Source organism: Aegilops tauschii, chromosome 6 (genome assembly GCF_002575655.3).
Source record: "Aegilops tauschii subsp. strangulata cultivar AL8/78 chromosome 6, Aet v6.0, whole genome shotgun sequence".
Classification (NCBI taxonomy): domain Eukaryota; kingdom Viridiplantae; phylum Streptophyta; class Magnoliopsida; order Poales; family Poaceae; genus Aegilops; species Aegilops tauschii.
In genome coordinates this window covers 448,047,115-448,119,203 of record NC_053040.3, presented here as the reverse complement: position 1 = coordinate 448,119,203, position 72,089 = coordinate 448,047,115, and the positions used below count along the sequence as shown (strand labels likewise).

The window sequence follows — 72,089 nt, the reverse complement described above, 5'->3', positions numbered from 1 at the left end:
GCAGAGGGTAATGATCTTTTCTAGTTGTTTTATTTAATTTTCTAAAATCAATTACCATTCTATAGCCTGTAACAATTTTTTGTGGAATAAGTTCATTCTTATCATTAGGAACAACAGTAATACCTCCCTTCTTAGGGACACAATGAACAAGACTTACCCATCTACTATCAGCTATAGGATAGATTATACCTACCTCCAGAAGCTTTAAGATTTCCGTCCTTACCACTTCTTTCATCTTCGAATTTAACCGATGTTGGTGATCAACCACGGGTTTAGCATCAGGTTCCATATTAATTTTGTGCTGACATAGAGTGGAACTAATTCCCTTTAAATCATCAAGAGTATATCAAATAGCAGCTCGGTGCTTTCTTAGAACTTTCAATAATCTTTCTTCTTCATGTTATGAAAGGTTAGCACTAATAATAACATGATATATTTTCTTTTCATCAAGATAAGCATATTTCAAAGTGTCTAGCAATTGTTCTAATTCAAACACAGGATCACCTTTAGGTGGACGAGGACCTCCTAGAGTTTCAATAGGAAAATTGTGTTTAAGTAGAGGATGTTGTTCAAAGAAAATCTTATCTATTTCATTTCTTTCATGCATATGAAAATCATTTTCATGGTCTAGCAAATATTGTTCTAAAGGACCAGTAGGTGGTATGGCAATAGAAGCAAGACCAATCAATTTATCCTTACTAGGCAATTCTTTTTCATGAGGCTTTCTACTAAACTTGGAAAAATTAAACTCATGAGACTCATCACCAAAACTAACACCGACAATTTGTTTCTTACAATCTATCTTAGCATTAACGGTGTTCAAGAAAGGTCTACCAAAGATAATGGGACAAAAGTCATCTTGTGGGGAACCAAGAAGAAGAAAATCAGTAGGGTATTTTATTTTCCCACACAAGACTTCAACATCTCTAACAATCCCAATTGGTGATATAGTGTCTCTATTAGCAAGTTTAATAGTAATATCTATGTCTTCTATCTCTGCGGGTGCTATGTCTTTCATAATTTCTTGATATAAGGTGTAAGGAATAGCACTCACACTAGCACCTATGTCACATAAACCATGATAACGGTGATCTCCCATTTTAACTGAGATGACGGGCATGCCAACAACAGGTCTATGTTTATCCTTTTTATCAGGTTTAGCAATTCTAGCAGCTTCTTCACAGAAGTAAATAACATGCCCATGCATATCTTCTTCCAAGAGATCTTTAACCATAGAAATACTAGGTTCTACTTTGATTTGTTCATTAGGTTTAGGTGTTTTAATATAGCTTTTGTTAACCACAATTGAAACTTTAGCATGTTCCTTTATCCTAACACGGAAAGGTGGTTTCTCAATATAAGTAGTAGGAACAACTGGATCAACATTATAAAGTATAGTTTCTTCTTTAATTGGTACCGGTTCTTTAATTTCTTCTTTAATAGGTGGGTGATATTTAAACCACTTCTCTTTAGGGAGATCAACATGAGTAGCAAATGATTCACAAAAGGAGGCTACTATCTCAGAGTCAAGTCCATATTTAGTGCTAAACTTTTGAAAAGCATCGGTATCCATAAGAGATTTAACACAATCATATTTAATTTTGATATCTGACTCTACCTTTGTCGAGTTCCCAATCTTCAGAGTTGCATTTAATTCTTTCCAAAAGATCGCACCAGAATTCAATAGTCTTCTTCATAAAAGAACCAACACAAGAAGTATCAAGCATGATTTGATCATTACGAGAAAGCCGAGCATAAAAATTCTGGATAATAATTTCTCTTGAGTGCTCATGATTGGGGCATGAATATCACATTGACTTAAGCCTCCCCCAAGCTAGAGCTACTTTCTCCTTCACGAGGCCAAAAAATTTATATATAATCCCGATCACGATGAACTAGATGCATAGGATAAAAATTTGGGGGGAACTCCAGTTTCAATCGATTCCAATTCCAAGATCCAATATCATCGCATAGCCTATACCATGCCAATGCTTTTCCCTTCAAAGATAAAGGGAAAACCTTCTTCATAACTTCATCTCCGGGTAGACCTGCAAGCTTGAACAATCCACAAATTTGTTCTACATATGTCAAGTGCATATCAGGATGTTCGGTTCCATCTCCTTCATAAGGATTAGCTAGCAGTTCTTCTATCATACCCGAAGGAATTTCATATCCAATATTTTCAGTAGGTGCAGTAGGTTGAGGGGTAGCTAATTGTGGTTTCGGTCGAGATGAAGATACCCTGAACAAACCCCTTAAAGGATTGTTTTCCATAGTAACAAGTGACAATAAATTTCATCACACTATATGAATGTTTCCTTACCAAAGGCCCTCCACTCCCCGGAAACGGCGCCAAAAAATAGCCTTGATGACCCACAAGTATAGGGGATCAATTGTAGCTCTTTTCTATAAGTAAGAGTGTCGAACCCAACGAGAAGCAAAAGGAAATGACAAGTAGTTTTTAGTAAGGTAGTGTCTGCAAGTGCTGAAATTGTAAGTAGCAGAGTAGTTTGATAGCAAGGTAATTTGTAAGGAGCAAGTAATGATAGTAGTAAAAAAAGTGCAGAAAGGTAGCCCAATCCTTTTGAGGCAAAGGAAAGGCCAAAACGGTCTCTTATGATAAGCAAAGTGTTCTTGAGGGTACACGGGAATTTCATCATGTTGGTTTAATTTGTGTTCGGTACTTTGATAATTTGATATGTGGGTGGACCGGTGCTTAGGTGTTGTTCTTACTTGAACACACCTCCTACTTATGATTAACCCTCCCGCAAGTATCCGCAACTACGAGAAAAGTATTAAGAATAAATTCTAACCATAGCATTAAACTTTTGGATCCAATCGGACCCTTACGGAATAGCGCATAAACTGGGGTTTAAGCTTCTGTCACTCTCGCAACCCATCATCTAATTGCTACTCCACAATGCATTCCCTTAGGCCCAAATATGGTGAAGTGTCATGTAGTCAACGTTCACATGACACCACTAAGGGAATCACAACATGCATACTATCAAAATATCGAACACATATAAAGTTCACATGATTACTTGCAACATGATTTCTCCCGTGACCTCAAGAACAAAAGTAACTACTCACAAATGATAATCATGCTAAAGATCAGAGGGGTATTAAATAGCATATTGGATCTTAACATATAATCTTCCACCAAATAAACCATATTGTAATCAACTACAAGATGTAATCAACACTACTAGTCACCCACAAGCAACAATCTATAGTTCCGGTAACAAGACTGAACACAAGAGATGAACTACGATTTGAGATAAGATGGTGTTGTTGAAGATGTTGACGGAGATTGCCCTCCCCAAGATTGGAGAGTTGTTGGTGATGATGATGACGATGATTTCCCCCTCCGGGAGGGAAGTTCCCCCGGCGGAATCTCTCCACCGGAGGGCAAAAGTGCTCCTGCCCAAGTTCCGCCTCGAGACAGCGGCGCTCCGTCCCGAAAGTCCACTCTTTATTTTTTTTATAGGTCAAAACAACGTATATACCAGAAGACGGGCACCGGAGGTGGGCTTGGGTGAGCATAACCCACCAGGGCGCGCCTGGGCTGCCCGGCGCGCCCAGGTGGTTTGTGCCCACCTGATGGCTCCCTCTGGTAGTTATTTGCTCCAATATTCCTCAAATATTCCATAAAAAATCTCCGTGAAGTTTCAGCTTGTTTGGAGTTGTGCAGAATAGGTAGCCTGGCGTAGCTTTTCCCCGTCCAGATTTCCAGCTGCCGGAATTCTCCCTCTTTGTGTACACCTTGCATATTATGAGAGAAAAGGCATTAGAATTACTCCAAAAAGCATTATTATGGATAAAAACATTATAAATAACAGTCAGAAAACATGATGCTAAATGGACGTATCATGTACGTACACCACCTACGTGGGGTTGTGTGAGAGAGATACAAACGTAGAGAGATATAGTGTGTGGGTTCGTGAGTGTTTTTTTGGGGGGTGAGAAATAGACATGCAATATGTGTCGATGATATTTCAATCAAAAAATGTAACATATGCAATGTGTGTGAAATAGAGTCCTGGATATATCATATATATAGAGGGGGCGATCCACGAGAAGAGAGTGGAGGTATCATCGGCTTGAAGTATCCATAGAAGCGAAGAAAGGGATGATGTGTGTGTGTGTGTGTGCGTGCGTGCGATCGATAAAGAGTCCCATCGAATTTGTGTGTGCCCACGTCAAAGATATGGGGTGGCTGGCCTACTGGAACGTGAGAGGGGATAGGTGCAGTTTGTCTCTGTGGCATGGATACCTACCTACAGCACTCGACTATTGGTGTGTGGTAGGGGGGTGGGGGAGACCTAATTAACTATAGAGGTACAATGGCTGGTATATGTGTGGAGGAGGAGAGAGACCTACCTTATGTATTGAGGGAGATCGGTCGGCATCCATGCATATGTGTAGGAGAGGAATAAGGTTGGGAGAGAGACAGAACTGGAGTGTCAGAGGGGTTGGTGGTGGAGTTGCTTCTAACAAATGGTAGGAGAGGCTTGCTAGACAAACGGAGGGTACGCCTGCAATATCAATAAGAGAGGGGATGCCTGCCTTTCTGTGCACGTGCGTGTGAGAGACGGGTCAGAGGCATGCACGAATGATGAGGGGGACGATATGGCTGTGGTAAGCAGACGTAACTACATAGGAAGATCAATCGTCCTTTTTCAGAGAAAGGAGAGACATAACTTGTGAGGTACGTCGATCGATGGGTGAGGGAAAATAGTTAAAGTCGACCTAGGTATATGTAGGGAGATCGATCGGTATACATGCATGTATGTGTTAGAAGCAAATAAGGCCTGGAGAGAAGGATAGAGAGAGAGGGATGCAGCTAGGAGGTGGTGCGAGAGGCATACTATATCGAGGGGGAAGGAGTGTGCGAGTACAAGATCGATGAAAAGAGGGGCGGGAGTCAGGCATGGATGGTGAGAAGAGAAGAGGGAAATCTTGTGTTTGTGATAGGCACACCTGGCTAGAGAGGCATATCGATCGATGTGTGCCGTAAAGGAGCTGGGGGCGTACACACACCATGGGTGAACGACCTAAAGTGAAAAGACGAATTTGCGTGATGGAGCTAGAGAATGCTGAGGGAGGGTGAGAGGGGTGCGGGCGTGTGCATGCACGAGAGAAAGTTCGCTCTAGCTACAAAGATAAGAGGATTGTGTGGGTGTAAAAGACGAATCAAGATCATAATTCATTATAAAAAGTGAATTCAGATATTTGAAGAGTTTATCATAGTGTTTTAAACCGACGCATGCGTGAATATATATAACGGTGATACACATGGTGTGGTTATGAACTTGTTATACTACATATAATATATTTTATCTCTACTCTTATAAAAAACAGAGTTGTTGATGATGGTGTGCCTGCCATCCTGCAATATAGGCCGTCTGATTTATATCTGACAGATAGGAAGGAAACTATGGCAATTTTGAAAAAAGATACCCACACCCCTCTCCACATTTGCAAATAAGGCCTCCCCTCGATCATCTTGATGTTCCATGAAACGCATGGGCATCTTGCTAGTACTACATATAATATATAGAACATTGATTATAATTTGGGATAATGTGTGGCTTTTGCAGCTCAGGGCTAAATACTTGTCATAATGTAGGGGGCGGGGCACTATACTTTCTGTGATAAACACGGTGTACATATGGAACATGGTTTAGACTATGAATATCTAGTTAGTACATCAAATGTACTATTATTTGGAATCAACATCAAGTGTATTCAAAAAATTGAATTCGAGTTCATATAGTACACATAGTTCATATCTCTATACTTTCCTATATAGTGTACCAGTATGAAGTTATATAGACCGTTGGATGTTTGTAAACGAACGGCTCAGATTCAATTGCTTTAGATAGAGGACTACATGGCCACATATAGACCATAGGAAAGGGCAATCTAACGGCTGAGCACGCAGGGATTCGCGGTGCGGTTCCATTTTCGTGCTGCTAGATTGCCAGCGCGGCAGAGTACTTGCAGGCTCTCGATTCTTCTACCGGCCACTGGAAATGTGTCGCAGGCCCAGTTGAGAAAAAGAAACGCTGCCCCACAGCCACAGTACCAGGCAAGGAGTCCTATGCAACGCTGCCCCACAGCCACAGACACATGCAGCATGCAGCCTCGGTACCGATGCTTTAGCAGACTATAAACAACAAGTAAAAGAGAAGATTAATATATGTGTTGTACTAAAAAAATCTTTGTTACTTTCAAAGTTTAACTGTCGGGCATCAATACTCCCGGTGCCAGAAATATTTTCTCATATTTTTATTTGTCAAAAATAACAGATGTATTAATCTGCATGTTTACTAAACTGTTATTTTTTTATCAAAAATAGGGCATGTGTAAAAATAAGAACTCTGGCATGTTTATATTGATTTGAATTAACATTTATTGACGTTCGCTGCTTTTTGTTTTGTACGACATGCAAATCTTGGTATCATTTTTTTTAACCTTTTGCTATGCTAGCCCACTGGTGCCTGAGAGCCCAAAGGCTGCTTTGATACTTTTTTAAGAAAAAAGACCCTCGGCCTCTCTATTTTTCTACTTTCTCTTATGAATTCGTTTTACAAACATTATTGCCCAGCTTTCCCATTGTTCTCACCAATATATTTTTAGGCAACCATCTACTCGATTCGATAGACTAATCACTGTATGCATGCATGTTTGTGAACTTTACATGAAAATATGAGTTAATAAATACTAAGAACCTGATTATATAGTAAATAAAAATTCCTTCAATCCCTCTCAACGTATCACGTGACACATGTGATAAGCAATTCAAAGTATTAAAAAAATTCCTCTCAACATACAACATTTCGCAGTAATCCTAACACGTGCATGGCACGTGCCTTTAACTAGTATCTCTATAGTAATCATGTGGTGTGTTGTTAAGGTAATACACGAATGATGGTTGAAGTTGGCAACAATCATGATTGTAGATTCTTATTCAAATATAGAAACGAATTCAAATTTAGTTTGAATTGCAGCGGTAGTATAGACATTTGGAATGCACTAAAATGTTGGTATGAGTAGGTTACATGCATAATACAGCCAGCGAAATTTTTTAATTGGACATAACATGGATTCATAGCTTTGAATAGCATTTGTATAGTAAAACGGGACAAGACTCTCTCTTTGTGTGGTCTGAATAGTTTTATTTTTTTCGTTGAGGGAAGTGCGAATTGATTTGGTACGTACAAGTACAATATTACACGTTAGGCTTGTCCCTAAAATTCAACCCGCACCTTGTTATATCCCGAAAATTCAGATATCGTGCTCCCAAAACTCGCGCCTTCACAACCCGCGCCTTCCTATTCCGAAATAACAACACGCGCGAAAACTCCCTCCAGCTGCCAAATCTCGACACGCGAAATCCCCCTTCTAACCCTGAGCCGAAAGGGCCGCTAGTTCAAATCGGTGGGGGCACTTTTGTGTCACACCCTACATTTTGCACAAGCGCGTCCCTAAGTCATGGTTCCCCCCTCCCATCCTCCTTTTCGCCATTCGAAATACCAGGCCGCCATAACCTCTCCGCTCCAGCCGCGAAACCCCACCCTCCTCCGTCCGCCACCTCACTGCCTAGCCAGAGCCTCTTCCCCGACGACTTCGTCCACTGCAATAGCTCGACGTCCTTCATCCACCTCCCCGGATGAGGATCCGTCGTCCATCTCGTCGTCCCGCCGGTTCAGCCGCCTCGTCCTCCACCTCCAAGGAGCTGCTCCAACGACCGCCTCGTCTATCGCGGCTGCTCCATCCCCACAGCGCCGCCTTAACCTGCTCCACTGGAATCGCAACATCCTCACCGACTCCTCGGACGAAGCCGAGGCCTACTCAGCGCCACCAAAGAGGTTGTACACTCATCGCATCGCACCTTCTCCTTAACTCGACCTCCCGGCACCGACGGTGCTCCATCCCACACCCCCATGGTGCGGCTACCTCGAAGCCAGCGCGGCGGGCGACATCTCCACGGCGGCTCTCCCCCAGTGCGAGGCCCCTTCGGCGGCGGCGTCCATACCAGCCGGATCTGCTGCTGCTGCTCCAGCTCTCGCTCGCTTGCTCGCGCTACTGCTGCTACTCTCCCCCTCGCTCGTGATGCCGCTCTGCTCCGATTTAGCTACACTTCAGTCGACTGGATCGACTTTTGGGTCAGTCAATTTTCAGGGGGTGGGGGAGCTCGCCGGAGTTAAGGAAGAACCACCCGCAGCGGGGAAGGGGGCTCTGATACGTCTCCAACGTATCTATAATATAATTTTTGATTGTTCCATGCTATTATATTATCTGTTTTGGATGTTCAATGGGCTTTATTATATACTTTTATATTATTTTTGGGACTAACCTACTAACCGGAGGCCAGCCCAAATTGCTGTTTTTGCCTATTTCGCTATTTCGCAGAAAAGGAATATCAAACGGAATCCAAACGGAACGAAACCTTCGGGAGAGTTATTTTTGGAACAAACATAACCCAGGGGACTTGGAGTGGACGTCAAGAAAGAATCGAGGAGGCCACGAGGCAGGGAGGCGTGCCTGCTCCCCCTGGGCGCGCCCCCACCCTCGTGGGCCCCTTGTGGCTTCCCTGGCCGACTTCCTTCGCCTATATATACTCATATACCCTAAAAACATTCGAGAGCACCACGAAACCCTATTTCCACCGCCGCAACCTTCTTTACCCGTGAGATCCCATCTTGGGGCCTTTTCCGGCGCTCCGCCGGAGGGGGAATTGATCACGGAGGGCTTCTACATCAACACCATAGCCTCTCCGATGATGTGTGAGTAGTTTACCTCAGACCTTCGGGTCCATAGTTATTAGCTAGATGGCTTCTTCTCTCTCTTTGGATCTCAATACAAAGTTCTCCTCGATCTTCTTGGAGATCTTTTCGATGTAATTCTATTTGCAGTGTGTTTGTCGAGATCCGATGAATTGTGGGTTTATGATCAAGATTATCTATGAACAATATTTGAATCTCCTCGGAATTCTTTTATGTATGATTTGTTATCTTTGCAAGTCTCTTCGAATTATCAGTTTGGTTTGGCCTACTAGATTGATCTTTCTTGCAATGGGAGAAGAGCTTAGCTTTGGGTTCAATCTTGCGGTGTTCGATCCCAGTGACAGAAGGGGAACCGATACGTATTGTATTGTTGCCATCGAGGATAAAAAGATGGGGTTTATATCATATTGCTTGAGTTTATCCCTCTACATCATGTCATCTTGCCTAATGCGTTACTCTGTTCTTATGAACTTAATACTCTAGATGCATGCTGGATAGCGGTCGATGTGTGGAGTAATAGTAGTAGATGCAGAATTGTTTCGGTCTACTTGTCGCGGACGTGATGCCTATATATATGATCATGCCTAGATATTCTCATAACTATGCACTTTTCTACAAATTGCTCGACAGTAATTTTTTCACCCACCGTAATACTTATGCTATTTTGAGAGAAGCCACTAGTGAAACCTATGGCCCCCGGGTCTATTTTCCATCATATAAGCTTCCGATCTATTTTATTTTGCAATCTTTACCTTTCAATCTATACAACAAAAATACCAAAAATATTTATCTTATTATCCCTATCAGATCTCACTTTTGCAAGTGGCCGTGAAGGGATTGACAACCCCTTTATCGCGTTGGTTGCAAGGTTCTTATTTGTTTGTGCAGGTACGAGGGATTTGCGTGTAGCCTCCTACTGGATTGATACCTTGGTTCTCAAAAACTGAGGGAAATACTTATGCTACTTTGCTGCATCACCCTTTCCTCTTCAAGGGAAAACCAACGCAGTGCTCAAGAGGTAGCAAGAAGGATTTCTGGCGCCGTTGCCGGGGAGGTCTACGCACAAGTCAAAACATACCAAGTACCCATCACAAACTCTTATACCTCGCATTACATTATTTGCCATTTGCCTCTCGTTTTCCTCTCCCCCACTTCACCCTTGCCGTTTTATTCGCCCTTTTTTCTGTTCGCCTCTTTTTCGCTTGCTTCTTGTGTGCATGTGTGTTGGATTGCTTGTTTGTCACGATGGCTCAAGACAATACTAAATTGTGTGATTTTTCCAATACCAACAACAATGATTTTCTTATGTAACATCCTAAATTTTCAAATTGGAATGTTATACATAGATCATTCATGCATATCTTATTTCATTGCATATTTGCTTTGCGATCCTCGAAATTCTAAGCAACTCAAGGACCCACGGAGAGAGTTGGGGATTCCACTGTTTTCGTATTTGGTTTTATCAATTATCGAAACAAGGATCAATTTGGTTTTAATTGTTCTTCTCTCCGAAATCATTTCATGTTAAATATATATGAGAGGAGATAATATGACTTCTCCAAAATAAATGAAATATTGGAGGAAAAATATTAAAATCAAATATTTTATTTTATTTGGAATTTTATCACTATTTTATTTTGAATTAGGAAAAATATGCATTTTCAAAACTTGCATTTTAGGGCCAAGAAAATGTTCACCCTGTTCTAAATATTTTATTTAGACGGCGAAAATTTATTTTGGTATTTTTAGAAAAAAAATTTAGGATTTTATCTTCGGCGGAATATGTTTTTTTTAACTTCCGCCGGACCGCACTGGGCCGAGGCCCAGGCGGCCCAGCCGCCAGCCCCGCGCCACCTTCCCGTCCCGTGCCGGAGACGGACTCGCCGGAGGAGTCCGATGCCGCCTCCGCCTCGCCACCCCGTGCCCCAAGCCACGCCCCCCGGCCCCTTTATATGCCGCCCGCCCAGCTGCCTCGACCCCCACCACCACCAGCCGCCGCCGCCGCTGCAAGCAGTAGCCGCCGCAACCCGCGCTAGCCGCCGCCGCCCGCCGCTCCGCCGCCCGCGCCGCGCCGTTGCCCGCTCCGCCGAGCCGCCGCTCCGCCGGAGTGCCCTGCCTCGCCGGAATCCGAGCCGCCGCTGACGGATCTCGCTATTCAGTTTTTTTTGTTTTTTAGGTAAAACCCCGGTCTTTTAAAAAAACCCTAGTTGCGTTTTTTTATTTTACCGGTTCGGTTTTTCTCGGTTCGGTTAAATAGCAGACGTTCGTCCATACGTTCGTTTTAACGAACGTTATTCGCCTGTTCGTCAGTTTTTCTTTTTCCAGGGTTTTCCGCGATTATTTTCGATCGCGATTTCTGACCCGATTTTCGTTTTAGTTTATCTTTTCGCTCGTTTATCGGAATCAGGCGATTCAAGCGCCTAGATCTTCGTCTCGAAGCCCTCTTTCTGTTTAACCAACTTGAACAAGATTTTGGGACTGTAAAATTTGACTTTAATCCAGATTAGTATTCGGATCCTGTTTCTTTCGCCGTTTGAGTTTCGTTGCTCCATTTGATTTGATTCTTTTTGCAAACCGGAGTTCTTCAGTTGAACTTTCTGGTTAGATATTCTTATTTGAGATTTAGCCGTGCATCTTTGCTTGATTGCTTATGTATGCTATTGTTTGTTTGCGATAGAGTTCCCGGAGTGCGAAGCGTGCTACTACGAGTCTTTAGGATTTGCAGATCGTCAGCAAGGCAAGTAACACATTGATCATACCCCTTTATTACCTAGTTTTTATGCATTAGTTTCAACCCTCACACGTTGCATGAGTAGGATCTCTTAACTTGTGGGTTTGGGATGTAGATGATGAGGTAGAACCTATTACCTGTTTTATTATCAAACCCTTGGGAGTTACTTCTACGTTATGCTTATTATGCCATGCTATGCTCATAGACGTGGATTGGGGTTGAGTGAATCCATGACAGATGTGAGATTGTTTATTTAATGGTTCAACTTAAGGTGGCAACTTTAATACAAATCTGGGTGGATTGCTTGTTTTGGGCACCTGGGGATATACCAGTGTTGTCCTAGGAGATCCCGGGGATATACCGTGTGATCCTCCTACGGTCCGCCACCCAGGCTCAAAGGGATCATGAGATTTTTCATGCTAGAAACTTCCGTGTGCAGCCACAAGCCATTATGGGCTCTGGCATAGTTGAGTATGTTACATGACCTCTTGAAGAGGTGGACTAGCAGATGTAGGGGAAAGTAGGTGTACCGGTCCACCCGGAGTAAAGAGTTAATGTTTCTGAAAGACTGTGTCTCGGTCATCCATTTCTCAAACACATTGTAGTGCGAGAAATCCAACGGAGGAGATCGAGTCTTGTGGGGAAAAGTGCGCAAACCTCTGCAGAGTGTATAAACTAATCATGGTTAGCCGTGTCCCCGGTTATGGACATCTTGAGTATCTAGTACTTGGATTATCCTATTGTATCTCATCACTCTAAAATTAATTTGTTGGGATGTTAATGATTACTTTAATTGGGATTGAGTTGGAGGAACCTTCTCAATGACGTTTCAACCACCATGATAGTTAAATAAAATATATTCCTTTGTTGTAGGGAAAAATTGGCTTTTCGCAAAAACATTATAACCATAGAGCCTCCACCAGCCATATATGCATGTAGTGATAGCATTTATCTGTTCATTGCTCTACTGTGTTATATTGCCAGCATATTCCATGTGGTGACCCGTTTTCGGGCTGCAACGTATTATGTTGCAGACTTTTCAGACGAGTAAGGTTCGATAGGCCGTTGTCGTGCACTCAGCTATGCCGTTGGAGTTGATGGACTCACTTTATCTTCCTAGCCTTCCGCTGTTATCGTATTAGATGGCCTTAAGCCATATTTATTGTAATAAGTTCTCTTTTGAGACATTCGATGTAATAAGTGTGTGATTGCTACTCTGTTATAAATCCTTTGAGTACTGTGTGTGTCAGCATTACCGATCCAGGGATGACACTGAAGCACAGAGACTTGACCGTTTGAGGTCGAGTCGCTACAAGATGGTATCAGAGCACACGCTGAATGTAGTTCACGACCACTAAGATGAGCCATAGGTCACTCTTCTCTACTCATTTCTGACTCCTCTCCATTTTCTACTCTTTAGGATGGCGGACTCAAGGAACAAGTTTGCACAACCGGATGAAGACACACCTTTTGGACGACACTTGAAGGAGGTCACTAGGTACCTAAACATCAGAATACCAAGCTTCACCGGGACCTACACCACCACTTTACCAGAAGAGGAGCGTTGGATGATTCGAGTTTTCCAGGAAGGACGTTCACGCCAGTCACTGAGCCCATAGAGTTTTCCTTCGATGCACCAACCTGGAGTCTAGGCAAGAGCATGGCAGCCCACATTGCTATGGGACTTATTGGAGAAGTCTACAAACAGGAGTTAAAGGACACTATCTACCAGATATGTGGGCGCCGAGATGAGAAATAGGAGATGATAAGTACCAGGAAGGACAGGTCCATTGCAGCTTCCATCCAGGAGTTAAACCTGCATATTCGACACCAGGAGAACCAGATGTGCGCAGGCATGATAGATCTGAAGAAGGCAATGACCAGGATCATGGAGCTAGAGGAGGAACTCAAGTCTACACGCGACAGATACGAGGAGGAAATCACAATATTATTGGAGAAGAATGACGACCTGATAAAGAAGACCGGAGTATTCATGGTAGATCCCACGCCAGGAGGAGAAGACGACGAACCTAAGGAGATTCGTTTTGAAGACTACATCATCATCGACGACACCAACTCCGACCCCGACAGCAGTGATGATGACTATGAAGACGAAGCTGGAGCAGATATCATGGAGTCTTCCATCGATCAAAATTTCTAGTAGACCACCATATGACCAAGTAGTATTACCCCCATGTATATAGTATAGTATGAGCACTGTAACATTAGTTAGATCGATTGTATGCCCTTGCTTGCTTGATTGAGTGATATGATATGATTGTGTTTGTCCCATGTGCATATGGGTAGTGCTTTCTCACTAGAACTCATTCTATTCTAATCTCTTCCCTCTAAACCCATCAGATGCCTCCGAGACGTGATACCGGATTTGTTTCCCACCGGAACTCACTCAGTTGATCCAGCAGCAGAATGCCTTGATGCAGTTGTTAGTTCAGAACCAAGGCAACAATAACAACAACAACAACAACAACAACCCGCCTCCAGTTGACAACTTAGCCCGTTTTCTGAGGTTGCAGCCGCCGGTGTTTTCCAGTAGCACCGAGCCCATAGTTGCGGATGACTGGCCACGCAAGATTGGAAGGGAGTTAACCACCGCCGGTTGCACAGATGCTGAGAAGGTGCGTTTTGCCGCACACCAATTGGAAGGGCCAGCAGCATCATGGTGGGAGAATTACACAGCCACTTTTCCTATAGCCAATGTCACTTGGGATCAGTTTCAGCAAGCATTCCGCACAGCACATGTCTCAACTGGAGCTATGAGCATGAAGAAGCGTGAGTTTCGCAACTTGCGCCAGGGAAATCGTACTGTGGCTCAGTACGTGGATGAGTTTAGTAAGCTATCTCGTTATTCCCCTGCTGATGTGGCTACAGATGCCGCGAAGCAGGAGAAGTTTATGGAAGGGCTGAATGATGAGATGAGCATGCAGTTGATGGTGGCAACATTTAACAACTACCAGGAGTTAGTAGACAAGGCTCTTATGATTGAAGGGAAGCAGCAGCACAATGAGAGCCGCAAGAAGAAGTATGGACAAGGAAAGTACAATTCTGGAGCTCAGCAGAAGCCTCGTTTCACCCCGAACTCGGGAGGACTTACACATAACCATGGAGGCCATACCCACAATGGAGGAAGTTCTCATAACCACAGTGGCCCTAAGAATGGAAATGGGAATGGAGCAAGCAGCAATCAGAACCACTCTAACCCAGCCACACCCGCCAAGAAGGATCAAAGTCACATTACCTGTTTCAAGTGCGGGAAGACTGGACACTACGCCAATGATTGCCCTGAGTTGAAGAATGGCAATGGAAATGGAAGCTCTGGGAAGAAGCCTAACCCATTCGACCGAGGACAAGTGAACCATGTTAACGTGGAGGAGGTTGAAGAGCAGCCAGACGCCGTTATCGGTAAGTTTTTGGTTAAGTCGTTTATTGCACTCGTTCTTTTTGATACTGGTGCATCGCATTCGTACATATCAAGGGGATTCGTGGATAAGTATAAGTTGCCCACTAAAGGTCTTAAGACACCTATGCTAGTAACCTCACCCGGAGCTGAGTATATGGCAAGCAGAGGATGTTTTCAGATGCCATTAACCATAGGTAGTCATACTTTCCCCTCAGACCTTATAACTCTGGAGTCACAAGGGTTGGATGTGATACTGGGCATGGATTGGCTGTCGATGTATGGAGGAAACATCGATTGCGCTAGTAAGTCGACTTATCTCACCACCCCGGAGGGAAAAAGGATCAAGTATGTATCCAGGCATACGTCAAGGAGAACCCAAGTAAATTCCCTCTCAGGAGTTGTTCAGGAGGAAGTACCTGTTGTGAAGGATTACCCGGATGTGTTTCCATAGGAACTACCAGGCATGCCACCGGATTGAGACATTGAGTTCTTAATAGAACTATTGCCAGGCACCGGGCCTATATCGAAGAGACCCTACCGGATGCCCGCAAACGATCTGGAGGAGATTAAGAAGCAGATTAAGGAGTTATTGGAGAAAGGTTACATCCGACGAAGTTCATCACCGTGGGGAGCCCCAGTGCTCTTAGTTGAGAAGAAGGATGGATCATTAAGAATGGTTGTTGATTATCGTGCGTTGAATGAAGTGACGATCAAGAACAAGTACCCACTGCCGATGATCAATGATTTGTTTGACCAGCTGCAAGGAGCAAAAGTGTTTTCGAAGATCGATCTGCGATCAGGATACCACCAGTTGAAGATTCGGGAGAAGGATATACCTAAGACAGCTTTCACCACAAGGTACGGGCTGTATGAGTATACGGTTATGTCATTTGGATTGACTAACGCCCCTGCCAACTTCATGAGTATGATGAACAAAGTGTTCATGGAATTTTTTGATAAGTTTGTTGTGGTGTTCATTGATGATATTTTGGTATACTCTGAGAATGAAGAGGAACACAAGGAACATTTGCGTTTGCTTCTAGAGAAGCTCAGGGAACATCAGTTATATGCCAAGTTTAGCAAGTGTGAGTTTTGGTTGAAGGAAGTTGAATTTCTTGGACATGTTATATCAGGAGAAGATATAGCAGTAGATCCCACCAAGGTTCAGTCAGTCACTGAGTGGTTGGCACCCACCTCAGTTGGAGAGATCCGCAGTTTTCTTGGACTCACGGGATACTATCGGAGATTCATGGAGAATTTCTCCAAGATTGCGAAACCTATGATGGCATTGTTGAAGAAGGACACCAAGTTCCATTGGACTGAAGAATGTGAAGCAAGTTTCCAAGAGTTGAAGAAACGTCTGACTAGAGCCCCAGTGCTGATTCTGCCGGATATACGCAAGGATTTCCAAGTGTATTGCGACGCCTCTCGCTTAGGACTTGGAGGAGTATTCATGCACGACGGAAGATGTCGTGGAATTGTCACGGCAGATGTCCTAGTGTGAGGACTTAGTCGTGAGGCCAACGCATCTATGTGGTAGCTGTTGGGGAACGTAGTAATTTCAAAAATTTCCTACGCACACGCAAGATCATGGTGATGCATAGCAACGAGAGGGGAGAGTGTTTGTCCATGTACCCTCGTAGACCGAAAGCGGAAGCGTTATGACAACGTGGTTGATGTAGTCGTACGTCTTCACGATCCGACCGATCCAAGTATCGAACACACGGCACCTCCGAGTTCTGCACACGTTCAGCTCGATGACGTCCCTCGAACTCCGATCCAGCCGAGTGCTGAGGGAGAGTTTCGTCAGCACGACGGCGTGGTGACGATGATGATGTTCTACCGACGCAGGGCTTCGCCTAAGCACTGCTACAGTATTATCGAGGTGGACTATGGTGGAGGGGCACCGCACACAGCTAAAAGATCAAACGATCAATTGTTGTGTCTCCAAGGGGTGCCCCCCCTCCCCGTATATAAAGGAGTGGAGGAGGGGGAGGGCCGGCCCTCTCTATGGCGCGCCCTAGGAGGAGTCCTACTCCCACCGGGAGTAGGATTCCCCCCCTTCCAAGTAGTAGGAGTAGGAGTCAAGGAAAGGGGAAAGAGAAGAGAAGGAAGGAGGGGGCGCAGCCCCTCCCCCTAGTCCAATTCGGACTAGGCCTTGGGGGGCGCGCAGCCTCTCCTCTCTCTTTCCCCTAAAGCCCAATAAGGCCCATATACTCCCCGACGAATTCCCGTAACTCTCCGGTACTCCGAAAAATACCCGAATCACTCGGAACCTTTCCGATGTCCGAATATAGTCGTCCAATATATCTATCTTTACGTCTCGACCATTTCGAGACTCCTCGTCATGTCCCCGATCTCATCCGGGACTCCGAACTACCTTCGGTACATCAAAACACATAAACTCATAACATAACCGTCATCGAAACTTTAAGCATGCGAACCCTACGGGTTCGAGAACAATGTAGACATGACCGAGACACATCTCCGGTCAATAACCAATAGCGGAACCTGGATGCTCATATTGGCTCCCACATATTCTACGAAGATCTTTATCGGTCAAACCGCATAACAACATACATTGTTCCCTTTGTCATCGGTATGTTACTTGCCCGAGATTCGATCGTCGGTATCTCAATACCTAGTTCAATCTCGTTACCGGCAAGTCTCTTTACTCGTTCCGTAATACATCATCCCGCAACTAACTCATTAGTTACAATGCTTGCAAGGCTTATAGTGATGTGCATTACCGAGTGGGCCCAGAGATACCTCTCCGACAATCGGAGTGACAAATCCTAATCTCGAAATACGCCAACCCAACAAGTACCTTCGGAGACACCTGTAGAGCACCTTTACAATCACCCAGTTACGTTGTGACGTTTGGTAGCACACAAAGTGTTCCTCCGGTAAACGGGAGTTGCATAATCTCATAGTCATGGGAACATGTATAAGTCATGAAGAAAGCAATAGCAGAATACTAAACGATCGTGTCCTAAGCTAACGGAATGGGTCAGGTCAATCACATCATTCTCCTAATGATGTGATCCCGTTAATCAAATGACAACTCATGTCTATGTCTAGGAAACTTAACCATCTTTGATTCAACGAGCTAGTCAAGTAGAGGCATACTAGTGACACTCTTTTTGTCTATGTATTCACACATGTATCAAGTTTCCGGTTTATACAATTCTAGCATGAATAATAAACATTTATCATGAAATAAGGAAATAAATATAACTTTATTATTGCCTCTAGGGCATATTTCCTTCAGTCTCCCACTTGCACTAGAGTCAATAATCTAGTTCACATCGCCATGTGATTTAACACCAATAGTTCACATCACCATGTGATTAACACCCATAGTTCACATCGTTATGTGACCAACACTCAAAGGGTTTACTAGAGTCAATAATCTAGTTCACATCGCTATGTGATTCACACCCAAAGAGTACTAAGGTGTGATCATGTTTTCCTTGTGAGAGAAGTTTAGTCAACGGGTCTCCCACATTCAGATCCGTATGTATTTTGCAAATTTCTATGTCAACAATGCTCTGCATGGAGCTATTCTAGCTAATTGCTCCCACTTTCAATATGCATCCAGATTGAGACTTAGAGTCATCTGGATCAGTGTCAAAATTTGCATCGACGTAACCCTTTACGACGAACCTTTTTTCACCTCCATAATCGAGAAACATATCCTTATTCCACTAAGGATAATTTTGACCGCTATCTAGTGATCTACTCCTAGATCACTATTGTACTCCCTTTGCCAAACTCAGTGTAGGGTATACAATAGGTCTGGTACACAGCATGGCATACTTTATAGAACCTATGGCTGAGGCATAGGGAATGACTTTCATTCTCTCTCTATTTTCTGCCGTGGTCGGGCTTTGAGTCTTACTCAAATTTCACACCTTGTAACACAGGCAAGAACTATTTCTTTGACTGTTCCATTTTGAACTACTTCAAAATCTTGTCAAGGTACATACTCATTGAAAATCTTATCAAGCATCTTGATCTATCTCTATAGATCTTGATGCTCAATATGTAAGCAGCTTCACCGAGGTCTTTCTTTGCAGAACTCCTTTCAAATACTCCTTTATGCTTTCCAGAAAATTCTACATCATTTCTGATCAACAATATGTCATCTCCATATACTTTATCAGGAAGGCTGTAGTGCTCCCACTCACTTTCTTGTAAATACAGACTTCACCGCAAGTCTGTATAAAACTATATGCTTTGATCAACTTATCAAAGCGTATATTCCAACTTCGAGATGCTTGCACCAGTCCATAGATGGATCGCTGGAGCTTGCACACTTTGTTAGCATCCTTTGGATCGATAAAACCTTCAGGTTGCATCATATACAACTCTTCTTCCAGAAATCCATTCAGGAATGTACATCCATTTGCCAGATTTCATAAAATATGGCAATTTGCTAACATGATTCGGACAGACTTAAGCATCGCTACGAGTGAGAAGATCTCATCGTAGTCAACTCCTTGAACTTTGTCAAAACATTTTTCGACAAGTCTAGCTTTGTAGATAGTAACACTACTATCAGCGTCCGTCTTCCTCTTGAAGATCCATTTATTTTCTATGGCTTGCCGATCATCGGACAAGTCAACCAAAGTCCACACTTTGCTCTCATACATGGATCCCATCTCAGATTTCATGGCTTCAAGCCATTTTGCGGAATCTGGGCTCATCATCGCTTCCTCATAGTTCGTAGGTTCGTCATGGTCAAGTAACATGAGCTCCAGAACAGGATTACCGTACCACTCTGGTGCAGATCTCACTCTGGTTTACCTACGAGGTTCGGTAGTAACTTGATCTGAAGTTACATGATCATCATCATTAGCTTCCTCACTAATTGGTGTAGTAGTCACAGGAACAGATTTCTGTGATGAACTACTTTCCAATAAGGGAGCAGGTATAGTTACCTCATCAAGTTCTACTTTCCTCCTACTCACTTCTTTCGAGAGAAACTCCTTCTCTAGAAAGGATCCATTCTTAGCAACAAAGATCTTGCCTTCGGATCTGTGATAGAAGGTGTACCGAATATTTTGGGTATCCTATGAAGAAGCACTTCTCCGATTTGGGTTCAAGCTTATCAAGTTGAAACTTTTTCACATAAGCATCGTAGCCCCAAACTTTAAGAAACGGTAGCTTAGGTTTCTCGCCAAACCACAGTTCATACGGTGTCATCTCCACGGATTTAGATGGTGCCCTATTTAACGTGAATGTATCTGTCTCTAATGCATAAACCCCCAAAACGATAGTGGTAGATCGGTAAGAGACATCATAGATCGCACCATATCTAATAAAGTACGGTTACGACGTTCGGACACACCATTACATTGTGGTGTTCCAGGTGGCGTGAGTAGTGAAACTATTTCACATTGTTTTAACTGAAGGCCAAACTCGTAACTCAAATATTCGTCTCCGCGATCAAATCGTAGAAACTTCGTTTTCTTGTCACGATGATTTTCCACTTCACTCTGAAATTCTTTGAACTTTTCAAATGTTTCAGACTTATGTTTCATCAAGTAGATATACCCATATCTGCTCAAATCATCTGTGAAGGTCAGAAAATAATGATACCCGCCGCGAGCCTCAACACTCATCGGATCTTATACATCAGTATGTATTATTTCCAATAAGTCAGTCGCTCACTCCATTGTTTCGGAGAACGGAGTCTTAGTCATCTTGCCCATGAGGCATGGTTCGCAAGCATCAAATGATTCATAATCAAGTGATTCCAAAAGTCCATCAGCATGGAGTTTCTTCATGCGCTTTACACCAATATGACCTAAACGGCAGTGCCACAAATAAGTTGCACTATCATTATTAACTTTGCATCTTTTGGCTTCAATATTATGAAAATGTGTATCACCACGTTCGAGATCCAACAAACCATTTTCATTGGGTGTATGACCATAGAAGGTTTTATTCGTGTAAACAGAACAACAATTATTCTCTAACTTACATGAATAACCGTATTGCAATAAATATGACCTAATCATATTCATGCTTCAACGCAAACACTAAATAACATTTATTTTAGGTTCAACACTAATCCCGAAAGTATAGGGAGTGTGTGATGATGATCATATCAATCTTGGAACCACTTCCAATACACATCGTCACTTCACCCTTAACTAGTCTCTGTTCATTCTGCAACTCCCGTTTCGAGTTACTACTCTTAGCAACTGAACCAGTACCAAATCCCGAGGGGTTGCTATAAACACTAGTAAAGTACACGTCAATAACATGTATATCAAATATAGCTTTGTTCACTTTGCCATCCTTCTTATCCACCAAATATTTGGGGCAGTACCGCTTCCAGTGATCAGTCCCTTTGCAGTAGGAGCACTCAGTTTCAGGCTTAGGTCTAGACTTGGGCTTTTTCACTTGAGCAGCAACTTGCTTGCCGTTCTTCTTGAAGTTCCCCTTTCTTCCCTTTGTCCCTTTACTTGAAACTAGTGGTCTTTTTAACCATCAACACTTGATGCTCTTTCTTGATTTCTACCTTCGTCGATTTCAGCATTGCGAAGAGCTCGGGAATTACTTTCGTCATCCCTTGCATACTATAGTTCATCACAAAGTTCTACTAACTTGGTGATGGTGACTAGAGAATTCTGTCAATTACTATCTTATCTGGAAGATTAACTCCCACTTGATTCAAGCAATTGTAGTACCCAGACAATCTGAGCACATGCTCACTGGTTGAGCTATTCTCCTCCATCTTGTAGGCAAAGTAATGTCAGAGGTCTCATACCTCTCGACACGGGCATGAGTATGAAATACCAATTTCAACTCTTGGAACATCTTATATGCTCTGTGGCATTCAAAACATTTTTGAAGTCCCGGTTCTAAGCCGTAAAGCATGGTGCACTTAACTATCAAGTAGTCATCATACTGAGCTTTTGTCAAAACGTTCATAACGTCTGCATCTGCTCCTGCAATAGGTCTGTCGCCTAGAGGTGCATCAAGAACACAATTCTTCTGTGCAGCAATGAGGATAATCCTCAGATCACGGATCCAATCCGCATCATTGCTACTAACATCTTTCAACTTAGTTTTCTCTAGGAACATATCAAAAATAAAATAGGGAAGCAACAACGCGAGCTATTGATCTACAACATAGATATGCTAATACTATCAGGACTAAGTTCATAATAAATTAAAGTTCAATTAATCAAATTACTTAAGAACTCCCACTTAGATAGACATCCCTCTAATCCTCTAAGTGATCACGTGATCCATATCAACTAAACCATTCCCGATCATCACGTGAGATGGAGTAGTTTCAACGGTGAACATCACTATGTTGATCATATCTACTATATGATTCACGCTTGACCTTTCGGTCTCCGTGTTCCGAGGCCATATCTGTTATATGCTAGGCTCGTCAAGCTTAACCTGAGTATTCCGTGTGTGCAACTGTTTTGCACCCGTTGTATTTGAACGTAGAGCGTATCACACCTGATCATCACGTGGTGTCTCAGCATGAAGAACTTTCGCAACGGTGCATACTCAGGGAGAACACTTATACTTTGATAATTTAGTGAGGGATCATCTTATAATGCTACCGTCAATCAAAGCAAGATAAGATGCATAAAAGATAAACATCACATGCAATTATATAAGTGATATGATATGGCCATCATCATCTTGTGCTTGTGATCTCCATCTCCGAAGCACCGTCATGATCACCATCGTCACCGGCGCGACACCTTGATCTTCATCGTAGCATCGTTGTCGTCTTGCCAATCTTATGCTTCTACGACTATCGCTACCGCTTAGTGATAAAGTAAAGCATTATAGGGCGATTGCATTGCATACAATAAAGCGACAACCATATGGCTCCTGCCAGTTGCCGATAACTCGGTTACAAAACATGATCATCTCATACAATAAAATTTAGCATCATGTCTTGACCATATCACATCACAACATGCCCTGCAAAAACAAGTTAGACGTCCTCTACTTTGTTGTTGCAATTTTTACGTGGCTGCTACGGGCTTAGCAAGAACCGTTCTTACCTATGCATCAAAACCACAACGATAGTTTGTCAAGTTGGTGATGTTTTAACCTTCGCAAGGACCGGGCGTAGCCACACTCGGTTCAACTAAAGTTGGAGAAACTGACACCCGCCAGCCACCTGTGTGCAAAGCACGTCGGTAGAACCAGTCTCGCGTAAGCGTACGCGTAATGTCGGTCCGGGCCGCTTCATCCAACAGTACTGCCGAACCAAAGTATGACATGCTGGTAAGCAGTATGACTTATATCACCCACAACTCACTTGTGTTCTACTCGTGCATATGACATCTACGCATAAAACCAGGCTCGGATGCCACTCTTGGGAAACGTAGTAATTTCAAAAATTTCCTACGCACACGCAAGATCATGGTGATGCATAGCAACGAGAGGGGAGAGTGTTTGTCCACGTACCCTCATAGACCGAAAGCGGAAGCCTTAGCACAACGCGGTTGATGTAGTCGTACGTCTTCACGATCCGACTGATCAAGTACCAAACGCACGGCACCTCCGAGTACAGCACACGTTCAGCCCGATGACGTCCCTCGAACTCCGATCTAGCCGAGTGTTGAGGGAGAGTTTCGTCAGCACGACGGCGTGGTGACGATGATGATGTTCTACCGACGCAGGGCTTCGCCTAAGCACCGCTACAGTATTATCGAGGTGGACTATGGTGGAGGGGGCACCGCACACGGCTAAAAGATCAAACAATCAATTGTTGTGTCTCCAAGGGGTGCCCCCCTCCTCGTATATAAAGGAGTGGAGGAGGGGGAGGGCCGGCCCTCTCTATGGCGCGCCCTAGGAGGAGTCCTACTCCCACCGGGAGTAGAATTCCCCCTTCCAAGTAGTAGGAGTAGGAGTCAAGGAAAGGGGAAAGAGAAGAGAAGGAAGGAGGGGGCGCAGCCCCTCCCCCTAGTCCAATTTGGACTAGGCCTTGGGGGGCACGCAGCCTCTCCTCTCTCTTTCCCCTAAAGCCCAATAAGGCCCATATACTCCCCGGCCAATTCCCGTAACTCTCCGGTACTCCGAAAACTACCCGAATCACTCGGAACCTTTCCGATGTCCGAATATAGTCGTCCAATATATCTATCTTTACGTCTCGACCATTTCGAGACTCCTCGTCATGTCCCCGATCTCATCCGGGACTCCGAACTACCTTCGGTACATCAAAACACATAAACTCATAACATAACCGTCTTCGAAACTTTAAGCATGCGGACCCTACGGGTTCGAGAACAATGTAGACATGACCGAGACACATCTCCGGTCAATAACCAATAGCGTAACCTGGATGCTCATATTGGCTCCCACATATTCTATGAAGATCTTTATCGGTCAAACCGCATAACAACATACGTTGTTCCCTTTGTCATCGGTATGTTACTTGCCCGAGATTCGATCGTCGGTATCTCAATACCTAGTTCAATCTCGTTACAGGCAAGTCTCTTTACTCGTTCCGTAATACATCATCCCGCAACTAACTCATTAGTTACAATGCTTGCAAGGCTTATAGTGATGTGCATTACCGAGTGGGCCCAGAGATACCTCTCCGACAATCGGAGTGACAAATCCTAATCTCGAAATACGCCAACCCAACAAGTACCTTCCGAGACACCTGTAGAGCACCTTTATAATCACCCAGTTACGTTGTGACGTTTGGTAGCACACAAAGTGTTCCTCCGGTAAACGGGAGTTGCATAATCTCATAGTCATAGGAACATGTATAAGTCATGAAGAAAGCAATAGCAGAATACTAAACGATTGTGTGCTAAGCTAACAGAATGGGTCAGGTCAATCACATCATTCGCCTAATGATGTGATCCCGTTAATCAAGTGACAGCTCATGTCTATGGCTAGGAAACTTATCTTTGATTCAACGAGCTAGTCAAGTAGAGACATACTAGTGACACTCTTTTTGTCTATGTATTCACACATGTATCAAGTTTCCGGTTAATACAATTCTAGCATGAATAATAAACATTTATCATGAAATAAGGAAATAAATAATAACTTTATTATTGCCTCTAGGGCATATTTCCTTCAGTAGCTTGAGAGGGGTTGAGCGGAATCGAGAGATGCAACACAAGACAAGTGTTTAGACAGCTTTGGGCCCCGGGAAACATCATCCGGTAACAACCCTACATGCTGTTTGTGGCTAGGTCTCATTATCATCATGAGGGAGTCGCCGGTAAGTCGGCTCTTTGTGTCTAGCCCTAGAGATTGTTTCTTCTTACTTGTCCCTCTTGGAGTGCCCTGCCCCTCCTTATATATGTTGCAGGGGCGGTTTACATGACTAGTCCTAGTTGGATTAGGATTACTCTATTACAAGTGGAGTCCTAGTCTTGCTTCCTTTGTAGGAGAATATTCCTTGTGCTTTCCTCATAAACCAGCCCGCCATTAACATAAACCGGCCTTCTGGGCCTTGGGCCTTGTCATCCGTCTGTCCCGCCCGCCTGGTTACCAGTGAGTCATACTGTTCAGGTAGGTTGCTTGTAAACCGTCTGGTCAGGGCTGGTCGCCAGTGAATCGCCAAGTGTAAACCGGGTCTCAAGTAAACCACCAAGTCCGGCCGGGTCATACCGCGGGCTATATCCCCGAAATTAGCCACCAGTTTAATTTGGATTTATCCATGTTAAACTGATCCTGTAAAATAAACACAAGAACAAACTTGATAGGTTGTGCTCCGGGTTAAATATTTTCCTGAACCGGCACCTGATCATCTTTAAGTCCTTGTCATTTCCTCCTGGATGCATACTTAAGATCTTATAGCAAATCTCCTTTAACAGATATGTCCAAACCTTGCCCATGCAAAAAATCCAGGCACTTCTTCTAAAAAATCTGGGTCAATAGGCCAGCTTCATAACCAATTTGCTGACGTTGGCTCTTGTAGAGAAATATTATAAGAAATAATCCATTTGAGTCGGCCTTCAATGCTCTGACTTGACAAAAATATTGGTCTTGAAATATTCAACTGATATTCAGCCGGCTTAAAGATGCAGATCTTGCCGATTTATGATTGCCAAAATTACCGGGTTATAAAAAAATGATGCCGGGTCATGTAATTGTTGCTGATGCCGGGTTAATCTTATGATGACGCCGGGTAATAAACTTTGCAGATTTCTCCGATAATAATATAATACCTGATTTGCTCAAAATTGAGAATTTGAAGTTATTCCTCCCTTATATGCATATCACCTGTAGCCCCCAAGTGCCGGGTTGTCATGCTTGCAGCAACCTGGGACTCGTAATTGCCTTATGCTCATAAAAACTTCAACCAGTGTAGCCCCCAAGGGCCGGGTCATTATGCAATAATGAGCAGGGACTTTATAAATATGATCATGTAGACTTGAGCAGCAACGTGTAGCCCCCAAGGGCCGGCTCAGCAAGATAATACTGAGCTGGGACTTTGTATATAATTCATTGATAATAACATCATATGATGTAATCTCCACCATGGGGCGTGAACCCACGTCCACAGGGTTAAGAGCTTTGTACTCTACCAACCGAATAGTAGACTTTTTCAATATAATGGATTGAACTCATGTACCTTGAATTATTGACAGGAGCAATTGGTAGCCCCCAAGGGCCGGCTCATTACAATGTGATGAGTCGGATCTTCAATAAAGTGAGCCAAAAAATGACTTTGCATTAGCCCCCAAGTGTCATGGTGCATGCTGGCAGTGACATGGGACTTGCATATTTGATGTAATCTCAACTTGAATAATGTAGCCCCTAGTACCGGGTTGTAATCCTGTAGCGACTCGGGACTATTCCTTCCATTGTAGAATAAATCATATCCTTTGATAAAATAATAGCCATTGCACTTAAAGCGACTTTGAAAATCTCAATCGTAATATTGGTTATTGATAACCATAGTAAAAATCCAGCCATGTTGGCTATTAAAGATTTGAATGATATACTCCAATGATATATAAGCGCATGATTCAAATGGCGCAATCCCAATATATACTGGCGACTTAACGTCCAAAGTCAGACCGGGTTAATAAACACCGGATAATGATCTTATCTCATACTGGCGACTTATAGTCGAAAGCCAGACCGGGTTAATAAACACCGGTTTATGTTATACCGGCGACTTATAGTCAGGCCGGGTCAATAGACGCCGGTTTATCATAAAACCTTATCAAAGGAGAAAAAACTTTGACAAATAAAAACATATCAAAACTTGTAGTCGAGGCTTTTTATGGGCTGCCAGGCCTAAAATCGAGGCTTTTCATGGGCTGCTAGTCCATTGAGTTAAACCATTTTACAAAGCCTTTTAAGATGGACCTCACATTAACCAATCGTTGTTTTAACTTTGACAAGTTCAGGGTCTGTATAAGATTGACTTGCCAAACGTTCGGCGGGTCATACCAGGATTACCTGGGCAGAGTGACTTACTTGATGAAGGCAGGTTAACCTGGGGTTTTAGGTGAATACACCTGTCTTCCAAGCCTGGCTTGATAACCTATTACAAGGGTCATTGAAACTCTTTGTTGATGTGCAAAAAGAGCCCCCAGGTAATATTTTGAGCTGTGCTCAGTGGGTGCCTATGTTTGAGTTGTGCTTTTGCAACACTCTCTTTGGCCCCAAGTGATTTCCCTGGTGGTCTTACGCCGATCAAGAGGTGTAGCAATGGTTCGAATACGACCAAGCCCCCAAGTGATTTCCCTGGTGGCCTTACGCCGATCAAGAGGTGTAGCTATGGTTCGAATACGACCAAGCCCCCAAGTGATATTGTGAGCTGTGCTCAAGGGGCACCTATGTTTGAGCTGTGTTGTGCAGCAGACTCTCTTCGGCCCCTTATGATAATATTGGCTTGATAGCCGGATTACCGAAGTAACCAGAGCTGTGCTATTATGATAATATTGGCTTGATAGCCGTAATAATAGGGTAGTCCCAGCTGTATCAACAATATGATAAGCCAATAAGGCATGATACCCATGTTTGCACCGCGCATCATGGCAGCAAGTCCTCTTTGGCAACCTTTAATTTTTCTGAGAACTCGAACTTGCGAGAGATTATTCTTTTGAACCGGAAATTCTTAAACCGGATATTGAGAGCTTCAAAGCTTTGTGGGAGACAACTTTCCCTTGAGCCGGATTTTAAACCGGAATCTTTCTTTTTAAGCCGGAAATTTTCTAACGGCCTTCAAATTTGCACCAATATGGCGGTTTAGGGTCCTGCATTAGATAACTTTGCAAGCCGGAGTAATTGCTCTTTTAAAGAAAGTAATATATAATATAAAAATATACTGGATGGATTTCACCTGATATGTTAGGCCAGAAAATATCCACCGCGGAGTTGATCATCACCACGGTGAAGCTGAAATCAATCACGACCGAGTCGGCTGCGACAGCAGGCAGATGAGCCGGCCGCGGCAATGTAAGCCGGCATGGATGGGCGAGGCAATCGCAGGCACGGATGATGACTCAATTGCATATGTCGATGTAGACGTAGAAGTCAGCCATAATGTTTGAAGACGGCGGTGTCGCGAGAGACGGCCGCGGCGTTATAAGCCGGTGTGGTCACGAGAGACGGTCGTAACATTTCAAACCGGTGTGAGCCTTATTTCCATGGCATGACGTCACTTTCGTAATGGACTTTATCCTGCGTAAAATACATTAAAAGGCAGAGTAATTGTTCTCAGAAGTATTAATACATGCTAAAAATACTGAGAACAGATAGCACCTTATTTATTTTCCAGATGAACGCGGATACCAGTACTAGATAATGTTGGATGTATTCTGGTGCGGCCTTTGGTATGTAAACAGTACCAACAGACCGCTTCCGTATCAGTATGCTGATGATTTCCTGTTCTGCACGAGGCACGTGTGTGGTTGGAGTTACCCAGTCCGTAGCGTTCTGGTAGATTGGCAGCAGAAAACTATTTCGGGACTTGGAGCCTTTGACTCGAACGTGGAACAGCAGTACGATACGCCGAAGAAGCCAAAAAACTCCCAGGTCCTTTCCTTTCAACACCCCATCTTTCCTGATGTGTGACTTGGTCAGTGCAGTCATTCTTAAAACCGGGCTGAGCGGTTCAAACCCTTGCACATTTTTTGACTGATGCTGATAACTCCTACTGCCGCTTCTTATTTCCCTTAAAATACAGTGAACCGGGTACAGGTGCAATCCTATAGTACTTTGCAGTTTTGACTTCTACTTGTTGTCCACCGGCAGCCAAATCCTTCACATGATGGATGATGGTCCTTCTTGGAAACTGCGCCAAGCGTACAAATAACTAGTACTAATCGTGCTAGTAAACATGCTGAGTGGGTTTCCAAACCACGGGTGTTGATGCGACCCTCCTCGTGGTGTTTCAGTGTCCATGTACTGTTATAACTTGAATCGTTGTCCTTACTCCCATAGTAACTGCCAGAGAGAAAGATCTGTCACTGCCAAAAATTATACTGCCCGTCATAGGAGCAGCCTTTTCCCTGGTTTTGTATCTTCCATGAACCAACGCTCGTAGATAGGACATGCAGGAGCCATGTAGGGAGCAGACGCTCCTCACTATTATCCCCTTCAGATTTTGTTGCTTGCTTGAATATGTTTGATTGCATCCTTGAAGAACAACACCATGACAATGAGAAGGCATCAATTGGCAATCCCTAAGTATCTCCAGTATATCTGCCAGAAATGTCCAGCCAGTTCAATTTTAGAGATAGGATTTGAAAACCCTCTTTGTCTGACTCCAAACTGTGTCGTAACAAAAGGAAAGTACAGCAGCCGCGGCGGAGGTGACTGCGGCGGGTCAACAGATGCCAGCGGAAGGCAGGACCACGGTGGTCTCGGCGATTCACAGCAGCGGCCGAAGCTGCCCGCGAGGTAGCGCGGACTGTTTAAAAGCGGGACCGGCGCGGCTGATCGACCGGCGGCAGGTCGGAGAGACACCGGCGGGTTGGGGGCTGAAGCGCGGCGACTCAACAGGTACGGGCGCCGGCAGGCACGGCGGATTAGAGCAGCGGCGGTTCGAGGCCGCTCCAGCAAGGGCGGCGCAAGGCGGATCGTCCGGCGGCGGTTTTGCCGCAAAGGCCGCGCAAGGCAGGGGCGAGTCATGGCAGCATCTTGCGGCGTATGTAGCAGCAGCAGGAGGAGGAGGTGAGGCACGATCGAACCGGCGGCCGGTTGGTGAGGCGCGGCTGCGGGTTGGTGATGGCGACCTAGAGGAGGTGAGGCGCGATCGAACCGGCGGCGGTTTGGAGGAGTGAAATCAAGGCGCGCCTCTTCAAGGCGGGCCGCCGCAATAGCTCGGTGCGCCGGTGATGGCGGCTCAGCGGCGCAAGGCCGGCGAACGTCCAGTCCTCGCAGGATGGCCTGGAGGAGGTGAGGCCCGTGAGGACGACGGGAACGACCCGGCGGCCGCTCAATCCAGTTCATGGAGAAGGGCGCGAAGGCTGATAAGTTCACGGGGCGCGGCCGTTTAAAATGGAGCAAGTCCTTGGGGTAAGCCGGCGTGGTGAATTGTGGCGGCAGCCTTGCAGGTCTCCCGCTATAATTAAGTCGGGTGGCGGGTCGTCGAAGAAAAAACAGCAGAAGTGAAATGGCGCCGGAGGACAGCAGCAAGGGCACACCGGCAGGTCAGCGGCAGAGCCCGAGTCGAACCCCAATGACTTTGGCGATGACGAATCGGAAGCTGGCGCAGAAGGAATCCGACGGAAGTGGTGACTTGCATGACCCGCAGTGATGCGATTTGGCCATAGCAGCAGTAGCGACTCGGGACGGAGCAGCAATGTTTTCAAGGCCGCGATGGCTGCGGCGACTCAACGCGATACCTCGATAATGGATGTTGAGGCAACTTAGGTCCGTCGGTGAGAACGACTCGGAGTAGCAGATGCGAGACCGGGTATAATCCAGCGCAGGTGGTGACTTGAATCGCAGCAGAGCTACGCAGGAGGTCCGCGCGGTGGGTCGCAGTGACGGAAAGGGCGGCTCGAGGCCGAAGTGGCGCAGCCGCGGGTGAGGTGACACGCTGGCGGTGGTGCCTAGTGAGCAGACTTGCGGGCGAGGCGCAGGCCGAGGCCAGCTTGGCGCGGCTGTTGCGGCGAGCGGCTCGCGGCAGAAACAGGGCCGGCGACTCAGACAGGCCGCGGCGACGTGGCGGAGGTGTGCTGCGGCAGCGAGGCAAACCGGCAGGGGCCGGTGCCGGAGCCATAGCGGAGACGGCGGCTTGAGCCCGGCCATGGCGGAGTACGAACTTGATGTGAACCATCATTCGACAACCATGAACATGAACTGCTGCAAAGCTCTTCGGCAAGCAAAAATGGCGATGTCCCCATTTAGAAAAAGAAAAATGTCCGCAACAAGCAGGCTCTCGTCCCGCTTTATAGATAAAGCATCAAACAAAGTACACGGCTGAAAGATACTCCCTCTGTTCCTAAATATAAGTCTTTTTAGACATTTTAGTATGAACTACGTATGAAGCAAAATGAGTGAATCTAGCCTTTAAAATACTCCCTCCGTCTCAAAATAAGTGTCTCAACTTTGTACTAACTTTAGCAAAGTTAGTACAAAGTTGAGACACTTATTTTGGGACGGAGGGAGTACGATCTACATACATTCGTATGTAGCCCGTGTTGAAATCTCTAGAGTAACTTATATTTAGAAACGGAGGGATTATATGATAGAGAGGTAGGCCTCTTACAGAGTGGATCCTTATATATCAGGAGCGCGACTACGCTATCGAAAGAGAACAAAGGGAAGTCAAAGTACAACGCCATGCCACGCCCTAGCACACATAGGCTGCCAATAACGCCCTCAAGAGGGAGAACGACGCCAAGTACCCCCGCTGTCAAGTCCGAAATGGAAGGGGTATTCACCCGAAGTCTTGACATGGATAGGAGAACCACAACAACTTCTTCAAGAAGATGGCAAATTAGCAATGCTCCGGGCGTCGCCGCCGTTGGCACCAAAGCGCGTAGCTTTCGCTCGACAGCTCACCCATGCTACTACGAGGTCTTCAGCTCATTCACACCGTGGGAATATACGCACCATGGACCTAATAACTTAGGTACAAAAACGGTGGTAACTTTAATCAGGGAATTTTTTTGTTGAAAATATATACCCGGTAAGCTATGTGTAAATACCACATAACTTATGTACAAATACCCCCGCGAGGGGTGGGGGTGGGGGTGGTTGTGTTGAGAAACACACCTTTGGTAACTTTTTTGAAAGTAGTATGATAATATGCACATCGTACATCGTAGCCCCGATAATCCATGTACAACCACCGTGGGTAAGTTTCGAATGTGGGAAGAGAGGTTGTTAAACTAACCCTGGTGGCCTCTAAACAATGTGGTAACATAACCTATGCATGCGTGGTAGCTTACTTGTACAATGTGTGGTAACTTTTGACAACAAAAAAAGTTGTCGAAACATATCAATATGTGATCTAGTTTCAAAGGTCTCGCTGCGACGATTTTTTATATGTCAAACCATTTTTTCAATCCAACCAACGGTTGGAGTAACAAAACATTTTGAAGTTTTGGAATAAAGAGAGTCTTTTGCAGACACGGAGTTTATGCGCACGAGCACATGTGTGCACGTTATCTGGGCGGTCGGGTGTTAAGTTGGGATTCGTCGCCTGTAATAACTGCACCTGGGACCGGTTGGATAGAAAATAAGGAAACGGTGAAATACGAAACGACCGACTTCTGGAGGGTGGGGTAGAATAGTAACGGAGTGAGGGTCACCGTCAACGGATGACTGGTGGGCCGTGGCTCATGACGTCTTCAGTTTTCCCGATCCATCGATCAAGAAACGTATACTTCCAATTTAACTCGGGCTGCAGTCGTCGTAAATGCCAGGATGGTGCGTGGGTGGGCTCGTCTCCTACCTCAATCTGCTGCACCTGTGCGAGTACCGTCAGTCGCCGCGTTGTGCAGAGCCGGCGAGGGGAGGCGAAGCTTTGCCGTTGTTCGTCAAAATGGAGTTTTTGATGGAGCCGATTCGAAGGTTCCGCACTTAATCTCTTAGACCTGATGTAAATTTGGTTTGGACCCCCCTCCTAATATCAAATCCACCCCGCGACCTATAGATCTGCAGAGTCAAGGTGCTGGAGGAAGTGAACGACAGTGAAATTATGATGGAGCTGCTGCATTATCCACTCACCGCCACTGTGGGCGTTTAGCAGCCGCCGCCGCCGACGCCCTGATTAACTGTGGATGGTCAGATTTGTGCGGTGGGGGCGGTGATGAGTCCTGGAAGGCAAGAATCACCACAAGCATCCGACCAATCGATAGAAGAGATGAACCCGGCTGCTCCTGGGTGGATGTGAAGGTATGCTACTTAGGAGTCTGAATGACATGCCTCCCACTGGAAAAGTTAGTTGGTGATTGTAGGTCAGGCGTGCTTGTCCTGATAATGCTCACTAGAGATTATAGATTTTAGAATTGAAATTGTACACATATTATTATAGACATAAAAACATTGTACACGTAGAAATCGAATGTGTAATCGACGTGCAACTGCTTGCTCTGCAGTACTGATAGACATTATTTCTCCTGTAACTGAATGGGGATGTGGTAATAATCCAATAAATAAGCTTGTATGTGCTTCTTAATATGTTCGTCCAGCTACTGGTCACTATATAGTTCAGATTGTAGACTTGCATCGGGTATACAGGCTTGTTAAATTCTAAAGCATTGTTCCCAGATTGTCCACTTTGGCTACATAATTTGGACATATGTAGACTTCTACAACTTTTACTCGTGGGAGAAGGGATTTTGTATTAGATATGGCAGAAGCAGGCTGAATGTCGAGAGGACGAAGTGCATGCAGGGAATTGTTCGCGGCTGTGCGGTGAGTACTTGGTACCATTTGAATTATATATAACTCTGTCCTGTTCTGCTGACTTTGAAGTGGCTAAAATTGCAATTGTGTATTTTCTTCAGCGTGCAGCAGAGGCCTGGATTGAGAATACTCGGTCCTGCCATTGTGAGTGCCCTGCTCTTGGTTGGACGTGAAGGTATGTTAGTACTCAGTAGAACCATCCGAAGATTAAGAAGCTAGTGACATCTTCAAATGTAGTGCTCTTGTAAGGGACAATGGTTTTGTTAGTAAATTAGAGATTCTAAAGTGTTGCAAAAGTGATTATAATAGATAATGAGAAGTGTGCAAAATATTGACATTGTCGAGAGTAATTAAGCACTGTGGGCTAGTTTTCGAACATAGATAACAAGCCGGTGGCATTTGCAAATAGCCAGTACATACATCTAGGGAAGAAATTTAATAATGCAGACATCAAGTGAATGGAGTAATGTGATTATGCCCTAAGATGTGCATCAGTGTAGGGCACGAATATGAAGAAAATGATTTTTGATGCTTGTGATTGATTGTAATTAGGAGACCACACTACGGAGTAAACCTGAGTAGATAGTGACATTCTCAGATGTAGTGCTCTTCTAAGAAAGAATGGTTTTGTTAGTACATTGAGATTGTTGAAGTGCTGCAAAAAGTGATTATAATAGATAATGAGTAGTGCGCAAAATATTTACATTGGTGGGAGTAATTAAGCACTGCGGCCAGTTTTTCAACATAGATAATAAGTACGGTGTTATTTGTTTGAATAGATTGACTGTTGTGAAAGTGATTCATGGTTTACTAATTTGTATCGGGCTTTATCTTGTGTTTGAGTGTTCCTGATAAGGTGTGATTTAATTTGATTGCTAGATTCATAATCAATGAGGCTATAACGTGCAGCATAAGTACACATAAGTACTTGAATTGTGAGTGGGGCATTCAAAAGGAAAACACATAGTAAATGAATGATAACAGGGCCATAGCTTAGGGGGAAAACATGTTTGATGTAATGCTGTACTATGGCGGCCAGTTCGATATGAAAATGTCAGAGCGCAGCTGGATGAGACCTGAATAGGCACGTTTGGTGATACTTGATTGTAGCAGTTTTAAATATTTTGTAGAACTACAACTTTTTACATGGGTGATATTCACTGCAGGGTGAGGATAGGTGCTGCCGCACCAGGAAGGGCGCCGTGCCCCAATCGAATCAGTGCGCTAGAGAAGTCAATTCGAGGTTTCACGGAGAATCCAGGGGACAATGTCATAGTGCCAACGTTGGAGACAAGTTTTGATACTTTGGGAGAAGCCTACCACTTTTACAACCTGTGCTCTTGGGAGAAGGGATTCCACATTAGGTACAGAAATAGTCTGACTAAATGTTGAGACGACGAAGTGCATGCAAGAAATTGTTTGTGGGTACGCGGTGAGTACATCTTAATATGTATGCTGTGGTTGCACAAATGAAAAGGAAAAGGAAATGTAAATAATGTATGCAAGAGAACAAGGTTCTGTATGATTTGTCGGCAGCAGGGTCAGAAGAGGACAACATGCCCAGATGGCGGCGATGTTCCAAAACCGGTTAGGAAGCCAGTTCGATGCAAAAGCTGTGGTGTAGAAGGGCATTGGCAAAACAGCTGCCAGAGTTGGCGAGCTACGCCTATGCAACACGTGAGCATGGTCCTGTCACTGAGATTGCTGAAATTTCAGCAGTCTTGCGTGATATGTGAGGTAGTTGGGAAAGAACACTGTCGTCGAACAAGTGTTACTTGAGTGTTAAGATGTTGTAATTGTGAACTTAAGTTGCAAACTATCGATGTGATGTCTGTCCTGTGTCACTCCTGATAGTAGGCTTTATGGTTTGATTGTTTGAGGCTTTTAAGTTTTTCTTAAGTGATGACAAAACTTTGCGCTAGTGATGCTTATTTGGTTGAATTTTCTTGTGTCCAGTACCATCACAAGGGTGAGTGAGTGGTAATGTTTATTTTTGTACAAAATAAATATCTATGGTGTGCTTTCTGAATATTTAATTGCCTGGAAATGAAGGAATTTATTAATTACTGAACACGTTTACGTCGATGGAGGGAATTTCTTAATTCTGCTGAATACGAAGTAGTTAGCGGTGTGCAAACCGTCATGCCATTCAACCGTTGGGCTAGGTTCTTCATCCGGTTTGCTGCGAACTGACTGCACTGTAGTTTTGCTTGCTGGACGATACATGAAGATGAATGCTATTAACATTGTAGGTTGCATAGCGGACAAGTGTAGCGAGGTAGAAGGTCGCGCGCGATGTGTGTCCACTAGATTCGAATTTCCAAACACGAGCAGAAAAGCAGAGGCAGGGTTACAAACAAGGCAGCAGAGTGGAGGCTCTGCTATGCCTGTCCTCCATTGATCCGTTGCTGTGCATACATACAGATGCGTTGAAGAGAGACGACGACTGGAGCGAAGGGAAGATCAATTGCGCCAACGTTTGGAAGCAGTAAATGAACTGGTTGTCCCCGTTTTTCTTTTCGAAAGGAACTGACTGTCCCCGTTAGTCCAGAATCGGGTCGTTACGGCCCATATCGCCTTGTCTAATTCCGAGCCGCTATAGCGGAGGCCAACGGCGTAATGCTGCCTTGCTGTCAGAGTGGGGCATCGGCCCTGTGGTAAAATATAAATACGTGGTATATACCTGGGCCAATACATTGGGCTCTGCCGATCTCGAGGGGAACGAGGGAGGGATATCGAGGGCATCTGTGCTCGAGCACAGAATAGCACTTTCGGTCTTTTGCTGGCATCGTCCCATTTAATATTAGTTTTCATGCATGTGGCAATGCGTTGCATGCCCCAGCTGCATGCTCTCGCTTTCGTTTAGTGACGCGGGGCTACATGCACATGTGCTCATGACGCATGATTTAGTTAGGCTAGGATGCGTTCGGATCTGTTGTTTAAAATCAGAATAGTCGAAAGTTAGTCCGGTCCTTTAAAGTATAAAGAAAAGTACAAAAATAAAGCAAAACGGGAAAAGAAAAATAGTAAAAAGACAAAAAAAAGGGGTTGTGGCCTGCCGCGCGTGTCGGCCAGCCCATCTCACTCTCCTTTCAGCAAGTCGGAAGCTAAACTCGCTGATGACGAGATATAGGGGCGCCCGAAACAAGCTGTGCCTCATGGCAAATCCTAAATGGGGCGGCTCCTATTTAGGGCATAGGGCGCTGTGTAGTGCGCTAGTGCGGACCCCCCCCCCCCCCCCCCCCCCGCTGGATCGTTCCGCATAGAGGGCCAGCCCATTTTTTTCCGGGATTTTCACGTGCATTCTCACCCTGTTTTGAGAAGGTTCTAGGACCTTCACTGGACTGGGTTTTTCTTCTTGTTGTTTTTTGTTTTGGTTTTTCTTTTCTTTTTTGTTTCCTTTCTATTTTTTATTTTGTTTTCTTTCCCCCTTTTTTTCTCTCTTTTCTTCATTTTTTTCGAATTTTATATTGAAAATTCGCGAACATTATTTTGTTCATCAGATTCAAAAGTTGTTCCACAATGTAAAAAAATGTTCTGAAATTTAATTTTTTTAATAAAATTTAAAAATTGTTCATAAAATGTAAAATTTGTTCATCAAGTTCGAAATTTGTCAATCTTTTTTTAATTTTTTTCATAAAATTCAAAATTTGTTCAGCAATTTTTCAAAAAATGTTCATTGAATTCAGAGATTGTTCATCCGTTTGTTTAAAGAAAACGTTCTTGAATAAAAGTTTAGTTCATCAAGCTCAAAAACTGTTCATCAAATAAGAAAAAACTATTAAAAACAAAAAAACGTAATAAAATATCTGGGGCGCCCAACCCATCTTATAGGCCGGCCTAATAGGGCGGGAGGGGAGCAGGTGCATGCTAGGCATGTCATGCGCGAAATAGGAGCTCCCTCTAAACAGAGCGTTATGCACACACCTCCCGTAGCGCTAGGCCGACCCGTTTTCCCTTTTTTATGGTTTAAAGAAGAGCGCAACAACCACTAGGACATTTCGTTACTTCTGCCTACATGTTTTTTTTTTTACTCTTTTTCCAGGTCGCGGAATCCCTTGGTTTTGGAAGCTTCGCAAACCATTTTTTTGGAACGGTTTGTTTGTTTTTTCTTCTTCTGCCTTTTTTCCATTTTGTGTTTCTTTTTCTTTTACTTAATGCACGAACTGTTTTAAAATTCATGATTTTTTCAAAAATTTAAAAAGTTCGTGGACATAAAACATTTATGAACTTTTTTCAGATTGATAAACATTTTTAGAAATTGTTGAACTTATTTTCAAATTTGAGGATTTTTTCAAATTGATGAACATTTTTCAGAAAATTCAAAATCTGCGATTGTTTTTTCAAAATTGACGATTTGTTTTCAAAATTGATGAACTTTTTTCATAATTCATGATTTTCGATTTTTATCGATTTTGTGAACTTTATTAAGACCATGAATATTTAATAAATCTATGTTTTTTCATTTCACAAACATGTTTAAAAACGCAAAAACCAGCGGCCGTTTTCTTTCTTGTACCAGCAGGACAACAAAACCGAAAAAATGCGAGCAAGTGTGTTGATCAAGCGAACGTAGCGGGAGCAAGCATAGAGGCGATGGTTGAACCGGGGACTCATCAAGGAGGTGCGCGTGGGCGCCGGTTCCTCCAAGTGGCGCTTATGGCGCTACTTAGGAGCTCCCGCGCCTCATGCCCGAATCCTATTCAGCGCCTTATGCGTCGGCGTTTCCCTACACGGCGCACACTGCCTTCCATCGATCATTGTTCTGTGAGCCGGCCCTTTAAGAGGTTTTTACCGGAAGTTCGGGTGCTCGTGTTGGGAAGCTTCCAGGCCGGTTTTGGGAAGCTTCTGGTTGTTTTTGTACCTGGTTTCGTCTCTTTTCACGTGTTTTTGTGTTTTTTTAAACTTTTTTGGGTCCTTTTCCTATTTCTTCCTCATTTTTATTTTCAATTTTTTAAACGAGTGAACTTTTGAGAATTCAAATTTTGTTGCCAATTCATGAACTTTTTTAAAAATATCATGAACTTTTTCAACTTCGTGAACTTATTCTATTTCGAAATTTTACTAAAAACTGTGATTTTTTTAATTCCAAGATCTTTTTTCAGATTTGTGAAGTTTTCCCAAATTCACAATTATTATCGTGTTTTTTTGGCCCAATTTCGCGAACTTTTTCCCTCAAAATATGCAAATTTTTGGAAATTCCTGAACATTTTTCAAACTTAAAAACTTTTTTTTGCGTTTATGAACTATTTTAAATTCACAACTTTTTTTCAAGTTCGCAATGTTTTTTTCAAATTCAAGAACTATTTTTTAAACTCGGAACTTCTTAAAATCTATGAACAATTTTAATTAAAAAACCACTAAAAGCAGGCGATCCAGCTTGCAAGCTGTGCACGAGCTTGGCCGCGGCCGGTAAGGAGACATGCGGGCGCCAAGAAGCTTCGGTGGCGCGTTCAGCGCGGATTTGGAGGTCTCCGCCTCATGTCTCTAGACAAACAATACGCAACTTGGTGCATTTCTGATCGAACAGTCATTGATGTGAATGAGACATATACAAAACATAGCTAGCTGAGTTTTAGCAAATCCATATACACAAACGTGTGAAAGTAAAAGTTAGTTGTGTCAACAAAATGTAAAATAAAAAGGTTAGTTGCAGGCATCGGATGCCAAAAAAGTTAATAATGTTGGCGAAAGCTTCCAACGGCACGTTTCTAATTAAAATCTGTGATCAAAGGTGTTGATTGTTTGGCAGTTAATATAAGCCATATATAACTCACGCACACGCGCAAAAAAGAAAAAGATTTGCAGTTACGGAATTGCTTACTCACATCTAGATATTTTTAAGGATGTCTCATCTAAGTTCTTAACCATTGGATATACACGCTGTAAATTTCGTGCAAAACCCCGATCTGGCGATGTGTTTTCTGTCGTCCTCCCATATCTAGTTCTGTTTGCCCGCATTTTCGTCTTATTTTTTGTCCGCCCAATATGTCTTTATTTAGGGGTGAAAGCCACTTAACTTAAATAACAACAAGGTCTGGGATACAAATAATGTCAGGTAAGATAGAAAGCCAAATATGGCGGCCAAAAGCTAAAGTAGTCGCTGCTTTTGAAAGCTTCTGAGCTTCAAGATTCATCTCCCGCTTCTCATGGATGTAATCAACTGACGTGAAGTCTTGCATCCTTTGCTTAATATCTTGGATCGTTACTGCTGAGGGTCCCTTGTAATCACCCTTTAGATGTGTGATCGTTGCCATACAGTCTGTAGCAACAACAATTCGCTGACAGCCCAAATCAGCAGCTAAAGATAAGGCCTCCAAGCTCGCCATTTCTTCTAGGATTTCTGGATCGACCAAATCCTCAAAAGTTATAGCAGAAGCGCCCAAGTAAGCACCAGCCTCGTCTCGACAGATTACTGCCAAAGCTCCCCTGTCGCTGTTTCTGCCCACAGCAGCATCGACATGAATTTTAACACTCCCAGCAGGCGGAGCAATCCATTTAGGATTCTGACCGTTCACCATGGGTCCGTGCAAAGGAGTTTCATCCTTTAAAATCTGCAGATCTAGCATGTATCTTTGGATGAACAGAAAAGTGGTTAGTGGAGACTGAAATTGCTCTTCATGGACAGCCTTTCTCCGAACCCACCAAATCGACCACAGGGTAACAATGAGTTTCACAAAGGACTCATGCCCCATCCATTCCTGAAGCTCAATAAGCCAAAGTTTAGCATCACTGTGATTGCAAGCTATCATGTGTTCCACCAGTTCATCATCGACTAAAGACCAAACGCTCTTTGCCATGGGGCATTGAACCAGAGCATGCTTCCAAGTGTCTTCAGCTGCATTACAAATTGGACAGACATCCAATTCTGACATATTTCGGTTATAACGAACAGCTTCTGTCGGAACCGAATTCTTGGCTAAATGCCAAGCAAAATTACGAAGCTTTGCTGGCACCTTCACATTCCATAGCTTCTTCCGTTGCTGCATATTACCTCCAATGTCAGAATTCCCCGGAACTTCATATAGCCAATTTTCTCGAACTCTCTTTGTTTCCATTAGAAGTCTGTACGCTGATTCGACAGAAAACAATCCAGATCTCTCATAATGCCAAGCCCACTCATCTATTCTGTTATAAGAGCTTAGTGGGATGTTGACAACCCTCTGAACATCAATCTCCTGAAGATGTTCACGCAAGCGATTCCTGTCCCATCTTCTGTTTGTTGGATCGATAAGATCTGAGACGAGCTCCGGCGGGCTATTACTTCGTGGATGCAGTGCACGTAGCATGTGATCCCTTGGGATCCAATTATCATTCCAAATACTTGTACCGAGCCCGTTGCCAATTCTTCGAATAAGACCCAGCTTTAAAACAGAGGTGCCCTCGCATATCGCCCTCCAAATCTGAGACGGATGGCTTCCAACCTCTGCTTCAAGCAAACCAGAGTGAGGGAAATACACTGCCTTTAGGATTCTCGCACTGAGAGACTCTGGGTCTTGCAACAATCTCCATGATTGTTTAGCTAACATTGCAAGATTAAAAACATGAGTGTCCCGAAAACCCAAACCTCCCAAATACTTAGGCATGGTTAGGGTCTCCCACGAAACCCAAGCAACCTTCCTCTCTCCGTGCCTGCTGCCCCAAAAGGATTTTTGTAGCATCATGTCAATGTGTTGGCACAAACCTCTGGGAAGCAAAAAGCAGGACATAGAGAAATTGGGTATAGCTTGCGCCACTGATTTTATGAGTACTTCTCTTCCAGCAGATGCCATGCACTTCTCAATCCACCCTTGTACCTTGGCCCATACTCTATCTTTGAGGTACTTAAAAACTCCATTCTTAGACTTCCCAACATCAGACGGTAACCCAAGATACCGTTCAGCTAGAGACTCATTTGGGACGTCTAGAATGTTTTTTATACTCATCCTCATACTGTATGGACATCCTTTTCCGAAGAAAATGCTAGACTTCAACAAGTTCACCCTCTGGCCCGAAGCATCACAATAGGTGCTAATGGCATCTTTGATTATTATTGCCCCTTCCTCATTAGCCTTGAACATCAACAAACAATCATCAGCAAATAACAGGTGGTTCACAGGGGGGGCAGTAGGGGCCACCACCACCCCTTTGACATTCACATTTTCACTTCTGGCTCTCAGCAAGCAAGACAACCCTTCCGCTGCCAACAAAAATAAGTATGGGGATATTGGGTCTCCTTGTCGAAAGCCTCTAGATGGTGTGAATTCATCCATCTTCACACCATTAATGAGAACAGAAAAAGTGACAGTGGACAAACAAGACATAATTTTATTCACCCAGCTAGCATGAAAACCCAGCTTCAGCATTACAGCCTCCAGATAGCTCCATTCAACACGGTCATACGCTTTCATCATGTCCAATTTCAAAGCACAATGAGAGTTATTTTTGCTTCTGGACCTTTTCATAAAATGCAGGCACTCGTAAGCAGCTATGATGTTATCCGTGATTAATCTTCCAGGTACAAATGCGGATTGCTCATGAGAAATAATCTCCGGTAAAACTCTTTTCAGCCGGTTTGCATGTACTTTGGAGATAATCTTAAAGATTACATTGCACAAGCTTATTGGTCGAAAATGAGAGAGAGAGGTCGGATTTGATACCTTAGGAATCAAAACGATGAACGTACTATTAACGACCCCCGGAGAGTCTTCCCCATTTAAAACACGCAAGACCACCTTAGTAACTTCCTCTCCACAAACATCCCAATTCTTTTGAAAGAAATGTGCGGGAAAACCATCAGGACCTGGAGACTTTGTGGGAAACATCTGAAAAAGTGCCTCTTTGACTTCCTTCTCGGTATATATTGCCAGAAGCGACTTATTCATTTCAGGAGTAACCTTACAAGGTATGTGTGAGAGCACTGTTGTGAATCGTAGCATAATTTAAAATTTTCCTACGCTCACCAAGATGCATCTATGGAGTCTACTAGCAACGAGGGGAAAGGAGTGGATCTACATACCCTTGTAGATCACGAGCGGAAGCGTTCCAATGAACGTGGATGACGGAGTCGTACTCGCCGTGATCCAAATCACCGATGACCGAGTGCCGAACGGACGGCACCTCCGCGTTCAACACACGTACGGTGCAGCGACGTCTCCTCCTTCTTGATCCAGCAAGGGGGAAGGAGAGGTTGATGGAGATCCAACAGCACGACGGCGTGGTGGTGGATGTAGCGGGTCTCCGGCAGGGCTTCGCCGAGCTTCTGCGAGAGAGAGAGGTATTGCAGGGGAGGAGGGAGGCGCCCAAGGCTTAGATATTGCTGCCCTCCCTTCCCCCCACTATATATAGGGCCAAGGGAGAAGGGGGGGCGCAGCCTTGCCCCTTCCTTCAAGGAAGGGTGCGGCCAGGGGGGAGTCCTTCCCCCCCAAGGCACCTCGGAGGTGCCTTCCCCCTTTAGGACTCTCCCTTCTTTCTTATCTCTTGCGCATGGGCCTCTTGGGGCTGGTGCCCTTGGCCCATATAGGCCAAGGCGCACCCCTTACAGCCCATGTGGCCCCCCGGGGCTGGTGGACCCCCTTGGTGGACCCCCGGACCCCTTTCGGCACTCCCGGTACAATACCGATAAAGCGCGAAACTTTTCCGGCGACCAAAATAAGACTTCCCATATATAAATCTTTACCTCCGGACCATTCCGGAACCTCTCGTGACGTCCGGGATCTCATCCGGGACTCCGAACAACTTTCGGGTTTCCGCATACATATATCTCTACAACCCTAGCGTCATCGGACCTTAAGTGTGTAGACCCTACGGGTTCGGGAGACATGCAGACATGACCGAGACGCCTCTCCGGTCAATAACCAACAGCGGGATCTGGATACCCATGTTGGCTCCCACATGTTCCACGATGATATCATCGGATGAACCACGGTGTCGAGGATTCAATCAATCCGTATGCAATTCCCTTTATCAATCGGTATGTTACTTGCCCGAGATTCGATCGTCGGTATCCCAATACCTTGTTCAATCTCGTTACCGGCAAGTCTCTTTACTCGTACCGCAATGCATGATCCCGTGACTAACGCCTTAGTCATATTTAGCTCATTATGATGATGCATTACCGAGTGGGCCCAGAGATACCTCTCCGTCACACGGAGTGACAAATCCCAGTCTCGATCCGTGCCAACCCAACAGACACTTTCGGAGATACCCGTAATGCACCTTTATAGTCACCCAGTTACGTTGTGACGTTTGGCACATCCAAAGCACTCCTACGGTATCCGGGAGTTGCACGATCTCATGGTCCAAGGAAAATATACTTGACATTGGAAAAGCTCTAGCAAACGAAACTACACGATCTTTTATGCTATGCTTAGGATTGTGTCTTGTCCATCACATCATTCTCCTAATGATGTGATCCCGTTATCAATGACATCCAATGTCCATAGTCAGGAAACCATGACTATCTGTTGATCAACGAGCTAGTCAACTAGAGGCTTACTAGGGACAGGTTGTGGTCTATGTATTCACACATGTATCACGATTTCCGGACAATACAATTATAGCATGAATAATAGACAATTACCATGAACAAAGAAATATAATAATAACCATTTATTATTGCCTCTAGGGCATATTTCCAACAGTCTCCCACTTGCACTAGAGTCAATAATCTAGTTACATTGTGATGAATCGAATACCCATTGCGTCCTGCTGTTGATCATGTTTTGCCCTAGGGAGAGGTTTAGTCAACGGATCTGCTACATTCAGGTCCGTATGTACTTTACAAATATCTATGTCTCCATTTTGAACACTTTCACGAATGGAGTTGAAGCGACGCTTGATATGCCTGGTCTTCCTGTGAAACCTGGGCTCCTTCGCAAGGGCAATAGCTCCAGTGTTGTCACAGAAGAGAGTCATCGGGCCCGACGCATTGGGAATCACCCCTAGGTCGGTAATGAACTCCTTCATCCAGACTGCTTCCTGTGCTGCTTCCGAGGCTGCCATGTATTCCGCTTCACATGTAGATCCCGCCACGATGCTCTGCTTGCAACTGCACCAGCTTACTGCTCCTCTATTCAAAATATACACGTATCCAGTCTGTGACTTCGAGTCATCCAGATCTGTGTCGAAGCTAGCGTCGACGTAACCCTTTACGACGAGCTCTTCGTCACCTCCATAAACGAGAAACATATCCTTAGTCCTTTTCAGGTACTTCAGGATATTCTTGACCGTTGTCCAGTGTTCCTTGCCGGGGTTACTTTGGTACCTTCCTACCAAACTTACGGCAAGGTTTACATCAGGTCTGGTACACAGCATGGCATACATAATAGACCCTATGGCCGAGGCATAGGGGATGACACTCATCTCTTCTATATCTTCTGCCGTGGTCGGGCATTGAGCCGTGCTCAATTGCACACCTTGCAATACAGGCAAGAACCCCTTCTTGGACTGATCCATACTGAACTTCTTCAATATCTTGTCAAGGTATGTACTCTGTGAAAGACCAATGAGGCGTCTTGATCTATCTCTATAGATTTTGATGCCTAATATATAAGCAGCTTCTCCAAGGTCCTTCATTGAAAAACACTTATTCAAATAGGCCTTTATACTTTCCAATAATTCTACATCATTTCCCATCAATAATATGTCATCCACATATAATATGAGAAATGCTACAGAGCTCCCACTCACTTTCTTGTAAACACAGGCTTCTCCATAAGTCTGTGTAAACCCAAACGCTTTGATCATCTCATCAAAGCGAATGTTCCAACTCCGAGATGCTTGCACCAGCCCATAGATTGAGCGTTGGAGCTTGCATACTTTGTTAGCATTCTTAGGATCGACAAAATCTTCCGGCTGCATCATATACAACTCTTCCTTAAGGAAGCCGTTAAGGAATGCCGTTTTGACGTCCATCTGCCATATCTCATAATCATAGTATGCGGCAATTGCTAACATGATTCGGACGGACTTCAGCTTCGCTACGGGTGAGAAAGTCTCATCGTAGTCAACCCCTTGAACTTGTCGATAACCCTTAGCGACAAGTCGAGCTTTGTAGATGGTCACATTACCATCTGCGTCCGTCTTCTTCTTAAAGATCCATTTGTTTTCTATGGCTCGCCGCTCATCGGGCAAGTCAGTCAAAGTCCATACTTTGTTTTCATACATGGATTCTATCTCGGATTTCATGGCTTCTAGACATTTGTCGGAATCCGGGCCCGCCATCGCTTCTTCATAGTTCGAAGGTTCACCGTTGTCTAACAACATGATTTCAAGGACAGGGTTGCCGTACCACTCTGGTGCGGAACGTGTCCTTGTGGACCTACGAAGTTCAGTGGCAACTTGATCCGAAGCTTCATGATCATCATCATTAACTTCCTCCCCCGTCGGTGTAGGCACCACAGGAACATTTTCCCGCGCTGCGCTATTTTCCGACTCGGAAGGGGTGACTATCACCTCATCAAGTTCCACTTTCCTCCCACTCAATTCTTTCGAGAGAAACTCCTTCTCTAGAAAGGACCCGTTCTTGGCAACGAAGATCTTGCCTTCGGATCTGAGGTAGAAGGTGTACCCAATAGTTTCCTTAGGGTATCCTATGAAGACGCATTTTTCCGATTTGGGTTCGAGCTTTTCAGGTTGAAGTTTCTTGACATAAGCATCGCATCCCCAAACTTTTAGAAACGACAGCTTAGGTTTCTTCCCAAACCATAATTCATACGGTGTCGTCTCAACGGATTTAGACTGTGCCCTATTTAAAGTGAATGCGGCAGTCTCTAAAGCATAACCCCAAAATGAGAGCGGTAAATCGGTAAGAGACATCATAGATCGCACCATATCCAATAGAGTGCGATTACGACGTTCGGACACACCATTTCTCTGAGGTGTTCCAGGCGGCGTGAGTTGTGAAACTATTCCACATTTCCTTAAGTGTGTACCAAATTCGTGACTTAAATATTCTCCACCACGATCTGATCGTAAGAATTTTATTTTCCTGTCACGTTGATTCTCAACCTCACTCTGAAATTCCTTGAACTTTTCAAAGGTTTCAGACTTGTGTTTTATTAGGTAGACATACCCATATCTACTTAAATCATCAGTGAGAGTGAGAACATAACGATATCCTCCGCGAGCCTCAACACTCATTGGACCACACACATCGGTATGTATGATTTCCAATAAGTTGGTTGCTCGCTCCATTGTTCCGGAGAACGGAGTCTTGGTCATCTTACCCATGAGGCATGGTTCGCACGTGTCAAATGATTCGTAATCAAGAGACTCCAAAAGTCCATCTGCATGGAGCTTCTTCATGCGCTTGACACCAATGTGACCAAGGCGGCAGTGCCACAAGTATGTGGGACTATCGTTATCAACTTTACATCTTTTGGTATTCACACTATGAACATGTGTAACATCACGTTCGAGATTTATCAAAAATAAACCATTGACCAGCGGGGCATGACCATAAAACATATATCTCAAATAAATAGAACAACCATTATTCTCAGATTTAAATGAGTAGCCATCTCGAATTAAACGAGATCCAGATACAATGTTCATGCTCAAAGCTGGCACTAAATAACAATTATTGAGGTTTAAAACTAATCCCGTGGGTAGATGCAGAGGTAGCGTGCCGACGGCGATCACATCGACCTTGGAACCATTCCCGACGCGCATCGTCACCTCGTCCTTTGCCAGTCTCCGTTTATTCCGTAGTTCCTGTTTTGAGTTACAAATATGAGCAACCGCACCGGTATCAAATACCCAGGAGCTACTACGAGTACTGGTAAGGTACACATCAATTACTTGTATATCACATATACCTTGGGTGTTGCCGGCCTTCTTCTTGTCCGCTAAATATTTGGGGCAGTTCCGCTTCCAGTGACCACTTCCCTTGCAGTAAAAGCACTCAGTCCCGGGCTTGGGTCCATTCTTTGACTTCTTCCCGGTAACTGGCTTACCGGGCGCGGCAACTCCCTTGCCGTCCTTCTTGAAGTTCTTCTTACCCTTGCCCTTCTTGAACTTAGTGGTTTTATTCACCATCAACACTTGATGTTCTTTTTCTGATCTCTACCTCAGCTGATTTCAGCATTGAATATACCTCGGGAATGGTCTTTTCCATCCCCTGCATATTGTAGTTCATCACAAAGCTCTTGTAGCTTGGTGGAAGCGACTGGAGGATTCTGTCAATAACCGCGTCATCCGGGAGATTAACTCCCAGCTGAGACAAGCGGTTGTGCAACCCAGACATTCTGAGTATGTGCTCACTAACAGAACTGTTCTCCTCCATTTTACAGCTGAAGAACTTGTCGGAGACATCATATCTCTCGACCCGGGCATGAGCTTGAAAAACCAGTTTCAGCTCCTCGAACATCTCATATACTCCATGTTTCTCAAAACGCTTTTGGAGACCCGGTTCTAAGCTGTAAAGCATGCCGCACTGAACGAGGGAGTAATCATCAGCACGCTGCTGCCAAGCGTTCATAACGTCTTGGTTCTCAGGGATTGGTGCTTCACCTAGCGGCGCTTCTAAGACATAATCTTTCTTGGCTGCTATGAGGATGATCCTCAGGTTCCGGACCCAGTCCATATAGTTGCTGCCATCATCTTTCAGCTTGGTTTTCTCTAGGAACGCGTTGAAATTGAGGACAACGTGGGCCATTTGATCTACAATACATAGTGTAAAGATTTTAGACTAAGTTCATGATAATTAAGTTCATATAATCAAATTATTTAATGAACTCCCACTCAGATAGACATCCCTCTCGTCATCTAAGTGAAACATGATCCGAGTTCAACTAGGCCGTGTCCGATCATCACGTGAGACGGACTAGTCAAGATCGGTGAACATCTCCATGTTGATCGTATCTTCTATACGACTCATGCTCGACCTTTCGGTCCTCCGTGTTCCGAGGCCATGTCTGTACATGCTAGGCTCGTCAAGTCAACCCAAGTGTATTGCGTGTGTTCCGAGGCCATGTCTGTACATGCTAGGCTCATCAACACCCGTTGTATTCGAACGTTAGGATCTATCACACCCGATCATCACGTGGTGCTTCGAAACAACGAACCTTCGCAACGGTGCACAGTTAGGGTGAACACTTTCTTGAAATTATTATAAGGGATCATCTTACTTACTACCGTCGTTCTAAGCAAATAAGATGCAAAAACATGATAAACATCACATGCAATCATATAGTGACATGATATGGCCAATATCATCATGCTCCTTTGATCTCCATCTTCGGGGCACCATGATCATCTTCTTCACCGGCATGACACCATGATCTCCATCATCATGATCTCCATCATTGTGTCTTCATGAAGTCGTCACGCCAATGATTACTTCTACTTGTATGGCTAACGCGTTTAGCAACAAAGTAAAGTAAATTACATGGCGTTATTCAATGACACGCAGGTCATGCAAAATAATAAAGACAACTCCTATGGCTCCTGCCGGTTGTCATACTCATCGACATGCAAGTCGTGATTCCTATTACAAGAATATGATCAATCTCATACATCACATATATCATTCATCACATCTTCTGGCCATATCATATCACATATATCACTTGCTGCAAAAACAAGTTAGACGTCCTCTAATTGTTGTTGCAAGTTTTACGTGGTTTGTAGGTTTCTAACAAGAACGTTTTCTTACCTACGTATGACCACAACGTGATTTGCCAATTTCTATTTACCCTTCATAAGGACCCTTTTCATCGAATCCGTTCCGACTAAAGTAGGAGAGACAGACACCCGCTAGCCACCTTATGCAACTAGTGCATGTCAATCGGTGGAACCTGTCTCACGTAAGCGTACGTGTAAGGTCGGTCCGGGCCGCTTCATCCTACAATGCCGCCGAAACAAGAAACGACTAGTAGCGGCAAGAAGAATTGGCAACATCAACGCCCACAACTTCTTTGTGTTCTACTCGTGCATAGTAACTACGCATAGGCCTGGCTCATGATGCCACTGTTGTGAATCGTAGCATAATTTAAAATTTTCCTACGCTCACCAAGATGCATCTATGGAGTCTACTAGCAACGAGGGGAAAGGAGTGGATCTACATAACCTTGTAGATCGCGAGCGGAAGCGTTCCAATGAATGTGGATGACGGAGTCGTACTCGCCGTGATCCAAATCACCGATGACCGAGTGCCGAACGGACGGCACCTCCGCGTTCAACACACGTACGGTGCAGCGACGTCTCCTCCTTCTTGATCCAGCAAGGGGGAAGGAGAGGTTGATGGAGATCCAACAGCACGACGGCGTGGTGGTGGATGTAGCGGGTCTCCGGCAGGGCTTCGCCGAGCTTCTGCGAGAGAGAGAGAGGTGTTGCAGGGGAGGAGGGAGGCGCCCAAGGCTTAGATATTGCTGCCCTCCCTTCCCCCCACTATATATAGGGCCAAGGGAGAAGGGGGGGGCGCAGCCTTGCCCCTTCCTTCAAGGAAGGGTGCGGCCAGGGGGGAGTCCTTCCCCCCCAAGGCACCTCGGAGGTGCCTTCCCCCTTTAGGACTCTCCCTTCTTTCTTATCTCTTGCGCATGGGCCTCTTGGGGATGGTGCCCTTGGCCCATATAGGCCAAGGCGCACCCCTTACAGCCCATGTGGACCCCCGGGGCTGGTGGACCCCCTTGGTGGACCCCCGGACCCCTTTCGGCACTCCCGGTACAATACCGATAAAGCGCGAAACTTTTCCGGCGACCAAAATAAGACTTCCCATATATAAATCTTTACCTCCGGACCATTCCGGAACCTCTCGTGACGTCCGGGATCTCATCCGGGACTCCGAACAACTTTCGGGTTTCCGCATACATATATCTCTACAACCCTAGCGTCACCGGACCTTAAGTGTGTAGACCCTACGGGTTCGGGAGACATGCAGACATGACCGAGACGCCTCTCCGGTCAATAACCAACAGCGGGATCTGGATACCCATGTTGGATCCCACATGTTCCACGATGATATCATCGGATGAACCACGGTGTCGAGGATTCAATCAATCCGTATGCAATTCCCTTTATCAATCGGTATGTTACTTGCCCGAGATTCGATCGTCGGTATCCCAATACCTTGTTCAATCTCGTTACCGGCAAGTCTCTTTACTCGTACCGCAATGCATGATCCCGTGACTAACGCCTTAGTCATATTGAGCTTATTATGATGATGCATTACCGAGTGGGCCCAGAGATACCTCTCCGTCACACGGAGTGACAAATCCCAGTCTCGATCCGTGCCAACCCAACAGACACTTTCGGAGATACCCGTAATGCACCTTTATAGTCACCCAGTTACGTTGTGACGTTTGGCACATCCAAAGCACTCCTACGGTATCCGGGAGTTGCATGATCTCATGGTCCAAGGAAAAGATACTTGACATTGGAAAAGCTCTAGCAAACAAAACTACACGATCTTTTATGCTATGCTTAGGATTGGGTCTTGTCCATCACATCATTCTCCTAATGATGTGATCCCGTTATCAATGACATCCAATGTCCATAGTCAGAAAACCATGACTATCTGTTGATCAACGAGCTAGTCAACTAGAGGCTTACTAGGGACAGGTTGTGGTCTATGTATTCACACATGTATCACGATTTCCGGACAATACAATTATAGCATGAATAATAGACAATTACCATGAACAAAGAAATATAATAATAACCATTTATTATTGCCTCTAGGGCATATTTCCAACAAGCACCTCTTCCATCCCAACAGTAGGCTCAGAGGCATACAAATTTTTATAGAACTCTGTGGCCATGGAGCCGATCTCCTCCTCATCTATACAGGCTGTACCATCATCTCTAGTGAGTTGTGAAATACGATTCCGTCTTCGCCTAGTTGTAGCTTTTTGATGGAAGAACTTAGTATTGCCATCGCACTCGGCAAGCCACTGTATGCGGGAGCGCTGCCGCCACATGACCTCCTCTCTATAATTCAGCTCAACAATGCGGCTTTCTATCTTTTTCTCTTCATAGTTCGGCCCTACACGTCCAACAGCTGCCCTTAACTCTTTTAATCGAGCTTTGAGCGTTCTTAATTCATTTCGAACATGGCCAAATTCCCGCGAGCCCCAATCAGCAAGGGACTCAGACAGTTTCTTCAACTTTACATGCATGTCTGAAACCGAAGTGCACTTACCATCAGCTTTCCAAAGCCTCTCAAACATAGGAAAAAAATTCTCACGCTTCTCCCACATTTTCTCATATCGGAAAATCTTCCCAAGACCCACACGACGGTTCCCACTATCGGCATCATTCATTAAAATGACTGGGCTGTGATCTGACTTAGCAGCAACAAGGTGTCTCACCAAAGCGAAAGGAAACATTGCGCTCCACTCCGCGGTAGCAAGTGCTCTAGCTAGCCCCACCCTGCAATATTGGTCATTAGCAATCTTCTTCTCAAAAGTCAAGTCCAGCCCAATATAACCCAGATCGCTTAGTCCACAAAGATCCACAGCTTCATGAAAACCCACCATCTGTGCAACATCTCTTTCATTAGGACCCATCTGCTCCTCTCTCCGCAAAACTTCATTGAAGTCACCGATACAAACCCAGGGGAGTGTTAATTCCCCTCTCAGCCTTGTCATCGTGTCCCAGGTATTTTGTCTCAAGCTTCTGTTTGCCTCACCATACACGCACGTCAGCCGCCAGTCCTCCTTACCTGGCTCCGCCACCCACACATCAATGTGGTAACGCGAGAAGTTTTTTACCCGCAAGTCCAGACCATCCTTCCAGAAAATTCCTAAACCTCCACTCCTACCAGAGCTAGCTACTGCAAACCCTCCTTCAAAGCCTAACGTCGTCGTCAGACCCTCCACCCTCCGTTTCGATAATTGTGTCTCCACAATATAGACCACCGACGGTGCACACTCCCGAATGAGCTCACAGAGCTCTCTAACCGTCGCGGGATCGCCAATTCCACGACAGTTCCAGCACAGAGTTCTCATTGGGTCTGCCGGTCCTCCACGAGGGAGGCTGCCCCACTCATTGGATCGTCAACTGAACTTGCATCTCCTTCCCTTTGTCTTCTTCTTTTCACGATCGGCACCTTGCCCGGAGTTGATAGGGCATTGCCATCTGTCGGTGCTGAGGCACCCTCTATTTGTAGCACTTTACCAGCAACAATCCCTTGCCCAAGTTCCCCCGGACATCCATTGATAGTGCCGTCCGGGCTTACTAATCTCTTCCTGACTCCCAGCAACGCCAGCTCCCTCTCCGATCTAACATCCTGTGTGGTGTACTCCATATCAACATGTTCAGCCACCACACGTTCAGAATTACCTCGCCCCACTCCTCGTCCCCAACCTCCTCTACCTCCAGGATCACGCCCTCCTCTCTCCCCAAAGCCAGCACCTCGCCCTCCTCCTCGGCCTACGGTTTGTCGTGGTATTGAGTTGTCAAAATTCCACAACATCGAGTCGCCCCATTCACAATCTGCTAGATCGTGCACTCCATCCCCGCATTCCTCAACATCATGTCACATTAGGCCACGAAAATAACAGAAATCAGGTAGTTTCTCATAGTACACAGGGTACCTTTTCCTCTCTTTCAGAGTAATTGGCACAAACCTGACCAAAGGCACTTGAACATCCAGGAACACTCTTGCCCGAAGGTACTTTGATGTGTTTATAAAACCCTCATTCACCACCACCGTTATGGGCAGTTCCCCAACCTTGCGGGCAACCTTTCCTGCTAGTTCCTTTTTCCTCATCAAACCATTTGGCACACCTTCTATTCTTGCCCACACAGGAATTTTGTCCAGCTTATAATCATTAACATTGCTAAAGCCATCATATTCCTGAATTACCACCGCCGCGTTATGAAAGAGCCACGACACCCCATCCATTACTCTCTTCCAATCACCAAGGCAGCTGAACTGAGCAATGAACAAGTTGGCGCCCTTTGGCTTGAAGAACACTTGTTGAGCAGCCGACCATGCCGTGCGCATCGAGTTGAACAGCGCAGAGTGACTAAACTGACGAGTTGTATGCACCCTGAAAATTGCAAGCCACCTGACCTCATTAACCAGATCATCAAGTTCCTCACTGAAGTCCAGATCGACCTCCTCTTCCCCTTGGAGATGCAGCCCTTCAAATCTATCCTCAAGGTTTGGAATCGGTCCCCAAACATGGGGTTCGCCAGTATCTTCCCGGCTCCCCCCACCACTGCCTCCTCCTTCCTCCTTCCTAGCTTCTCCCGAGCTCTCCACTTCTTCGCCGACCTGGGCCCCCGGCCCCGCCATGTTCCTCGCATCTACCTTCTCTCCCCCCACACCGCCCCCCGCTTGGGGTGGTTCCGCCATGTCAGCACTCCTCAAAGATCCGCAGGAAGCTCTGGACTCTCGATCCACCGACGAAGCACCGGCCGAAAGTGAGGATTGGTAGGACTCCGGCGGCAGATCGCCTGACTATTTAGGGACTCTGCTCCGTAGAAGCGCAGAGGAGAAAAACGTCCGCCCAATATGTCTTTGCTGCATGAGGGGACACGACCCATTTGTTTGTTTTCGTTGTGTCTTTTATGGGCTGGTGGACGTCATGCTGAGGATGTGGCAGGAATGATTGGGAGCTCCTAATCGGCGCTGTATGTGCCAGATCCAGAACTGGCGCCCGCAGCAGCTTAGTTTTGGGCCGGCCCATTTACAAGAGCTGGGCGCTCGCCTGCCCTAGCGCTCGACTCGCGCTGCACAGTCGCCCGCTCGATCTAGCGCTTGACTAGTTGACTGGTCAACCGTTGATTTTAAAAAAATCACAAAAAATCAGAAATTTCGATAATTCCAAAAGGTTCACGGAGTTTGAAAAAGTTCGTCCAAATTTGAAAAGAGTTCATCAAATTTAAAAAAAATCATCAAATTTCAAAAAGGTTTAACCACTTTGAAAAAAGTTCATCGTTTTCGAAAAAAGTTCATGGAATTTGAGAAAAAGTTCATCGAATTTGAAAAAAGTTCATCGAATTTGAAAAAAGTTCATCATTTTTTATAAAAGTTCATCGTTTTTGAAAAAGGTTCATGGAATTTGAGAAACAGTTCATCATTTTTTTAACAAAAAAATTATAAAAGGAAAGAAAAGAAAACTCGAATAAAATTGTCCTCGAGAATGAGCAGCGAAACAGTGAAAACCCGGTTTTGGGAAGCTTCTAGAAGCTTCCCAAAACCAGGGGATCCCTGAGTGAAGAGTGAAAGGAAAAAAGACGCTTAGAGAGCACAAGTCCTTCGTTGGCCTAGTGGTTACGCTTGATGCCTCGAAGGAGCTTGTTGCGGGTTTGATCTCTGGCGGATGCATCATTTTTTTAACGTTTTATGAACGGTAGAGAAAAAACACAAATGGGCCGAGCCCAGCTACCGCGCCTGCAGGCGCCGGTTTGCAGAAACCGAAGAAACCGGCGCCTGCAGCGCTAAATAGGATATGCCGGAACGATTGGCATGTGAGCGTCTTTTCCCCCTTTTTTGTTTTGTTGAGCTTTTTTGTATTTTCTGTTTATTTTTTGAATGTTTGTTTCTTTGTAAAAACTATTACTACATTTTTTCATCTTATTTTATGTTTTCATTGTTTTTCTATTATCCATATCCGATTTCCTTCCGTCTTTTTTCTTTTTGTGTCCTTTTTCATTTTATTTCTTCTTTTTCATTTTGTATTTTGTATTTTTATCAAAAATTCAATAAATTTTCCATGAATATTTTTTATAAATTTGGGAATATTTTTTAACGTTTTATGAACGGTAGAGAAAAAACACAAATGGGCCGAGCCCAGCTACCGCGCCTGCAGGCGCCGGTTTGCAGAAACCGAAGAAACCGGCGCCTGCAGCGCTAAATAGGATATGCCGGAACGATTGGCATGTGAGCGTCTTTTCCCCCTTTTTTGTTTTGTTGAGCTTTTTTGTATTTTCTGTTTATTTTTTGAATGTTTGTTTCCTTGTAAAAACTATTACTACATTTTTTCATCTTATTTTATGTTTTCATTGTTTTTCTATTATCCATATCCGATTTCCTTCCGTCTTTTTTCTTTTTGTGTCCTTTTTCATTTTATTTCTTCTTTTTTCATTCTGTATTTTGTATTTTTATCAAAAAATTCAATAAATTTTCCATGAATATTTTTTATAAATTTGGGAATATTTTTTAAAGTTTGTGAGCACCTTCTAAGTTCGTGAATATACTTTTATACGGAACGATGTCTCATCTAAGTTTCTCACCGTTCGATAGTTTCTGTAGTTTTCAAGCGCTCAATCCTCCGCCTTGTTGGTCGCTGTTTGTTTGTCATGAATCCTTTTTGTTGTCCTATTTGGTTTCAGTTTTATCGGCCCGTTATTGCGGCACAAATTCACCATCAACACACAACTAGGGCTGACCTATTTCTTGTCCAGTTGCAAGTCCACCCTCGACACGTAATTGGTGATGGGTCACCCCTTTGTCCCAGTTGCAACTTCACCCCTGACATGCAACTAGGCCCATTTTTTGTTTTAGTTGCAAGTCCACCCCTCGATACGCAATCGAGGACTGATTCTTTTTTAATCCCGTTTGCAAGTCAACTTTGGATATGCAAGTGGGGGCAAGCCTTTTTGTCGCAGTTGCAACTTCTCACATGATATGCAACTGGACCCGCTTTTTTGACATAGTTGCAAGTCCACCCTCGATCTTGCAACTAGGTCCGACCCATGTTTTTGTCCAGATTGCATGTCCACACCGTGACACGCAACTAGTGCACGCCCGCCCTTTTTTCTTTGTCCTCTGCTAGTTACTGGGATCGATCTTTGTTCAAGCAAAGAAAAGATGGCGGTCAATGATGATGCAGTGAGTGTCTTGTCTCGTCATCCTCATGATTCATTTTTGTTTCGGTTGCAAGTCTATCCCCGACATGCAACTGAGCCGACCAATTTTTCTCGTCTCAGTTACAACTCCACTTTCGACACACAACAAGGGGGTTCGGTCCATTTGTGTCCCTGTTATAATTCCATGTCTGGCGTGCAACTAGGCCCGTCTTTCTTTTTGTCCCAGTTGCAAGTTCTTTCACGACATGCAACCGGGCTCAACCCATTTTTTATGTTTCAGTTACAGGTTTACCCTCGACATACAATTGGGGGAGTCTGGTCTATTTTTGTACCAGTTGCAAGTTCACCCCAGCGTGTAATGGGGCCTCGCCAATTATTCATATCAGTTGCAAGTCTATTCTTGACACACAACTGCCTGGGAGGAGGCAACTCCTTTTGTCCCAGTTGCAACTTCCCAGTTGCAACTCCACCCTCGACATGCAACTTGGCTTTAGCCCATTTTTTGTCCTAGTTTCAGGTCCATCGTCGACACGCAACTACGGGCATGGCACTTTTTGTTTCAGTTACAGGTCCATCCCCGACATCCAGCTGGGCACGACACATTTTTCTTCCTAGTTGCAAGTTTACTCTCGACATGCAAATGGGCCCTCCTCATTTTTGTCCAAGATGCAAGTCCAACCTTTATGCACAATTATTTTGTCCCCAGTTACGAGTCCACCATCGGCATGTAAGTGGGGACCCCTTTTCTCCCAATTGCAAGTCCACCCCAACATGCAAGTGGGCCCGTCTATTTTCTTTTCCTAGTTGCGAGTCCACCATTCATACGCAACTAGGTCTGACCCATATTTTGTCCTAGTTGCAAGTTCACACTCGACACGCATCTAGGGTGGCCGATCCCTTTTATCTTAGCTGCAAGTCCACCCCGACATGTGTTTTGGTCGTCAGAGAGCTTGTGAGTCCGGAAAGTCTCGCTCCCCCAAGAGCACATGAACATGCTCAGGGGGAGGTTGTTTCTTATTTTGTCCGGGATGAGAGACCATGATGGCCACAAGTGTCAAACCGATGACCATGTCGATTTAGGCGGGAAAGACGGTTGCACAAGCTTCTCGGCTCTCTAGTGAAATTGGGGTGTGGGGAAGCTATGGCCCATGCATGGTGGGTGGGTGGGAATGTCGTTGCTTTCGACGGGAATATACGGCGTCCATTGTCGTTGTTGGTCTGGTAGATCCCATTCTTGTTGTCTGCAACATGCTCGATCATATCGACCTCAAAGCAGATAAAGGATCGAACGGGTGTAAGTCACCTCTTGACTCGCAACTGGGCTTGTAGTGTGTACTCTATTTTGTCTTCTCCTTGCAATTTTCATGCATTTTTTTGTCGTTTGTTACTGCTTGTTTTATAGAAGCGGGAAAAAATGGGTGCTATATTCGTTGCCTCTTTCATCACCTCCACTTTGCGGTTTCTTTGCCTCTCTTCATTCCTTCTCTCTCCATTTCCCCTTTGCCTTTCATTATAGTCGACACATTTTTTTGTGCAACACTTTTTTTGCCCTAGTTGCAATTTCACCCTTAACTTGCAATTGGACCAACCTTTTTTCCACTCAATTACAAGTCCATTATTAACTTGCAATTGGGTCACACCCTTTTTCGTTTGCAGTTGCAAGTTCACCCTCGACTCGCAACTGGGTTCGGTGTTTTGTTTGTATTGAAACTGGGCCTGACTATTTTTATTTTGCATTAGTTGCTAGTCCATGCTCACCATGCAACTATGTCTGGCTTTTTAAGCTCAGTTGCAAGTTCACCATCAATTTGCAACTAGGGGTCTAACTTTTTTCTCCCAGCTGCAAGTCAACCATCGGCTCACAACTGGACTCTTATCCTTTTTTGTTGCAGTTGCAAGTCAACGAATGATGTGTATATATGTGCGGCCATTTTTTCGTTCCAGTTGCAAGCCCAACATTGACATGCAACTCGGCTCTTGATCTTTTTTTGTCCCAGTTCCAAGTCTAGCCTTGACTTGCAATTGGGTGGGGGCGTTTTTTAACCCAATTACAAGTCAACCCTCGACTCACAGTTGGGCCCAACTCCTTTTTTGCATTAGTTGCAAATTAACCCTCAACTTGTAAGTGGGTCTGAATTTTTTTTGCCTCAGCTGCAAGTCCACCTCGCAACTAGGGGCTAACTTTTTTGTACCAGTTTGCAAGTCAAACCCTGACTCGCAACTGTGCACACCCCTTTCTTTTTACCCCAGTTGCAAGTCAACCAACGACTCACAATTGGGTTAACTCATAACTGGGCTCTTGATCGTTGTTTTTTGTCGTAGTTGCAAGTGAACCAACGACTCGCAATTGGGTCCGACCCTTTTTTGTCCCAGTTGCAAGTTCACCATTAACATGCAAGTGGGCCGGTAATCTTTTTTGCCCTAGCTGCAAGTACACCCCTAACCCGAAACTGATGTTTTTATCCAATTACAGCTGACCATCGACTCACAACTCAGCTCGACCCATTTTTATCCCAATCGCAAATCCATAATCGACTCGCAACTAGGCTGACCATTTTTTTGCAAGTTCAAATCTACCATTAACATGCAATTGAGCTCTTTGATCATATTTTGCCCCAGTTTACAAGTCCACACTCTGACTCACAACTGGGCCCGACTTTCTTTTCTACCTCAGTTGCAAGTCCCCCATTGACTTGCAAATATGGCTTATTTTTTCCACTTGCAAATCACGAGTCGAAGTGGCCCTGTCACTTTTTTGTTCAAGTTGCAAGTCCACCATCGACATGCAACTGGGCCCTTAATCCTCTTTTTCCTAGTTCCATCTTTGACTCGTATTTGCGTCTGACTTTTCATTTTTTTCCATAGCTACAAGTACACCATTGACAAATATGCCTGACTTCTTTTTCATCAGTTGCAAGTTGCAATTGACCAGGCTCTTTCTTTGTCTCGGTTACAAGTCTGATACCAACATGCAACTGAGCCTTGACTCGCAATTGGGCCTGATTTTTTTACCCTAGTTGCAAGTGCACCATCGAGTCGCAACTAGGGCTTTTATTCATATTTTTGTAGGTTTGCTTCACAAGCAATGGAATCTTGCTAGACTTTTTTTGACTAGTTTTTTTTCAAAAAGGTCTAGATCTGGCAGTGTCATTTTTATGGGAGAGTTCCTAGTTGACGCCTATTGGCCTTAAATGACAAACCTTCGCTAAGAGAGGTTGTTGCGGGCATGCATTGACTGTTTGAACGTTCATTTTTCTAGAACAAAAATGATGTCCTGAGAAGAATTTTAAAAGGTAAATGCTTGAAAAAACAGGAAGATGCAATGTTGCTTTCAAATTTTGACTAAGTGATTGTTTAGCAAAATGACAATAAATAATTTTCATTAATTCTGTAAATATGTTCAACGTATAATAGATAATATTTTCAGTGTACATTTAAAAAAATCACCATGTTTGAAATGGTTCGCCACGTTATGAAAAAAATGTTCTCCGTATTTTTGAAAAATGTTCACGTATATAAAAAGTTCACCATGTAATAAAAAATATCCATCATATTTTATAAAAATGTTCAGCATATACTTAAAAAATGTTCAGCTGGTTTTGAATGCCAAACATGACCATATGTCAATCAGTCAACATGAAGCTACAATCTGACCAGGCAATGTGTGTTGATACTACCATATGAAAACAAGACGCGGCACCCCTCCAACACCATGCAATGGACCTACCTAGAAATCCCTTCATTATGCTACCTACTTAATTAATTTGGAAGCACGTTGCTAGTACACACTGCTGCTTAAGCATACGTCTGATATAGTGGTACTAAACTAAATGCAGCTTTATTAGTTTTCTTTTGCGGGGTAATGAAGAGCTTTATTCATACGAAGAGGCGCCGGCACTATCAGCCATGAGGCTGGTTACCAGCAAACCCGGGGGAGAGTCCATCCAGCACTCCGACACCTCCAATGTGCATGCATGTTTTGCACAAAGGTGGGTCAGAACGTTAGCATGCCTCTTTACATGTAGAATATCAAAAGAAGTAAAACTAGCAGCTAGCTCCTCAATATCTAAGAGTAACGGCGCTATCATAGAGCGCGAAGTCCGGCGTGAATTTCAGAGGTTTCACCACATCCAAGCAATCTGTCTCAATCTGCACCCGCGCAAAGCCACGAAGCAATGCCACCACCACGCCTTCACGTACATCAGAAGCCTCTGCCACAAGTGGATCTGTAATGCCTAGGCATGGTTTGCACCAAGCTGATAGGAACTACGAGGATGACCGAGCCACACCACCAATGCCTGCTCTGTGCTCCAGCATAGAGATTCCAGCATCAGTGTTAACTTTGATCACCTCACCATCTGGCGGTCGCCACCCATGACCTGGCAGTATGCAAGCATGCTTGGTTGGAAGCTCTAGCACCGCAAGAGCATCTCTAATCAATTTCAGTGATTGCATCGGTTCCATACTTACCTTGTCATGAGTAATGTTATTCCGAGATGTCCAGATAGCCCACATCACCGCGATGATCTTAGCTTGGTCCGAAACATCGAAACGAGAGTCACAGAGAATATCCCTGGACCAAGTCAAGCCATGTAGCTCCGGTAAGTTGATGCCCAGCCACTCGCGGGCTTCTACCCAGAAGCGTTTTGCATGTGTGCATTGTATCAACGCATGATACATATCTTCATCTGTTGACAGGCATACCTTACACCTGGCTAAAGATGCTATGTGCCTGTACTTGAGGGTGCTCTTGACAGGAAGTATCCCCGGAAGCACATGCCACCAGAACACGCGAACTTTGGGCACCACATTCAGCTTCCAAAGCTTCGTCCACATCTGTTTGTTCGTCTCTGAAGATTCTATAACCAACCCTTCTTCTAGAGCAAGATGCTCGTTGCGAATTATGAGAGTTCGGTACGCCGATTTTACAGTATAGATGCCTGCTTTCTCCGCTGACCATGCCCAGCTGTCATCTCCTCCCATCCGCCTTAGAGGAATATTTAGTATAGCTTCTGCCACGGGAGAGATAAAATTGTTCCTCACAATGTCAATCTTCCATGTCCCAGACTCAACATCGATCAGTTCTGAAACCGTGTTCATGTTTGTCGTTCTAGTTTGTACCGACGGCTTCATAGAGATAAGCCCCGGGATCCACGGGTCCCTTCAGATCGAGACCGTCATACCATCACCAATTCTCTTGATCAAACCAGCCTCCAATGCTTCCCTGCCTGCCAGAATAGCTCGCCAGGTAGCCGAAGCGTGCGGTTGCGCTCTAGCGCCCAGGAAGTCGGTATTCGGGAAGTACTTACCTTTGAGCACTCACGCACAAAGCGAATTCGGACTCGTGATAAGTCTCCATCCATGATTTCCGAGGAGAGATAGGTTGAAGAGCTGCAGGTCTCTAAATCCCATCCCTCCCTTCACTTTCGGGGTTGCAAGTGTCTCCCAGTCAAGCCAATGCAGAGATCGACGGTCAAGGGAACAACTACACCAGTATCTCGCCATGCATGAGGTGATTCCCTTGCAAACTTTTTTAGACAATTTGAAACAGCTCATAGAGAATGCTGGGATCGCCTGAGCCACTGACTTCAGGCGCACCTCTCTTCCCGCACATGAAATCATGCGCTCCGTGCCTCCTTGCAACTGACTTTGGATCCTCTCTCTAAGATGTTCAACGGTGCCACTTGTTATCCGCCCCATTGCACTAGGCAAACCAAGGTATCTCTCGTTGAAAGCCTCGACCGAAATGCCAAGGATAGCTTTCAAACTTTGTCGAACCGGATCGCTTGTGTTCGGACTGAAAAAGATGAAGCTTTTTTCTCGGTTCACACATTGTCCAGAGCAGTCCTCATGGATCCGTAGGACACGATTCAACCTTTGAGCATTATCCTCCTTTGCGTCCATAAAGATGAGGCCGTCGTCTGCAAAAAGGAGATGATTGATCCAAGGTGAATTATTGCTCACTCTGATTCCTCTATCCACTTGAGCACCGCCCAAGTGCTTTAATAGTGTTGTAAACCCTTCAGCGCAAAGTAAGAACAAATAAGGTGAATAAGGGTCACCCTGGCGTAGACCCCTGGATGGTGTGAAGTAAGGTAGCAACTCCCCATTCACACGTACTGTAAACCTGACAGAAGTCACACATTTCATCGTCAGTCTAACAAAACTTGAGCTGAAGCCCAACCTTAACATGATAACTTTCAGATAATGCCATTCAACCCGATCATAAGCTTTCATCATGTCAAGCTTGACAGCACACATATGATTTTTGCCCTTCTTCCTTCTTCTCATCGCATGCACGCTCTCGTAAGCAATCAAAACATTATCAGTGATAAGTCTGTTAGGAATAAAGGCACTTTGCTCTTTACTTATAATTTCTCCGAGGAACTCCCTAGTTCTATTAGAAATGCATTTGGAGGCAATCTTATACAAAACAGAACATAACGAGATTGGCCTGTATTGATAAATACGCTGCGGGTATCTGACTTTGGGAATGAGCGTTATGGGAATGAGCAGCTTTATTAGGTTTGTGGGCGACTGGAACAAGCAGATGATGCAGCATACGTGCACGGACCCTGTGCTTGTCTACCTTGGGTAGACTACCTACGTGGCCACTAGTCGATCGAGACGGACAACCTCAGAAAACGAAACAAACAAACAAGAAAACAAGTATTTGGACCAGAAAATAGATGATGAAGTCAACTTAGATCCACGTTTTATGCGTTGCCCGTATCCGATCCCAACAACCATTGAACCTAGTATCCGAGTCGGAAAGAAATCTTATACGACCGGGTCGTACATCCCGCGCCGTGCGACCCTCTCCTCATGATGACACCTGGCAAAACGAATCTCAACGCACACCTTCTTTCTTCTACCTCCGATCTCTCTCTCCTGTCTCTACCTTCGTGAGCAGCACTAGCACGCGCGCGACCAACAGCCAGAGTACGTCCAGCCGCCGGCACCATCCCCAGCAAATTCCCCTCCCTCGCCACCCCGACATCTCCTCTCGTGGCACGTCCTTCCAGATCAGCCACAACACGACGCCCCTTCCGTGCTCGGGTTCCATGGCTATCTAGCCATCATCAGTCCCAGTTTCTTTGCCGCCGCCGCCGCCGCCGGCGGGCCGGGGCAGCAAAGGAGGCAACGCAAGATCCTCGCGTCGGGCAGCTAATGAGAAAACGATCCAGGGAGGCGGACGGCCTTGAACTCGAAGACACCGCACGTCATCAAGGTCCGATGGCAGCGGCGAGCCCGTGCGTTAGTCGAGGAGACCGGCGCGAGGATAAAGAGGTCAGAAGTCAGAGGTGGAAGAAAGCAAGATGTGCTTTGAGATTCGGTTTGCCAGGTGTCATCATCAAGAGAGGGTCGCACGGTGCGGGGTATACGACCCGGTCGTATAAGATTTCTTTCTCCATCCGGGTATCCCACGAACCATTGCAGTCCATAATTATCGGCGCCGGCCGCTGCAGAGATCCAATCCAACAACAATGGAGGCGTCGATGTCGCCCTGTCATCGTCAGCGCTCCCGATGGACGTCCTCCTCGATATCTCGGCGCGTTCCGATCCTGTAACCCTCGTCCGCTGCGCCGCCGCGTCCAAGGACCTCCGCCGGGAGATCGCTGATCCGGCCTTTCACCCGCGCCTCCGACTCCGCCGCGCCGACCGGTTCATGCCCAGGTTCTTCCGCGGCTGGTTCGTCCAGAACCAGCCCAAAAAGGTCATCGAGCCCCCCCGTTTTTCCGACCCCGTCCGCCCTGCGGAACCGTCCCCCGAGCCGTTCCGTTCCTTCTTGTTGGATAACGACAGCATCTTCGAGTTCTACCACCCCGAACTGACGGCGAGCCGTGGCCTCGTCGCCCTCCGCTCCAACACCCCCGAGTCCGGAGGCCCCCCCGGCACGTGCGTGTTCAACCCCATGACGGGCTACGTCAACTGCATTCCGCCGCCGAAGATCAACGCTCAATCTTTCGTCTTGCTCACCAGCGACGACGGCGACGGCGCCTGCCATTACCGCCAGGTCGCCGCGGAGCTGGCTTCGGGCCGCCTTAAGACCCAGGAATTCTCGCCGGTCGACGACAACAGTCGGTGGCAGCCCATCGCCGAGACCGCGGTGGCCCCGTGCCCTCAGGACGCCGCGCTCTTGCACCCTGCTCTCGTCCTCCAAGGCGACGCCCAATGGCTGTGCAGGTCATCAGAGTACCACTTCTTGCTGAGGTTCTCCCGCGCGCAGCTTCAGGCGTCCGTGACAAAAATCGGCGGAATCTGCGGCGAGCAGCTCCACGGGCGCGGACGGGAGGAGCTCCTCCTGGTGTCGGACGGCCAAGGGAAGCAGCCGCAACTGCTCGTGGCCGTCGGGCTACAAATATCACTCTGGACGTTGTCTGACACGGACGATGGCAACGGCTGGTCCATGCAGGTGCTGGTCGAGCCGGAGAGCATCCACCAGGACGATGTGTTGAGCGAGAGGCTCGAGCTGCGGTGGTTCGGTGAGAAGAGCGGTTTCGTATTCGTGCGGATGGCGGGCGCGAATGAGAGCTCCCTGTCGTGGTACTTCATGCTGGAATTGGCGACGAGGAGGGTTCGCGGGGTTTGCAAGGGCGCGCCCCAGAACGCGCTCGTCTACTTACCCTATGAGATGGATCTCTCTTTTTGGCGCCCAAAATTCACTCGTCAATTGCAGTAGCCGCAGTTCCTTATACAATGAAGCATATTTTTACCACGCAGGCTAAGTGCCGGTATCGGCTCTAAAGATGTGGTAGCTACCTTCAATTTTACATCAAAATAAGAACCAAACAGTACTAGGATGTTAGCAGGATAGTGATACCCTTGGCCCACAAAAAATTCATATTATTTCAGTGGAAGGCGTGTTTTCGTTCGCCCGATCTTCAACAGATGTTGTGTGAGTGTGTGTGGTAGTGGTGTAAGTGTCTGTATGCCTACTTTGTAATCATTGTTTCTATTTTGTTATGTTACCATAAAAAACTGAATTATGAAACCGGTTTGCTAATTTTCAGCTTCTTGATATACTCCCTCTGTAAATTAACTAGTAAATTATACGTGAAAAAAATATATATATAAAGCATGAGAAAATATATTGAACAAAATCCAACTTGGTTCTTACCTCTCTAGAATCTGATTGTTCTAGTCTCTTTTTATTAGAGTATGAGATAACTATATGGATAGATCCTTCTAGAACACATGAGATGATAGAGTTGGGGGTTCAATTAGAAGGCCCGTGTGGTAGAATCCTATGAGTTGAAAACTTTATTCAACGGATGATAATGCTTGAATTTGCCATCTCTTGGCCGTTGGCTGGACATATCCGACGGCTTATATTTAAAGCTATTGGCACACTATATAGTGGTATAGATATAAGATCATTTGATCTAAACGATCTTATATTAGTTTACAGAGGGAGTAGCTGTTTCCTTGTTTAGTTGGCTTTAACCAATTTTTTTTATGTTTTAATTAGGAGCGTAGTATGCATCGGTCGGTTGATCATCTTAAAAGATTTGGTCTCGTGAGTCGTCCAATCTTGCAAAGCTTTGTTTCAAAAACATCAAGCATCGCAACATAAACTATGTTTGAGAAACACCAGTGATGTTACAATCCCATGAGCTCGCAGACCCGGTGATGTTTCGAAAAACACTGACGACATTGCAATCCTACGAGATCGTGGCACCCACACCTCCGCAACACGGTGATGTTCCAGAAACGCTGGCGGCGCTACAATCTGACGAGCCTGCAGACCTGCGCCTCCGTAACATTGGTGATGTTTCAAAAAAAAAAGCAACGCCGGGGTGGTTGTGGCAGCAGAGGTGGCCGGTTATGGTCGGGGAGGGCGTGGAGAAGGTTGACGGCAGCCATGACGAGCTTGGGTGCTCCACGACGGTGCCATGATGGTCAGTGGCAGAGACAGGGGGCTAGCAGGGGCCTGCCCCCCCCCCCCCCCCAACACACACAAAGATTTAAGCATAATGTGTATTTTCATGGACTTGCCCTCCCCAATAAATAAGCTAAGCAACACTTGGCCTCCTCATCCGGCTTTCCTGGCTCCGATGTTGTTGGTGGTGGAGGCGACAGGCGGCCGGGGAGAGGGTGGAAGGGAAAGGGGCAGGCCGACGATCGAGGGGAGGGAGGAGGAGAGAGGGGAGGGCCGATGATAAATTAGAGGGAGGAGAGTACAGAGGAGCTTGCTCGCTGGTGGTGGTGCTGCCACGTCTCTCGGTCACCGCTGCCGGGATCCTAGATCTTGTAGCAATTTAGTTGTTGCCGTGGGAGAAGATTGCAACAACAACCCAGTTCACAAGATACTGTTTGTTGTTACTTACCGAGCAACCGCATACGGTCTCTTGCATATATTTTGTGCGATCGATGTTTAATCTGCTTTTTTAGTTGATTAATCTGCTATTTCCGTACCTCGTACCAAATACAATTTCCCATGAGTACATGTACAAATCATGTGCCTGACCTAAAGAGTCGAAAGAAGCACCAACTTCAGGAACAAGTACATTGTCTCCCTTTTGCGGCACGAACCGTCTGAAAGTCTTCTCCGGCACTCATATATTGATATACCTAAATCCTCCAAAGTGCACGCGCACTAACTAGACGAACCGGGCGGCCGCTTCCTAGCCGCACGATCGCGCGAGCGATCGCGCCCGGGTGCGCCAGGTGCCACCTGGTCCGGACTGGCCCCGCGCCTCGGTCGTGGGCGGTTTTGTCCATATCCGGACATGGGAGGCCCACATGTAAGCCATAGAGGAGTGAGGAGAGGGGGTCGTGGGTGGCGGTTTCGAAATCTGTGCCTGAAATCCCTCGCCGGCAGCGGTGCTCTCTCCCTATTCCATCCCTCGCCCTCGTCTTCGTCCTCGCCAGCCTCTCCACCGAACGGGCACGATTCCGGGGAGTCGCGGCTAAGTCCTCAGGTCGGCGGCAGCTTGCGAGTAGCTCTCCGCGTGGGGGGGGGGATCGCTATTGCTCCTCAGCGTCGGAGGTACGCTCGCCCGCGACTTCTCCATGCTTCTTCTCCCTCTCTTTGTCTCGTGGTGCGTGGATTCACCGATACGTGAGGGGAATGCTTACTAGGGTTCGGGAACGGCGCGAGCTACCCCCACTTATGCTCGAACTTTTGGTCATGTTGAGTTTTCTCCTCTCCTCTATGGTAGCAAGCACCCAACGTTGCTCGGGATCTACAAGAACGCGTCTAGTGGGGTTGTTCAGGGACGGGGTGGTTGGCTAGGGCCAAGGTGTAGTTGGCCAGGGCACGGGGTAGTCGATAGGTAGCAGGGGGTGCACGTCCACGGCGCCCGTTGCGTGATTTTAGGGCGATAGGTAGTGCTGTTCAGTCCCTGTTCAATTGGCAGGGGTTTGAGATCTGTTCATGATTTATGTTCCTTCTCCAAGTTATATTTGTTTGTTGTTAGATGTGCGTAATGCTGCGTGCAATGTATTGGCTGATTTGAAGTTGTTGTACAGAGATTTAGGTAGAGATTTTCTATTAGTTGCACAAAATTCTATCCAGTTGGCTTCATTCATATAGTAGTTGGTTGTCCTTATGTTCTGCAGTTGCACCAGTTTGTGCTAGTTGGGTGTCTACGCATTGTTCAGTTGCACAAGTTGCCTGCTCAATTGGCTGCATCACTTTTACTAGTTGGTTGTCCATATGTTCTACACTTGCACTAGTTGTCCTGCTTAGTTGGTTTGCTGTTTTGCACTAGGTTGACTGTCTATATGTTGTTCATTTGCACAATTTGTCTGCTTAGTTGGCTGCATCCATATACTAGTTGGCTGTCCACATATTCTGCATTTTTGCACTAGTTGTCATACTTAGGTTGCTTCCTGATTTGTACTAGGTTGGCTGTCTATATGATGTTTGAGTAGCACAAGTTGCTCTGCTTCCGTGTTCGGTTGCCTCCGTAGGTGCCCTGCTGGTGCACCTACTTGTCCATATATTCCAGTTGGCTATACTAGTTGGTTTTTTGTTTGTCCCAGTTGCACAAGTTATCATACTCAGCTGGCTACCTTTAGTTAACTATTTTTATGCCTAGTTATTTCTTGCCTTAGTGAAGCTAGTTGGCTTATATGTTGTCCAGTTGCACAAGGTTAACTGCCTAGTTGGCAGCATCACTGTAGTAGTTGGTTGTCCACATGTTTTACAGTTTTTTGCACTAGGTGTCCTGCTTATGTGTAGAGGTCTGCATATCAAAGCAACCTTTTATGTTTTTTCTAGTTTGTTTGCATATCTTCTAACTATGTTTCTTTTATTGTATTTCGCCCGCAGGCTAAAAATGGTTATAATAGGAGGAGATGCGGATGTCAATGAAGAAGATGTATTTTTTTCATTTTTTCTGCGTCTTTGAGTTGTTTTCTTCTTATCCATGTATGCTTATATCATTTTTTTATGTTTTCTGGTTGCTTAATTAGGGTTCTCGAAGTCAGCCCCTTCGCCGGAGGACTAAGTGTGCTGCTAATCGCCAGCCATGCCGTGCGCGTAGTGTTCAGGAGGGAGAGAAAGTTGAGGTAAGTGGCATGTTGATGACACAAGCACCTTATTTTGGTTTTGTTTGGGTCATATAATAATTTTTGTTTTCCCCATGCCCATGTTTTTTATTTTCTTAGGATGTTGATCAGTTTCTTGTTGTAAAGCGGACTAGACGTGCAACGGTTGCAGGGCGAGCTGAGTCATCTACTAGGGTAAGTAAATCCTTGAGTATCAATGTTTCTCGCTTTTTTTAGATGCTGATGAAATTATGCAGCCGTTGGCACCACTATTTTGTTGTAGTTGCTCAATAACCATCTTGTAGTGGACATCACTGGTCATCTTGATCTAAATATAATTTTCGCAGAAGTTGACATGAGTTGGCATCTTTGTAGTTGACATCACTGGCCACCATTTTTGTGCAGGCAGCAGTTGCTGGAGGAGCTGCCTCATCTTCCGCAGCAGATGCTAGGTATGTGGTTTTTTTCGTGTTTATGAGCTATTGAACAGTTTCTTGCAAACCTTTTTTCTTAGTTGTTGTTATCTTCTTGCAATATCATGCTTATCGTTGCACATCCCCTAAAACTTTTTGTAGTTGTCAGGTCTAGTATGTTTTCTTAGTTTTTTTGCAGGTTGCACACTGTGTTGGGGAACGTAGTAATTTCAAAAAAATTCCTACGCACACGCAAGATCATGGTGATGCATAGCAACGAGAGGGGAGAGTGTTGTCCACGTACCCTTGTAGACCGACAGCGGAAGCGTTATCACAACGCGGTTGATGTAGTCGTACGTCTTCACGATCCGACCGATTAAGTACCGAACGTACGGCACCTCCGAGTTCTACACACGTTCAGCTCGATGACGTCCCTCGAACTCCGATCCAGCCGAGTGTTGAGGGAGAGCTTCGTCAGCACAACGGCGTGGTGACGATGATGATGTTCCACCGACGCAGGGCTTCGCCTAAGCTCCGCAACGATATTATTGAGGTGTAATATGGTGGAGGGGGGCACCGCACACGGCTAAGAGATCTCAAGGATCAATTGTTGTGTCTCTGGGATGCCCCCATGCCCCCGTATATAAAGGAGCAAGGGAGGAGGAGGCCGACCCTAGGAGGGGGCGCACCAAGTGTGGAGTCCTGCTAGGACTCCCTAGTCCTTGTAGGATTCCACCTCCCATATGGAATAGGAAAAGAGGAAGGGAAAAAGAGAAGGAAGGAAGGGGGCGCCCCCCTTCCCTAGTCCAATTCGGACCAGACCAAGGGGAGGGGTGCGGCCACCCTTGGGGCCCTTTTCCTTCTTTCCCGTATGGCCCAATAAGGCCCAATACGTATTCCCATAACTCTCCGGTACTCCGAAAAATACCCGAATCACTCGGAACCTTTCCGAAGTCCGAATATAGTCGTCCAATATATCGATCTTTACGTCTCGGCCATTTCAAGACTCCTCGTCATGTCCCCGATCTCATCCGGGACTTCGAACTCCTTTGGTACATCAAACCTCAATAAAACTGTCATCGTAACGTTAAGCGTGCGGACCCTACGGGTTCGAGAACTATGTAGACATGACCGAGACACGTCTCCGGTCAATAACCAATAGCAGGACCTGGATGCCCATATTGGCTCCCACATATTCTACGAAGATCTTTATCGGTCAGACCGCATAACAACATACGTTGTTCCCTTTGTCACCGGTATGTTACTTGCCCGAGATTTGATCGTCGGTATCTCGATACCTAGTTCAATCTCGTTATCGGCAAGTCTCTTTACTCGTTCCGTAACACATCATCCCGCAACTAACTCATTAGTCACAATGCTTGCAAGGCTTATAGTGATGTGCATTACCGAGTGGGCCCAGAGATACCTCTCCGACAATTGGAGTGACAAATTCTAATCTCGAAATACGCCAACCCAACAAGTACCTTTGGAGACACCTGTAGAGTACCTTTATAATCACCCATTTACGTTGTGACGTTTGGTAGCACACAAAGTGTTCCTCCGGTAAACGGGAGTTGCATAATCTCATAGTCATAGGAACATGTATAAGTCATGAAGAAAGCAATAGCAACATACTAAACGATCGAGTGCTAAGCTAGCGGAATGGGTCAAGTCAATCACGTCATTCTCCTAATGAGGTGATCTCGTTAATCAAATGACAACTTATGTCTATGGCTAGGAAACATAACCATCTTTGATTAACGAGCTAGTCAAGTAGAGGCATACTAGTGACACTCTGTTTGTCTATGTATTCACACATGTATTATGTTTTCGGTTAATACAATTCTAGCATGAATAATAAACATTTATCATGATACAAGGAAATAAATAATACTTTATTGTTGCCTCTAGGGCATATTTCTTTCAGTCTCCCACTTGCACTAGAGTCAATAATCTAGTTCACATCGCCATGTGATTTAACATCAATAATTCACATCACCATGTGATTAACACCCATAGTTCACATCTCTATGTGACCAACACTCAAAGGGTTTACTAGAGTCAATAATCTAGTTCACATCGCTATGTGATTAACACCCAAAGAGTACTAAGGTGTGATCATGTTTTGATTGTGAGATAATTTTAGTCAACGGGTCTGTCACATTCAGATCCGTAAGGATTTTGCAAATTTCTATGTCTACAATGCTCTGTACGGAGCTACTCTAGCTAATTGCTCCCACTTTCAATATGTATCTAGACCGAGACTTTAGAGTCATCTAGATTAGTGTCAAAAACATGTATCGACGTAACCTTTTACGACGAACCTTTTGTCACTTCCATAATCGAGAAACATAGCCTTATTCCAGTAAGGATAATTTTGACCGCTGTCCAGTGATCTACTCCTAGATCACTATTGTACTCCCTTGCCAAAATCAGTGTAGGGTATACAATAGATCTGGTACACAGCATGGCATACTTTATAGAACCTATGGCCAAGGCATAGGGAATGACTTTCATTCTCTTTCTATCTTCTGCCGTGGTCGGGCTTTGAGTCTTACTCAATTTCACACCTTGTAACACAGGCAAGAACTCTTTCTTTGACTGTTCTATTTTGAACTACTTCAAAATCTTGTTAAGGTATGTACTCATTGAAA

The 72,089-nt window shown here is 45.1% G+C and overlaps 2 protein-coding genes and 1 long non-coding RNA gene across 4 annotated transcripts; 1 reads left to right on the top strand and 2 right to left on the bottom strand.

Moving 5' to 3' along the window:
- The first annotated feature begins 32,738 nt into the window (after positions 1-32,738).
- Positions 32,739-35,771, top strand: LOC109750106 (uncharacterized). Of its 2 annotated transcripts, XR_002229820.3 has the most exons (5): positions 32,739-32,944; positions 33,027-33,268; positions 33,644-33,790; positions 33,883-33,956; positions 34,948-35,712. It is a non-coding gene; the product is annotated as an uncharacterized lncRNA (long non-coding RNA). The 2 variants fall into 2 exon arrangements; XR_006665613.2 differs by having other exon boundaries at positions 33,027-33,790; positions 34,948-35,771.
- Positions 35,772-51,438: 15,667 nt separating this feature from the next.
- Positions 51,439-52,710, bottom strand: LOC141026165 (uncharacterized). The gene has a single exon (XM_073502148.1). It carries the CDS (start codon positions 52,708-52,710, stop codon positions 51,439-51,441), a length of 1,272 nt encoding a protein of 423 aa, XP_073358249.1.
- A 7,873-nt stretch (positions 52,711-60,583) lies between these two features.
- Positions 60,584-61,624, bottom strand: LOC141026164 (uncharacterized). The gene is made up of 2 exons (XM_073502147.1): positions 60,823-61,624; positions 60,584-60,735 (listed from the first exon to the last, which is right to left on the bottom strand). The coding sequence occupies exons 1-2, from the start codon at positions 61,622-61,624 to the stop codon at positions 60,584-60,586; spliced, it is 954 nt and encodes a 317-aa protein (XP_073358248.1).
- Positions 61,625-72,089: the final 10,465 nt, after the last annotated feature.

Bases quoted from the DNA above. Each gene is read 5' to 3' on its own strand.
- LOC141026165 (XM_073502148.1), bottom strand. From the start codon at position 52,710: ATGAGAACTCTGTGCTGGAACTGTCGTGGAATTGGCGATCCCGCGACG.
- LOC141026164 (XM_073502147.1), bottom strand. From the start codon at position 61,624: ATGAACACGGTTTCAGAACTGATCGATGTTGAGTCTGGGACATGGAAG. The intron at 60,736-60,822 runs GCATTGGTGGTG...CACTTGTGGCAG, and splicing joins TATGCTGGAGCACAGAGCAG to AGGCTTCTGATGTACGTGAA.